We start from the raw sequence: 72,089 nt of genomic DNA, 5'->3' as shown, positions 1-72,089 counted from the left end.
CACGGTTACGGGTTTGAGCCAGTTCCAAAAATTCATGCCATTCGCATGATTTTTTAGAGGCACAAACCCTGCGCAAAGCACATAAGTATCTAGGTCGGGTCTTTGATCTGAGCGCGCCCTTCTAGAGAAGTATGGTTTAAGCCAGTTCGTAAAATCAAAGGAGGGGGTTGAGCCGGTTCGTAAAAAAATTAATATTTTGATCTAAAATTTGGCAAATCAATAGAGTGATTCACGGGCTTTCAGAATATGCAAAAAATTTAATTTCGAAAATTTGACAGAAAATAAGATTTGAGCTGGTTCGTAAAATCACTGACGATATGGTTCCTAGCTGCACATGTTCTGTAGGCTAGGTCCAACATATAGCTTGCCAGTATTAATCTGTGGGTGTGTTACGCTTCCATTGCGAAGAATGAACATTTTCAAATGCAGTGTTGCCAACCGTTAAGTTTTTAACTGCATTGTCCAGATTTTGAAGTTATTATTTCCCTTAAAAAATTGAACATTCAGATTTTGTGAGTTTGAATTTTGGTGCATACATTAGTGTGTCAATTATTAATAATATTATTTTTTTTATTTATTATTATTTATATCCAGTTATCCATTTCTGTATTCTGTTTGAGCAAATTATAACACATCCAGGTAGAGTAATTCTTGAGGCTGAATTTTCTCTCAAGATATGCACCAGATTGCACAATTGTAAGTCCAAAAACGCAAAAGCTCCTTACTGGTCGCTCTGATCCCTCGGGCTTGGTCACTTTCCTCCCTTGCAATGGTTGTGGTTATGATAGCTTGCTCGCATCATAATTTTCATTGAGCAGGACAGCGAGGTCAAATTGGTTGTGCCATTTTTCAATTTTGATTGCTGAGTTTTTTATGGTCAACTATTTTTTAGGGCTTCAACAACTTTCAAACTTTATTTGTAAGCTACTTGGCATAGCCATAGAATTACCATGGTAAGGATAAGAGTAAGACAATATGAGTTGTAGGATAAAATCAAGACATCGATTATGGTTTTTGTTTGCAGTATGCTACTGGCTCAGCTATGTCTCCTCATCATATTAACTCATTTTCAGTTAGTTTGATCATTTACCATTCATGGTCTTGTTTATACTTTCCTAGAAACCCTGATTCTAGATTTATAAACAACATTTTGAAATGCACCTTTTTGTAAGTTCACGATTGGCATTCTGAAACGTCATTGAAATGAAAACAAGCATGGGCACAACCGTGGTTCGAACTGCATGAATATTAAATCACGTATGAAAATGCTGATTGTGGCCTGAAAAGTGGAAGCATGATTATGAACACAAATCACATATGAAAATAATGATTCTGGCCTGAAAAGTGGAAGCATGAACATGCCCTGTATCTTGGCAGACTTGGTTTACATGTACAGCACCTCAAGTAGATGGTGATTTTGAACCCAGTAATACTGTGTTTACATACGACTCGGCTCGAGTGTTGAATTCTCAAGCAGGGTCGAACGCTGTGAAGAGGGCAACTGTGATTGCGTTTATTCTCAAACAAAAAAAGGCGAAATCGTCACGCCCGTGGATCACGAACGGAAATAGAATATACATAGACCGTGTTTGACCTACAGTAGATCATGTGGGTTCGACACGGCTTTCTGTTTACACACGAAAAAATAGGCGAGTCTGACTCGACTCCCAGGTTGAAACCTATGATTTTGGCGGATAAAAAATGCTGTGTTCGACACGGCTTGCGTTTACACAGCATAAAATTGCTGTGTTGAGCATGGCTCGCATGTCGAACCCTCAAGCTAAGTCACTGTAAAACGCAAATTTTGTAAGTCATAGCGAAACCATTGTTTGTTGTGTTTTCATTGAACCATTGATACATGTACATCTTGCCGGGGGGGGGGGCAGTCTAATATATTGCTGTACACATACGTGACCCCCAAAAATACGTGTTTAAAGGGGTGTTTTTTTTTCAGTTTTGGCTGCTGGACGCGCGTGCACTCGATAAGGGATTGAAAAATACAGATTTTCAAAAAAAAGGTTGGTTTTGAAAGACTGGTCAATGGTCAATCGCGGGGTCAAACGTATTTAGGGTATTTTTTTTCGGGTATGTTTTTTTTCCAAACCTTTTTTTTTTAACTAGCCAAACGTGTTTAGGATATGTTTTTTTCCCATGAATATAGTTTTGTCTATTTAAACTTTGTTAGCAAGTAGACAAAACTTGTTTAAGGGTTCTGGTGGCAACTTGTTAGGGGCCAAAATGGGTAAATGATGCCAGCGAAAAACTTGTTTAGGGGGTTCTTTTGCACACGGAGAAAAACTTGTTTAGGGGGTGTTTGGAAATAATTTAGTCACGCATGTGTACAACAATACCTCTGACTGCCCACCCCCCCCCCCCCCCCCCCCCCGCGCGCGGATATCTTCAGAGTGTTTTGCATGAATTCAATATGTTTAATCTGAGGGCATGCTTCGCTTATATCTGTAGTTTAATCTTTGTGCATGTGCCATTGTGCTTTCAATACTGTTCTTAATATGTTTTCTCAAGGACCAAGAAAACACGGAAAACAATGGTAAGCATGGATGACCTTTGACCCAAGTTCTGTCATACATGTGCATGAAGCTCTACCCTGGCTTGTTGAAGAGCGGAAGAGGAAGTGTTGTTTCAGGAAATGAGTCCCGTTATTGTCTTGGAAATTTTTGCACACGTTTCATTTTAGTACTTTCACTTTACTCCAGTAATTTTTGAAGCATAATATTCAAATAGAAAATGTGGATTGAAATGCAGAAACTGTAAATTTTACATAATTTGTTGAAGCCTCTCTTTGAGTTTTTGTAAAAATTTCAAAAAATTTGTGGTCACTATTCAGTATATGTTATGACTAGATCTTGGTAATCTGATCCTAATTCATCCATCCACAATCTTGACCAAATCTAACATTAGATTTAAGTTCTGTCCTTCTTCATCCATTGGGCTCGACTGGATTGATTTGTGTCTGCACAGAAAAATCACAAGGGTTGCATCTTACCATGTGAGCACTAATTGACCAATACTTTATTTAGTATACTATTTGATATTCATATAGAAGGAATTTATTGGTTAATATTTAATTATATGAATAACTTTCTTGGAAAAAAAATCATGAAGGGAATGCCAGATGGTCTTTGGCAGTGATATTGTTACTGTCAAAGTTAGACAAATTAGACTTTACAGCACAGTGTAGTATTGAACATCAACAAGGCTCCAATGTTTTTCTAAGTAGGCCTATTGTGCTGTAAATACACTGTGGTGGAGCCTACATGTACATGTATGTGTATCACATTAACGTTTGGATGGTTGAAAAAAGATTTAAAGGAGAATGAAACTCTTGGAGCAAGTTAGCTTTTGTGAAAGCAGCAAAATCAAAGAATAAGATCAACAAAACTTTGAGTAAAATAGGACTAGCAATAAAAGAGTTATGAGCATTTGAATGTCGAGATCACTAATGCTATGGAGATCCTCCCATTGGCAATGCGACCAAGATCTGTGATGTCACACACGTACAACTCTCCCATTTGGACACTGAAAATATACCCCAAAACATCTCTTTTTGCTCATTCTAATCATATGACAAACGATTCATCAATGATATAATGTTGTGAAACCTCTGTACTTGTCATCTCATAAAGAAAACACCTCACCTTGTGATAGACTCTATAAAAGTGAGAATATAAGTGAAATAAGTACTAAAGTAATGAGGGAGTTGTACGTGTGTGATATCACAGATCTTGGTCGCATTGCCGTTAGGAGGATCTACATGGCACTAGTGATCTCAATATTCGAATGCTCATAACTTTCTTATTATTCATTCAATCTTCCTCAAACTTTCAACAATATGTTTCTTTGATTTTTCTCTTTGATATGGATTCAGCTGGTTTCAAGGGTTTCATTCTCCTTTAATCTACATAGAGTTGAAAGTTGCAGTCAAGTGGTCTATGCATTTTCAGGTAAAGAGGGAATCCCCAGATACATCAACTGTTTTCTAATATTGTTCGGGGATGCCCATACTAAGGCTGCTAGTGCACTTTGAAATAGAGCCTTTGTATTTCTGTCAAAAAAGTTTCTAAAATCTTGTTTGTTACATTGTGGAGACTGGAGAAACACTTGCAGTAAAATACTAATTGGAAAAACTTTGTGAGCAAATAGGGCTAAATTAGTCTGGTAAATGCCAGATGGGGATTAACATCCTCTTTATTACTGATGAACAAATTCATATGCATGAAATCAATTTATCTTTTATAGCTGATATTAATTTCTTTTTTTATTATCACTACACCATTTTCATCTTTTTTGAGCCTGATCAATATGATGGATATTTGACAATTTGACAATTTTTTTAATAAAAAAAATGAATGTTTGGAGATATTTGTTGCGTACATGTAGGCTAAGTAATTCTGCTCATTTTGTAGGGGGGGGGGGATAATTCCATTTCCCAGTTGTTTCCTCACCTTTTTATATCCCAATAATTTCTAGTACAAGCATCTGCTTCCAATGATGATATGTTATACCAGTTTATTTCCAATTTGTCTAATGCCAATTCGTCCAATTACCAACTCGTCTTCTATCATTTGGTCTACCATCAGTTCATCCACTCACAACATGGTCTACTTTCATTTAGTCTAATGCCATTCCGCCTAATTACCAGTTGGTCCAATAGCCATTTAGTCCATATACATGTACCATGTGGTCTAATTAAACTTAAGTATTAATTGTGCAAAATGAATGAAAAGAAAATAAGTATTAGACCAACTGGTTATTAGACAAAATGGTAAGAGACGAACTGGTGATTAGACGAAGTGATGATTGGATCAATTGGTTATTGGACCAAATGGTTGTTAGATGAAATGTTGATGGACGGAATGGCTTTAGACTAAATGAAGGTAGACCATGTGGTGAGTGGACAAGTTGGCAGTGGACGAATTGGCAATTTACGGTTATACCATACTATACACACGTAGCTCTTAGAGCAATTATCTCAGAATTAGTAGAGTGAAAATGTATAAAAAAAAGATCATTTTGAATTTAAAATGGTATATGAATCTCAAGGTAATTTAATATTGATGGTAATTATAACAGGGAATCAGAGGCATTATATGAAACCTAACCTACTGTATATCAGTCTTATATAAATATTCTTGATCATATTGTAGTGTTTGTTGATTTTGTTACATGTACATGTATGGTTGAAAATTCTGGTTTATACTTTCTTTGAAAAAAAAAAACAATTATAAAGTTGAAATTGCAATCCTCCTGAAAAAGTTTGTATTTTTTTCCTTTTAAAGTCCTTGGATATATCTGGATCACATGACATTTTGAATTTTGACTTTTCATTTATTTCTGGTCACTATCCAAACTACTGTACGAGAACAACCATCCTGTTTACCAGTTCTCACTTTCTCTTTCTTTTTATTTTTATCCATTACTTCATAAAATGATTTGCACATATATTTTGCTTTTTCCCTCTCACTCTTTCCTTGGGCAAACACAAATATGAGTATCTATTTCCTTTGGTTTTTTACCACTACTGGTTTGAGTTCCATTCCTTACAGACACTTCCCTTGGGAGCTATCCACCTGATAAAGCCCACATCTTTCATCTTTTTTGTGGTGCAAGTACATTCATCACTCGGCGGTTACTTGGTCTTGCCGAACTCGGACGTCATCTTGCGCTTTTCCTCCCTGAATATCCGTTCTTGTCTCTTTATCCTATTGCTTGCGTAGAAGTGTGCAATTGAGAAGTCTCTTTTATTTGTAGAGAGGGACGAGAAGTAACTTGGATCTTGTAAATTGGTTGTTAGTAAGTGGAATAACCTGTTTGCTTTGATGATGCCTAGACCATTTGAAAGCATCTTATCATTTCTCTATGATGATAATGTGGATGCAACTTCGTTTGATGCACATCCTTGCCCATATCAACCAACAGAGTTAACAAATAGCAGGATTAACAGGTTGGTTTTAAATTCATTGTAGTTCTAAAGTGATTTGAATTTAATCAAGCATGATGGTTGTACCATTATTACTGGCATGTATTGGATTGTTTGATATTTATATTCTGATACATTCCTATTCATCCATGGTTTTGGAATATATTGAATGCTATTCTTGGTCAATCATATAGTACTTCACTTGCAGGACAAATGCAATCATCAAGGAAAAAGGTTTACTTCAGCCATAAGGACTTTCCTGCAGGGAAACATGTTTATTTTAATTTATAATGTTATTATCTGTTTTTTTATAGCTGAATTTCATCTTCCCAACATAAAAGCAATATTTTGTGACTGGTTATCACTGGTATTATCACTGTATAACATGCATGTTTTTTTAACCTTTTTCCCTTGATATAAAATCAATTATTGTTTTCTGCTGCATTAGGTAAGAAGATATATTTCTAGTATTTATATTGTTCTGGTTTGTTTCTCTTACAACTTGGGGACTTGGCTGATTTTCTCATATAATAGACTTTGTTAATGGACTAAAAATCTTTCTCAAGTTGCGCTCTCTCTCTTGATATTTTAATAGACTGATTGTGCTTTTAATCATAGACCTGTTCACACTGCCTATAATTGTGCAAAGTGAACAAGTTGTTTGATTCACAAAAAATGGGCTCTAGTTAACTATTAAACATTTCATGTACAAGTTTGTTATATGTACCTGTCATAATATGTAATTGTTTTCAGATTAACCCTTTTTCTAACTTGCAATAAATGCAAAGATAAAAGTCTATCTTTAGTTTTGGTAAATCTCCCAAAAGTTCACCATTCCCAATTCATGACTTGATTACATGTATGTATATGAATCTGTATGCCCTAATGCAGTTATAATGCGTAGGATATCAAATATATATATATATATATATTTTTAGATTAATTTTATATTTATATAAATTTCTATCTGTCAAAGCCAGAAGGGTATTCATAAAATTTATTTTGAAGATATATATATATATATACAAGGCTCGACATTAGCGGTGGCCCGGTGGCCCGGGGCCACCAGAAATTCACCTCGGGCAACCATTATTGATAAAATGTTAAGTTTTGGTGGCCCGAATCGGGCAACCAATAATTTTCAAAGTAGCGCAATTTTTCTCCCGATTTTGCACGCATTTATCAACTTTCTACAGTTCAAATTGCAACCCAGTTCGTCATGCGCCCTTTTTGTTGATCTACACACAAATACACACACACAAAGTTTGCATATTAGGCCTACAGCTATTATCCAGCCAGCCGCGCCGGCCGGCTGGCGTGAGCTTTGCATGAAGCCACTGCATACAGCTGTGCTCTAGATGGAGCTGCGATAAAAAATGTTGCTGCTAAGAAATCTTCCACAGAACTTTGAAAATCTGAGTCAAAGTCACATTTTACACCAATGAAATGACATTCTACAGTCTATATTACGAAAATTTGGTGTACCCTGATTATTTGCAAGCATTAAGAAGAGGAATTATGACCTCTCTTTTGACTACAAAAGACCGATTTCCAAATGAATTAATACACATAAAAACACGTAGGCAAGTACATCACAGTCCCGCGTGTGCATTTGTATGTATGTTGATACTTGGTTTCTTTCGTAGCTGTGTCTTTTCTAGCCAAAAATAAACAGACAGTTTCTTTCTTTCTTGTTTATAATTGACTTCTAAACCACTCTTGAGAAAGTAAATACTTTGGGAAGGCATTTCATTGATATGAAATGTGAATTTTTCCAACATTTTGGCAAATATAGGGAAGGACTTTTCTCACACTTTTTTTCCAGATATAACTTTTGCCGTTTTCTTATTTTTTTTCTTTCATTTTTTTACAGTGGTTAAACCATTTATACCCCTTCCCATTGTTGAATATGCCTGATTGAAAAATATATTTCTACTGAAAATAAAATAATATAAACTAAAGGATATAAAAATAGAAATGTGCCATTCCCAGAAGGTAAGTGAAAATTATTTGCTTGGCTTTTAATTATATTCCAGTCAGAATAGACTGTTGCCACAGCTGTAAAAAAATATTCGTAATGGCTTCTTAATTTTCCCCATGTTTATATTAATTTTGTTTTATTCATTTTTCTTTCACTTTCTTTTCTTTTTTATCTCTCTAAATTTTTTCTTTTCTTTTTTCCCTGTTCTTTGTTTTTTCTTTCTTCATTTTCTTTCTTTTGTTTTATTTCACTTATTTATTTTATTATTTTTGTTTTCTTTTTGTAATATACTTTTTGAAAATCATTTTCATTTGTTTCCCCCTTTCATGCATTGTTCTAATTTTGCAGCATATTTTTCTGTGATTTTCTCCTGCTATAATATGCTGCAAAAGAGAAAACAGAAATAAACTGGATTTTTAATGTGTTTCTTTATATTTTTCGGGCCACCAAACTTTAATATCGGGCCACCAAAAAAAAAAATTTGAAAAAAAAAAAAGTTAATGTGGAGCCTTGATATATAATCACTTATGGTGAGTATGTTTTTGGATACTAAGTCATTAATAACTGATTATGTGCAGACTGTCTAACTTTCTTCTCCAATTGGACCCTTTAATCTGTTCCAACATACCCCAATACTTATGTTCTCTTATATGCCTTCTCTGTTTTTCTTTAATATTTCCCTCAATTTTCAGTTATTAAATTTCCATTATACGTTGGAAGTAAATTATGTAAATTGTACGTGTAGGCCTATATGGGGCAGGAATCTTGCCGGACAATGTAGTACCGTACCATAAATTTTGTATTTAAAGGCTTAACTTTTTACACATCAAATTTACAACTTATTCCCAAATACTGTAGACTCTGCACCATAGATAAAACAGTTTGAGCATTACATGTACACAGTTTTAATAGGGTCCACAAATAGATTATTAAAGGTCATGTCCACCCAAGAAAAATGTTGATTTGAATATATAGAGAAAAATCAAACTAGCATAATGCTGAAAATTTCATCAAAATCGGATGTAAAATAAGAAAGTTATGGAATTTTAAAGTTTCGATTATTTTTTACAAAACAGTGATGTGCACAACTCAGTGACATGCAAATGAGCCAGTCGATGATGTCCATCACTCACTATTTCTTTTGTTTTTTATTGTTTGAATTATACAATTTTTCATTTTTTACAGATTTGACAATAAGGACCAACTTGACTGAACCATATTAGTATTAAACAATGCTAGTTACACATATTCAGGGAAGAATTAATCATTGTTTCACTTGACAATGAGGAGAAAATTAGACTATTTCGTACTTCATATAATAAAATACAAAGGATGACGTCATCAGTCTCCCCATTTGCATATCGACCAGGATGTGAATAAAACTGTTTTGTGAAATTAAGCGAAACTTGAAAATGTCATAAGTTTCTTATTTTACATCCGATTTTGATGAAATTTTCAGTGTTATGCTCATTGGATTTTTCTCTTTTTATTCAAATCAACTTATTATTTGGGTAGACTTGTCCTTTAAGTTGTATTTGTGTGTAAATATTCTGTTGAATGAGCTGCTTTCATGGCCACAATAAGGCTGTTCCTCTGTACAGTGTGTATATGTGAGAATGAATTTATTTTAAAAATTTCATTCTCCATGTATCTCTAATCAATATTTGATCATTTCAAGGCTGAACACACACACAAACACATGCTACATTAAAGCTAGGTGTATACCATTGATGTTATTGAATTGAATCACCAAGTGGAATGGTTCAATTGTATTGTTTTAATTGCCCTTTGTACTAGGCCAATATAACCATCTTTTGGTTGCAGTGCCAAACCAATTTCAGACTGACTTTTTCTTACGTTTTGGCAGTTGGATTGTTGACATGACCAGACATAGTGAAATATTTTTCTCCATTCTACCAATCCCAAGAAGGAAGTTTGTGACGTTTATATATCTATTTGAAATAGAACTATTTGTTTTGATGATATTTATATGTAGTGTGCATGAAATAAAGTTACATGTATGTCAACAAAGCAGATAGCTTAAATACACACTTTGCATACATGTATCTAGGATTAGAGTTGATACATGTAGGCACACAAAAGTATTATGCATGTCAATATAAAGAAACATGCATGTATGCATACCTACATGTAGCATGGAGGCTTGAAAGTTGAAACCATTCACCATATTTTGTTGAGGGAATTATATATTTCTGTAGATAAATAGAATCATAATGGAATAATGTATACACTGTAAAAATGTTGTTTAAAAAAGTTTAAATATTTTACAATTGTTTAAAAGTTTTATCAACTTGTTGTTAGAGTGACAGGCTTAAACAACGTGCTTAAAATTTTAAACAGCATTTTTTTTTTTACAGTCATCTTCAGGCACTAAAGGTCTCAAAATGTATCTCCATGGCTTCATAATTATTTTTTTAATTATGATCGTTGTACAGCATTCAATATACATGTACATCCAAAGAGCTTGGAGATTTACATGTACTATCACTTCCCAACTACGAATTGATTTCTGCATATTTTAATCCACTCCATATACTATTAAGTCCATAATTAAAAGTGATCTCTCTAAACAAAGAAGCTTGCCTGCCAATGGATTGACATTTTCAATCTTGATTAGTCGAGGACAACACACTTTATCAGCTGTACTTGAGAGTATGGTGATGGAGATGTGAGCAAGATTATCCCATCAAAACATATCTCTCGTGTGCGTAATCTAGACCGGAGATATTAGGTAGGAGCAATGGAGGAAGTTTGAATTTATGGTTGTCATGGCAACCATCAACATGTTGAGGATGGATGAGTATACCCATTCATGAAGAATACCAAAGAACGCTGATGGCAGCAGAAGTTTACTGAACATATCTTTGGCATTTCAAGAGATTTCAATGTTGTGATTATGCCTGATTTGAAAGTTTCCTTACTGTATATGTACATACTTGAATTTGATGCAGTCCCTTTTGCCAAAGAACCATTTTTATATGAAATTACATATCTTCATACAAGCATTTGTGATTTTGTGAATTGAAATTACATCTTGAGTTTTGAATATGAATGTGATTACTCCTATACCCTTTTGTATGATTTGTAATGCAACTTATTTGCAGGATACAATTTTTTTTGTAAGCTACATGTACAGAGAAAGATACATGTGACAAAATATATTCAACTGTTTATGGAACTCTCCACACAAAAACCCACACCCACCCAGGGGGGGGGGGGGGCACTTCCATTCATGAGTGGATACCAGGCGTGACCATGGGCTTTCAAAAAGCACCCTAAACAAGTATTTCCCATATTCTGAAAATGCACCCTTAACAAGTATTAGCATGTGAAACCCTACCCTTAACAAGTATTTAGGTGGTTTCAGAACGCCCCGAAGTTCGTCAGTTCCAGGTATTCTCTGATCGGGAAATTTACCCCGATCAGAAAATACCAGGTATTTTGGTAATGTGAAAGCAAACTACGCGTAATTTCCCCGAAAGAAAATACCGCTAAATAGTAGGTACTTGGCGAAATTTTTCCAAGGTCGCAGGTATTTTGGCAATGTGAAATTTACGGGAACTTTGAATCTCGCGCCTTGCCTGCTTATTAGACCATACTGCGCATGCTCCTAACTTTAGGAATTTATCCCGAAGGGTATGTTTCGGGGCGGTGTGAATGCAGGAATAATTAATGGGTATTTTTTAGCCTAAAAATGTTCTCGTAATTTAACGGGGATTTTTGTGATCGAGGCGGTTTGAAACCACCTTTTGAAACAAAACGGTACCCTTGACAAGTATTCCCTGAATTGACCCCCTAAACAAGTACAGCGATATTTTAATTGTTATGTCATGGACGTGATCACTGACATCGGCTTTACCGTTACTTACATTGGGCTTAGTAGCGCCCCACCTCCCACACCTCGCTCGGACTCTAAACACGTAGTGTTGGGGCAAAAGGTACATCCTTATAAAGCATTTATACCCTCGCTAATTTGACCGTAAACACGTAGCTTTCCTCACGAAATGTAACCCTTTTTTCCAGTATTTTAGTGTTTTTGACACCCTATTACGTAGGTAACGTGCCCAATCTGGAAAAAGATATTTTTTTACACGTTTCTTTGGTCGCGCCTGGTATCCACTCGTCAATGGAAGTGCACCCAGCAACATGTATTTTTTGCAATATGCACATTGGTATAAAAATGTGTATACACTCTTGAAGGTTCATGATGATGTTCATTGTAGGTTCAGAGTTGAATGCAATGTGTTTGTTTATCTTCACGTAATTGTTGAAGGTTGTAGGAGGTAATGATGTCATAACACTGCTTTCCTGTTTGATCAACATGTAATGTTGGCCTGTAAGGGGAGTGCCCATAGATACCATTACTTTCACCAATAATATGCTTAACCACTGATATATGTACCTGTTATAGCAGTTGTTGATTGGTTTGAGCTGGACTGTCCTTGGTCAGTCCTAGGTCAGTTTCCTTTGTTGTCATCAGGATATAAGTCTGGGATAAGATATTGGATGAATTTATAACAATTAGTTGAGTCAATCGAAGGAGTGAAACTCTGGCAAACTTGGGGAAGAAAGGCTCAGAAAGGTACATGTACCATCATGCCAATACCGTATGATGATTATCATCAAGCGAGGTATGTATAGGGTGCTAGGAATTGTACAAATACAATTAATATTGTGTTACTTTTCTATAACTTTATAATATAGGCCTATATTGTTAATGTAAGATGATGATGATTCACTATTTGAAGTGAAGTGATACCTGTAGCAGGTCAGTGCTTCCAATGATGGTGAAAGTCTAGGGTTCCAAACCAAATTGCATGAAAAGGAGTTGATTTTGATAAATCAGAAACAGGAAGAAGTAAGAAAAAGACATGAATAATGACAAACACCCTGTGTTTTATGCTTTATGCTTCATTTCACAAGGAAGATAGTATACTTAATTAAAATACATATTAGGGCTGTCTGCACCAGCCCAAGTTTTCAAATTAGCGCGCTATATCTGATCTGGCAAATTATTCCGATCTCAACAATCTCGCTAGTTCGCAGGATTAATATTGAGATTGCAATCCCAAGTAAACTTGGGATTATTTGCAAAATACCGCGCTATTTTACGAATTATGGCGCTAATTGGCAGGTGCAGATGCACTCAGGATTATTTATTCACGGCGTCAGACCATAATGCATCGATGCCTCACTCGAGCAGGAATAGCTCTTGCGATGGTGGAGATGGGGTCTCTTGAATCTCAAAATTGATCGCGAAGAGGGCCGATTGGGCTAAAATCTCGAGATTGAGCAAACTTGGGCTGGTGCAGCACCGCCTAGTGTAGCCAATCTGGGCTTATTTCAAATTTATTAAAGGGATGGTCTGGGCTGAAAATATTTAAATATCTAAATAAATAGAGTAAAATTCACAGAGCAAAATGCTGAAAATTTCATCAAAATCGGATAACATATAATGAAGTTATGGAATTTTAAAGTTTATCAATATTTTGTGAAAACAGTTATATGCACATCGTCATGAATATTCATTAGGTGGGCTGATGATGTCACATCCCCACTTTCCATTTTCTTATGTTATTACATTAAATCCTAAATGTTTCATTTTTTTCATACATGTATAAATAATGTGTCTCCATTTTGATGAAATAATTTGCGGCAATGAATAACTAATGCATTTAACCAGTTGTCAATCCAACTGTTTTAGTTCTTGGTAGAAATTTTTTTGAATAAACCTAATTCCACATAAAATACAAAAGAACAAGTGGAGATATGACATCATCAGCCCACTACATGTCCCGGAGGGGGGGGGGCAGTCAAATGTATTGCTGTACACACGCGTGACAAAAAAAAAAACGTTTAAAGGGGTGTTTTTGTCTCGCCTGCATAGCAGAGCGAGACTATAGGCGCCGCTTTTCCGACGGTGGCGGCGGCGGCGTCGGCGTCGGCGTCAACATCAAATCTTAACCGAAGGTTAAGTTTTTGAAATGACATCATAACTTAGAAAGTGTATGGACCTAGTTCATAAAACTTGGACATAAGGTTAATCAAGTATTACTGAACATCCTGCCTGAGTTTCAGGTCACATGAATAAGGTCAAAGGTCATTTAGGGTCAATGAACTTAGACCATGTTGGGAGAATTATTTTCAAAATCTTAACCGAAGGTTAAGTTTTTGAAATTACATCATAACTTAGAAAGTATATGGACCTAGTTCATGAAACTTGGACATAAGGTTAATCAAGTATTAGTGAACATCCTGCTTGAGTTTCAGGTCACATGACCAAGGTCAAAGGTCATTTAGGGTCAATGAACTTTGGCCAAGTTGGGGGTATTTGTTGAATTACCTTCATAACTTTGAAAATTTATGGATCTAGTTCATGAAACTTGGACATTAGGTTAATCAAGTACCACTGAATATCCTGTGCGAGTTTCAGGTACCATGGTCAACGGTCATTTAAGGTCAATGAACTTTGGCCGCGTTGGGGGTATTTGTTAAATTACCATCCTAACTCTGAAGTTTTATGGATCTAGTTCATGAAACTTGGACATTAGGTTAATCAAGTACCACTGAATATCCTGTGCGAGTTTCAGGTACCATGGTCAACGGTCATTTAAGGTCAATGAACTTTGGCCGCGTTGGGGGTATTTGTTAAATTACCATCCTAACTCTGAAGTTTTATGGATCTAGTTCATAAAACTTGGACATAAGAGTAATCGAGTATCACTGAACATCCTGTACGAGTTTCAGGTCACATGACCATGGTGAAAGGTCATTTAAGGTCAATGAACTTTGGCCGTGTTGGGGGTATTTGTTGAATTACCATCCTAACTCTGAAGTTTATGGATCTATTTCATAAAACTTGGGATATAAGAGTAATCAAGTATCACTGAACATCCTGTACGAGTTTCAGGTCACATGACCATGGTGAAAGGTCATTTAAGGTCAATTAACTTAGGCCATGTTGGGGTAATTGTTGAATTGCCATCATAACTTTGAAAGTTTATGGATAGAGTGAATGAAATGTGGACATGGGTGTAGTTGACAAGTCTTAAGTCACCGTTCAAATGTCATCTATGGTCAATGAACGTGGTATTATGTCATTATATGAATGGTGTTTTTGTGAATGATAATTTTATAGTAGTTTTCAAAGTTAGCACTGCTGCTATATTAAATAGCGTAATGCAGGCGAGACTGCCAGAGGCGTTCCACTTGTTCAGTTTTGGATGCGGCCGCACGTGCACTTGATAAGGGTATAAAAAACACAGATTTTCAGAAAATAAGGGTGGCTGTTAAAGACTTCCCGGGGCTTTTTCCTCGTTTCTGAAAAGTGTTCAGGTTCTTCCTGATTGTGGTATTTTAACCCTAACTGCACTGGGGGGGGGGGGGGTCCAATACCCATTAATATAGTTTGTCTGTATTTAAATATATTGTTAGCAAGGAAACAAAACTTGTTTAGGAGTCAGATTCTGGCGACAACTTGTTTGGGGGCCAAAATGTGTTAATGAAGCTCGCGAAAAACTTGTTGAGGGGGTTATTTTGCACACAGAGCAAAACTCGTTTAGGGGGTGTTTGGGAATAATTTGGCCACGCGTGTGTACAGTAATACATTTGACTGCCCCCCCCCCCTGGGCTACATGTAATGATTATTCATAAAGACATGCCTAGAACTGTTTCACCAGAATAATACAAATCTTTTAAATTCCATAACTTTGTTATTTGCTATCCGATTTTGATGAAATTTTCAGCATTTTGCTTTGTGAATATTACTCTATTAAGGTATAAACATCTCAAGCCTGGACCATCCCTTTAATTTTTAGTGTAGGGCCTATACATGTACAATATCTAAGCTATATAGTTCATTGTCCTGACTCTCAGGAACTTGTGTGATATCATTAGCTAGAAGTAGAAACCCTTTATCCAAAGTGTGTTGAACAGCCTAGATAAGATAAATAAATCAGACTAAAAAAAAAATTACTGATTCAGCTGTTGATTTTCCTGTTTTTCTCATTTGACTTAATATCCTTCACAATCCCAGTGCTTACTTCCTGTTGGGTCATTGCCGTGTATGGAAGTATGATGATTATTTCTTTTTACTTTCCCACTCTTTATAATTACCCCCCCCCCACCTCTTATTCATATTTTTTTTATTGATACCTCTCTATGCCGCATCACCTTTATTTCTCCCCTCCTTTCTACCCACCAAGACCCAATTTTGTGCGTTTTTTTCTCCGCATTTATTCCCCTTGCCCTTTTTTCTCTCTGTTCAATGTTGGTTTCCAAATGTAAACGGCAACATGGATCATGAATGAAAACATGATTACAAAATGCAGATATAATGAAAAACAAAGGGTGTGTTTAATGTCCACTATTCCCGGTCATAAAAGTAAACGTCTTTCAAATCATGATTCGGAGGAAAATTTCAACGTAAAAAAAGATGCATTCAACATTGAACAAAATTGTTTTGAAACGTCTTTAAATTTGCTCTCGCAGTGGAAGCCAACACAAACTGGTGCCAGAACTGACCTTTCTTGTGATAAATCAAACTGAGCACTAAAGCTGCACTAACGAAAGCGGGAAATATTAAAAACGGTCAACATATAAACAGCCTTATATTTTCAATAATGAACGGTGCTCGGCTGATCGTGTTTGTTTTCGGTGTTTTGGAATTGAGTTTTCAATCATTTTTCATGTTGTTGTTTAAATTTGAAAATTGACATTGAACACACCCTCAATGCACTATTTGTGTAATATACTCTTAGGGTCAAGGAACTTTTTTTTTCAATAAGTTGACATTTATTACAGTTTGGCATGAATTTGGCAACTATTCACTGGTTCCTCAGTATATGGTCATGTAGTCAAAATAATTAGTCTGCCTTATGTGCTCAAATTTACATCTTTCAATTCAGAGTTTTGTCAAGAAAATTTTGAATGACAGCAGTTTGGCTGTGTGAGTACAATTTTAGGATTACAACTTGTGAGGCTAGCTGGAATACAATTTCATTGTAAATTACATAAATATTTTGTGACAATGGGTGGGGGGTGAGGAACTTCATACCAAAGCCGCAATATTCACAGATAGATTTAGTTGCTTGCCATTTTTGTTTCTGTATACATGTTGGTACATTGCTGGATGATCACTCAATAGGCTTGAGGGTAATTTCATTTTAGAAGCAAATTATCTAATTTTGTAGTTACATGTAACAGAAAAAAAATATGAGTTATTCATGTGCATCAGGTTTGAAACTTTTACGCAATGACTACATGTAGCACATACAAAACTTGCTGTTTCAATTCAGGGGCCTTCAGTACACAAGGCATAAGTAGGCTGCACATTCAGACCCTTAACTCGAGTGAAGAGTTTGCACAGCAGACTATATTCAACTCTTACTCTGGATTTGGGTGACGGTTTGGATGGGTTCGGGGCTTTCTAGGCAGATTCTGCTCTATTTGTGATAATCGGGTCTATTTGGCTAGATGATTTGACCTATTACTTTGATACAAATTGGTCCGAATATGCCTTGAATGCCTCCCCGAGTTAAACCGAATTCCATCTGAAAAGTATATATATCTGGAGTGTATTGGAGACTTTTCAGCTGGTTCTGAACCTTTAAAAATGAACTGAATTCCTCCACTAATGTTTCAGAATCTCTCCCAAAATTTTGGAGAAGATGTTCCCGAATTGTCCCCCCCCAAGAATATGTGTATTCAGTTGTATGTGCAGCTGATACGGTTTCTTGACTGTCCTTATTTTGTAGTACTTTGTAGATTGCTCTTTTTGGTTACACCTGGGTTTGTTTCCTTTGTATCTGTTCATAGATACTTGTCATCTTACAACCTTTTGAAATTAATTTTCATTTTATCATCATGTTACTTCTGCTGGTAGGAAAAATCCTTGAAAATCCTGAATATTGCAGGCATTTTCTTCTATATATTATATTTGGTTGTGTATAATCTTTCGTATCTACAAGCTATGTACGAGCACGCAATGATGCTAAAAGTACATTTTGGTTCATTCTGAGACTCATTCCTATGAGCTTTGTAACAACACAACATATCTTCTAAATAGATCTGCATGCAGTACATATATTTTGATCGTGTGACATGTGTCACAAAACTTTGGTTTTATTTTAATTGGTACCGAATCACATTGAATTATAGAGGATATTCTACCCGGAAATATATTCCAGAGCTGTATGAAAGTTATTGTGTGTACTAATGGATGACAAGAAGAAATATAAATTGAAGTGGTTTTCATCATGTTGAGAGAGATGCAGTTTCATTATCCATGCCAGTATAATGGGTAAGATAATGAGTGACATCTTAAGTGGAATTATCTCATTTAGTATCATATCATAGTGTCTTTCGAGTCTTCTCTAAATAACCAATATAATAAAAGTATATTTAACTTAAAGTGAACTTAGGGGAGAACCATCCAATAAACTTTTGTGGGGGATGCTGTATACAATCATCCCCCAGATTTGAAGGTAGAAAACACAATAATGTGCTGATATTATGTATATATGGCAGGGTATCCTATTGCCGGACACCTTTATTTCAGTGCTTGAAAAATGACAACTAGAGGAAATACAATCAAGAAAAACTCGCACTTGCTATTCCAAATATTATGAAAATTATGAATATGAGAAAAATTCTTTTATATTTACCAACCGTTTTTTTTTTGCATCGCACTTGCCGCATACCCCTCCACGAAAAACAATTATTTTCGTGCGTGACAAATTACATCATGATTCCGGACGTGCGCCGGACGGGGAACAATATTTTCTTGATTATGGTGTAGTGATGTAAGAAAGAATTGATGTGAATTTTTCTTCATATATCATATCATGAGTAAATTCCAAGTTTCTTGTTTGCTTTTTTTTATATCGAATCTAAGCAGATGTTGGTAATAAATTTGTGTTTGCTAACTAATTTAATTTTTTTTTAATTTCTGCATGTTAATGGCACTTTCCAATATTATGTTCGTTCTTATTGTGCACGTGACGCTCATTGCATTAAGTTCTATCAACGCGTTGTCGATCGTCGACGGCTCTAATCACAATAAACCTCGCGCACGGTAACTTGAGAACTAGCCGTCAATGATCACCCACAACACCACACCTCAACATTTTCGAAGGAGCGGATGAGATTGAAATTCGGCAAATCAGGCCCATATTTCCGTCAGAAAATATATCAATTGTTAATGCAAAACAATGTTATATGATATTTTAAGCATTTTCTGTCATTTTAGAGATAAATAAGGTAGAAGTTTGATTTTTCGCCTTGTTTTTGCAATCTTGTTCAATGTATTGCTCTGAAATTGAACTGCGGAAGTCCTACGGTAGGGAAATGTTTTTTTACGCACTAATATGCGCGTCCGGAATCATGATAGTGTCCGGTTATACAATACGTGACTATAATATAAACTCATAATTATCATTATCATTCTCAAATACATTTATTATCTGATAAAACTAATTCATTAAAAAGTTTACTTCTTCCTCATTGGCTCACAATATTCTTTGATAAAAATAAGGTGGGAGGGCTTTTGGAACTTTCCCCACCCCCTCCAACAAAGTTCCAAGACCAAAAATAAAACAAGGAGAAAAAAAAGAAAGCAAAAGGGTTGAATTATGATATTATTTTTGAATATTATCTCATCACTGGGAAGGAAAATAATGTCAATTTTTAAAGCTTTTTGTTTTACTTCATATTGGGGCAAAGCTGAAATTTGAGGGCTGTTTCTTTCGTTTCAAGGGCTACTTTTTAGTGCAGCAAGCAAGTTATGCATTAAAGGCAGATATCTATATTCTGCTTTATGTAAAGTATTGATTTTATAAATATTCATAAATATTTCTTTTGATAAATCTTGGGGTGACTCTAGGAATAATGGTCACCCCAAAGCCGTCCATTTGATGAATCTTAGGGGCAAGTTTGGTTATGATGAGGCCAAAATGGCGAATCATCCTCATGTATTTCCTTTGCTGTGTCATCATCATCATCATCTTCTATTATATAATAAAATTTGACATTCATTTTAAAAAAGTCAAAATTTAAATAAATTTGTACATTTTGTTTTACATGTAAATCATTTTTGTCTCGCCTCTCCAACAGCGGCAGCAGCATCGTCAACATTGAAATGTTAACCAAGGTTAAGTTTTTGAAATGTCATCATAACTTAGAAAGTATATGGACCTAGTTCATGCAACTTGGACATAAGGGTAATCAAGTATTACTGAACAAAAAAGAGTATTACTGAACATCTTGCCTGAGTTTCAGGTCACACAACCAAGGTAAAAGGTCATTTAGGGTCAATAAACTTAGGCCATGTTGGGGAAATCAATATTGCAATCTTGACCAAGGTTAAGTTTTTGTCTCACCTGCATAGCGGAGTGAGACTATAGGCGCCGCTTTTCAGACGGCGGCAGCGGCGGTGGCGTCAACATCAAATCTTAACCAAAGGTTAAGTTTTTGAAATGACAGCATAACTTAGAAAGTATATGGACCTAGTTCATGAAACTTGGACATAAGGTTAATCAAGTAGTACTGAAAATCCTACCTGAGTTGCAGGATGCATGCCCAAGGTCAAATTTCATTTAGGGTCAATGAACTTAGACCATGTTGGAGGAATCGACGTTTTTGAAATGTCATCATAACTTCAAAAGTATATGGACCTAGTTCATGAAACTTGGCCATAAGGGTAATCAAATATTACTGAACATTCTGCCTTTGTTTCAAGTCACATGACCAAGGTCAAAGGTCATTTAGGGTAAATGAACTTTGGCCAAGTTGGGGGTATTTGTTGAATTACCACCATAACCTTGAAAGTTTATAGATCTGATTCATATAACTTGGACATAAGAGTGTATCACTGAACATCCTGTGTGAGTTTCAGGTCACATGACCAAGGTCAAAGGTCATTAAGGTCAATGAACTTTGGCAAAGGTGGGGGTATTTGTTGAATTACTATTATAACTTTAAAGGTTTATGGATCTGATTCATAAAACTTGGACATAAGAGTATCACTTAACATCCTGTGCAAGTTTCAGGTCACATGACCAAGGTCAAAGGTCATTTAAGGTTAGAGGTAATTATTAAATTGCTGTCATAACTTTCAAAGTTTATGGATATAGTTTGTGAAATGTGGACATAGGGGTAATCAAGTATCACTGACAAGTCTTAGGTCTCATGACCAAGGTCATATGTCATATAGGGTCAATGAACGTAGTATTGTATCATTATATTAATGGTGTTTTTGTGAATAATTATTTCATAGTTGTTTTCAAAGTCAGCACTGCTGCTATATTAAATTGGGTAATGCAGGTGAGACTGCCAGAGGCGTTACACTTGTGGAAATGTTGTCATAACTTCAAAAGTATATGGGCCTAGTTCATAAAACTTAGACGTAATGGTAATAGTGCATCACTGAAGATCCTGCCAGAGTTTCAAATCACATGATTAAGGTCAAAGGTCACTTAGGGTCAACAAACTTTGGCCATGTTGGGGTAATTTGAGGAATTGTCATCACTTTAAAAGTTTATGGATCTAGTTCATGAAACTTGGAAATAAGAGCAGCAATGTATCCCTGAATACCCTATGTGTGTTTCAGGAACATGGCCAAGATCAAAGGTCATTGAAAGATCAATGAACTCTGGCCATGTTGGGAGTTTGTGTTGATTGGCATCATAACTTAAAAAGTTTATGGACCTAGCTCCTGAAACATCGACATAAGTGTAATCAAGTATGAATTATTGTTTTGCACATGTCTTAGGTCACATGATCATGGTCAAAGGTCATTTTTGGTCAATGGACATAATATTTTTTTTTTATATTAGTGTTTTATTCTTTGAATAATTATTCATTAGCTGTTTTCAAAGGCAGCACTGCTGCTTTATCGAAATGCGTAATGCAGGCAAGACTGCCAGAGGCTAGAAAAATAATCTTGTTTTGCATAGAAATGTGGAAATGAAAAATAGCAAGACAAAAATAATCAAGTTTCATAGGTATTCTTTTGATAAAATTTTCCTGTCAGGACTGATACTTGCACTCTGCCTTTGTGTGTATGGCTGTCCTGTATTGCTTAATTAAATTCATGTTTCATTAGAAAACGTTTTTTTTGTCTCCATACAGCTCCCTCCGTCTGGGTACGGAGTTCTCCCCCAGCGCCATGTCAATGCGAACCACCCTGAGACAGGAGCTGATGAGGCAACAGCTCCATCAGGAGATGGAGAAGGAGGACCAGCAGACAGTGGTGGTATCCACCAGTACCGGCTCCACTACAAACTCGGGCTCCTTCATGCACCTCCTTCAGGGTCCAACCAACCCGCTCCTGTCTGCCAGTGCTCCTGTCGCCATGGAGATCCCACAACCAAACAAACTCAGTCCAGTACCAGAACTTGCATCATTACCAAAGGATGTCTTACGGGTAAATGACAAGTCTGTATTTAGCTATATCATATCAGATTCATACTTTATTCCTTTATATGACTGTAGATATTAGCTGGAGCACACTTATGATTAAGTGAAAGTTGTCAAATAAAAAAAAAAACAGTTATATCAGCAAAAACTTACTTTAAATTAAATTTACTTTTTGGTAGGTCAATAGTCAATAGCCAACTCTGGATACCAATACCATAAATAAAAAAAAAATAATTGTATGTAAATGGACTGTACTTGTCATTTAACAACTGAATAATACTATCAATACAATGAAATAAAATGAGAAGTAAGTTCCCGATTGGGCCATAAATAAACAATGGACAGGAAACTGTATTGATTACATTTTCTACTGGACCAGCTTCAAGTACCCAGGTGTAAACATGTCACATATTGGTCAGGGAGTAATTTCCAATGTCTCTGTTCCCATTCATTGTAAGAAATGAATATTTCACAATTTGGAAATTTTCATGAAAAGTCAAATAATGCTAAACAATATACATGCAGTTATCTAAAATTTCTGCATGAATTGAAGAAGATGTATATTTTTTCACTTTAGGTGTCTGTGAAAAAGAGATCATATTAAAGTTTCTATTACTTCCATTAACATGGTAAAGGATAGTGGTTTTATGTTGTGTTAAAAGAGGAAAAAAAATCATTGTGAAAATTAATTGTACTCATTTTGAAATTATAATCTAATGTCCTGGGTTTTTCATCAAAGTTTGTGTGGGAGGGTACTATTGGGTTAGAGTTATTGGATATGTTGTTCTGGCTGCATCCCAAAGTCTAGCAGCACAGCTAGAGTGTGATATCTATATGCATGTTTGAATTTGTGCCATTGAGACTATGCAGGCAGGAAGAACCACCATTGCGCAGTGCCCTTTACACAACTAAGATTAGTATAATATTTTTCATGCTTAGTAATATCTGTATAAGGAAGTACATAATATGACTTTCTTACATTTTGAAAGTTTTTACTTCTGACCTTGTTTGATCACATGACTGTGGGCGGGAGAAAACATTGGATATTTTGGACCAATGATGTCATGGATGTCCTTTACCTGTGAGAGAAAAAAATTGCATAGAGAGGACATTCAGAGATGACCTTTTAAAATGGAAAGTGAGAGAGGTGTTTTGGAATAATATAAATTATTTTGTGTGCAATGACTTTTTAAAATTTAAATAAGGGTCCTTTAAGTTTTTTATTTTTTATTTATGGAGAGGTTTCTTTTCCTTCAGTACATGTACAGTTGCCTTATCTATATGTGAATAATATACAAACTGAGAATAACTCTCTAGACAAAAATTGTCTACTTTATTTGCTAACAAGATTTAGTAAAATGTAATTTTTCATAACTTTAACTTGCATTTTCATACATGTAGGACATATACTGTAGTTTGTGTTTTCTAGCCTTTATTCCAGACTTTTCCTGATGTGCCAATATCCTGCTTCAATGTTTCATTTCTGTATTTATTATTATTTATTTTCTTATTTGATGACTGATCTATATAAATTTACTTTGTTAATCTGATTTATTCCTTCTCCCTTTTCATGAAAAAAAGTAACAAATATCTGTTATCCAGGCTAGTCATCGTCAACTTTCTGTCTGCAGTAAGCATCGAGTTGGATAGCGGAAGGGAGCCCTCTCATGGTAAAGTGTGAAAAACTGAAACTGTTCTGTCAACTCTCAACTGGAAGTGGTAATTATAGTACAGGAGGTGGGCAAACGACATTTCTTTTTTTTCAGAAGACAAGTGGAGATACCATAATGCTGCCATCGGGTTTGCCCTATGGGGATTTGGACCTGATCACAAACAACATCATAAAGATCATCTAGATAAAGTATATTTTCAAACTATATTTTAAATCAACAAGCTATGATTGACAATTCACAGTGACTGCTTGATTCCATTCTACTTTTCAATCAAAATCAACTCTTCATTTACGAACATGAAAGTTCATCTGTGTTGGTTACAATAAGAACAAGTTAAAAATTTGATCTCCACACAAAGAAAAAATCTGAAGAATTACCTCGAAATTTTCGGCTGTTGACTGCAACCTTCCTCAGCGATGACCAAAGTGACCCGATTTTACCTGGTGATGTGGTGATTGATAATCAGCTCATAGACACTCGGAAGCTTGTATTGCCCTCCATCCAAGTGCTGGACAGGGAGCCACGGTACTTTGAGAGAGATGTGAAAGAAGCGATTTACATCTGGGCATTCAAACTTCTCAATAAGGACGAAGGGCGATACAAGCTTCTGAGTGTCTACGGCCTCATTATCGATCGCTACGTCATCAGGACAAATCGGGTCACTTCACTCATTTCTGAGGAGGGTTGGAGTTAGCAGCTGAAAAGTTTGAGGTAATTCTTCAGATTTTTTCTTTGTGTGGAGATCAAAACTTGTTCTCAACTCTTCATTTATCATGTTTATTTGCAAATAGCATGTTTCACATGCAAATGAAAGAGTTGCATAAGATTGTGTAAATCTTCATAGATTTTGACTACCTAAGCTATGTTAAGGACTCTTGTAGATCACATCTTTTGTTTCATGGGACCTCATCTCTATTTTGAGTGAATGATTACTTGTTAAGGGGGGGGGGGGTGTTATTTCAATACTTCATTAAACCCTTGCATAATTTCCTTTATTTTTCTATAGCTATAGCTAGCGTAAAACAAAGAATAATTCAGAATAAATAACTTTACCATCGCCTTGCCACTTTCAAAGGCTGACCAGTCTGTATTATTATGTAATTACTCTTGTAACAATTCAAGTTACAGGGTCCTCGATCCACTCCATCCCTTTGCACCACCTAGGCAGCAGCATTTCAAATATTCACTACTCATGAATGTTCTCTTTGGGCATTTCTAATGCAATACAATCAAATAGACTGGATTCCTTACATTGGACCTTTGTCAAGCACTTTCAGATTCAAAGTCTATAATACAGCATCAAGAAACCTTTATTTAGACAAACATAAAACGATTTTTGTCCAAATTGTGTGTTAGTTGTACATCTGCTTCTACAATAGTGAATTCATATTTCCTTAACAGTGAACTGAGCATGCTGTATATTGCTTCCTACCTTCCAAAGTGAAAGCAGAGTGAAAGTAGTGTTGCTGCCCTCTATTGATGAATTTTGTAGACTGTACTGACTGAAATATTGGTGAACCGATCTTCTTCATTTATGTAACATCTGAAGGTTTCCATGGCGAAGAAGAATAGTGTAGGTTTCACTGTACAGCATGTATCTTTCTTGGGCAAGTGTTGGTCCTGAAAAGGACAACCCAAACTCAACGTTTTAGCAAGTGTTTGAGTTTGGGTGGTCCTTTTCAGGACCAACACTTGCCCAAGAAATATACATGCTGTACCGTGAAACACTCTTCTTCATTTAGCTAGATAGAACTTAAATGTGAAAAGTACAAGTAACATTGGTGTTCTGTGTGGTCATTATATGCCATCTACACCCACCTAGATATTTTTATTTTTCTTTCTCATTTGATTTACATTTACCCTTAATTACGAGCTTATATAATTTATTTGATTTTTTTTGTAGAATCTTTTGTAGATGCAACATATTCATACATGACAGTAATAATTAAAAGGGAAAGTGGCTATAAATACACCTTATATTTCAATGTCAAACATATTATTTAAAAATGCATTATTGGAGAATAGAGAGTTCTGAAAATCTCTTAATGGTTATCTATTTGTCCATCAACTTTTGGCCTAATAGGTGGTATATGACATTAGTTGGGTTTAATACTTTTACTGTGCTTTGAATAGTTTCCATGTGAATTTTACCATTCAAGAATTCTCCAGTCATTAAAAATTTCTCTTTCTGTTTGTGTATTATAAACATTTCCTGAGTTACGGTTTCATTTTTATGTTTACTCTATAAGTTCCTTTCTCCATATATTCAATTATTAAGGATATAAACAAACTGGGTAAAGCATTATAATCGTAAACCTCCAGTGAGAATTGTAGTGTAATTTAGAAGGTACTGGGCTTTTTTTCTTGCTTATTTTTTTCCCACATAATTTTTTTAAATGGAAATACTACTCTGATGAACTTTCATTTTTAAAAGCAATTAAAATGCAACAGTTCTCATGATCTGGTTATTTTTCAGACCATATCAGTATAAAAATTATGTCAAGTTTCTTACATTCTCGATATTTTCTACTAGGATTTTAGCCCAAAATATGTCATTTGAATAGGATGATTCTAGAATTAAAAAAACAAAAAAAAATCTTTTTCTCAAATTATTGAAATTGACTTTTGATTCCCTCTTGGTGCACTAGTGCCCTTTGGTAAGGTATTAATCCTTATCACCAGGTCCCTCGGAGAGGACCTGAAGCTGTTGGTCCTCTGGTTGCTTGCTTACATGCTTTCTTAGCAATCAGGTAAAAAATCACCATCATTTACCACTTACCATTAAAAAAATATGAATTTAATTTTCTTTTTTTACTGTAATGTGAATCAAAAGCATAGTACTATATGCAATAGAGAAGAATAAGAAACAAGGAAAATGATAGTTCTAAGCTTTTTAACTGAATGGGCTAGGTGCAGATAGGAGAACAGAAAATTCAAATTCACAGAAATAAACCATGATATTCATTACAAAAACTCATTAAAATTCTTCCCAAACTTCAGAGCTCCAGTATGTCAAGGTTAGCCAAAGGTTGGTTAAGAAGCCATATTCTGAAAGACTTATTGTTTTTAATAGCGGTTATCCTAAGTGCCCTTTTTTTGGATTCCCCTAAACTTAATAGACCCTAACCTTGAACTTAGGATTAAAAGAAAACCAGAGGTATTTTAGAGTTGGTCTGTGAATCTTAAGGATGTGATGTGAATTAGCCTTCAGGAAATGCTAGCACGTTTTATCAAACTTTTCAGGAAGTGCTTCCTGAATGTTGTTTTTTAGGAAGGGAAACTTTAACACACTCCTCCTTTCATGTTCTGAATATTCTTTGATGGGGGAATCTTTTTACCTCAGTGACACAAAGACTCCTTCCATATCTTTGCTTGATGATATTCATTGATGTTAATTTTGCTGCATTTCTGTCATACCTGTATCATACTAATTCATATGTACATTCTATTCAAATTTGTTTATTTTCCTTTCTATTATTATTGGGAAAAACAGTGAAAAAGAATAGAGGGGCCATCAATCAACTTGTACACCCAATGTCCAGAACTGTCCTTTTCAAAGTAATAATTTGTAGGAGGAGGAGGGTAAGGGGTTAATTATACTTGGGAGGCGGAAGTGTCCCTTGAGTCAGTCTAATTACCTTGTAATCCCCTCACAAATGTCTTTCAAATCCATCCAATGTATGAAACCATGTATCTACTGGAATACCATACATAGGACATGACACTACTACCCGCAGGGTATTATTACCCTAATGCTTCTTTTCCTTTTTTAACTAATTACAGTAGCACCCATCACTTAAGCCCATGGACCCTATTTGATAGCTCCTAGGTAGGGATAATGAATAGATGCATCTTCCTTTGGGTTTTATCTGTTAAACTGTTGTATACTGTTGGGACAGAATTGAATTCATTAGGGTAACAACTGTCATCAAGTATGTTGTGGTGTAAGGTCATGGTTGTTCATGTTGTTTTATGATGTGCTATCTCTTTAAGAAGATGATAAGTGTTTTAGTTGACCTTCAATGTGACCTAGAGATAAAAGAAACCAGGATGAATGGCTCACCATGTCTTGAGGGTCATATGAAGGTCAAACATATGCAAACAAATCTTCACAGTTGGATAACAGAGTCATTAGTGACAACTCTCAGGGTCATCAGAAAGAATTGATTGCAGTTCAACTTTAATGTGAGATATGTGTAGGGCCACTGTAAGTAAAGACCATATGCTTTCTTTTTAATTTTTAAACATGAATTAAAGGAAATAAACTGCAGGATGCTCTTTTTAAGGTTCACCAAGCTGTCTTTTTTAATAGCCAATTGAGATCAGAATGCACTTTTGGTTATAAAAAAAAATCTGACCACTCTGGAATTAGACATAAAGGTATTTCAGTTTTCTTGTTAGAGCTCCTTTTAAGAAATAGCTGTAATATTAATACTACCTGTATTGCTATGTCTAGTATTGACTGTGTTGCATCAGTGGCTATTTGCTGATGATGTAATGGCTTGAAATAAATAATGAATATCGTAGATGACAGCACCAAAATGAGCCAAGATATATTGTCACCAATTTACTATGAAAGAATGATTCAATGAGACGGTGATAACCCTCGTTAATACTAATAAGAAGGCTGGGCGGTGGGCAGTTACCCACCTACGTCATAATAGTTAATAACCACAGCAACGATAAACAAATAAGAACTAAACACACCTTCATATTGGTCTGAGATGTGCTCTCTTTCTCTCTGACGTGCACTCTACGTGTGACGTCACCTCGAAATCCATTTAGGCTGTCACTTCTACTCTGCCATTCCTGTTGCAGGAGGTCAGAAAGGTCATTCGACCGATCTGAATCAGCACTCTCATAAAAACAGGATATATCAATAATCTTTTATGCTATGGAGAGGAAAGCATGTTTACGAAGGAGTCGAGGATAAGAATTAATGTGATAGAAGACAAGGGGGAGGGGAGAGGTTGGAGGTATGCCCTTTTCCTGTCAAAAAACTTGAATATGGGGAGGGGGTTGAGGATGAGAGGGAGGAGGAAGGAGATACAATGAATCAATTCTTGAGAGATGCGCTGACATAACTGTGGGACATGAACTTCTCACCTTGCCCAATACAACAAGACATATTGGACAAGAACAAAAATGTTTACTGGTTTGTGAAGATTGTAAGTTGACTTGAACTACGTAACTTGCTTTGATGAAGTTATAATGCTCTAGCGGCATTGGTGGCTTTTAAATGAGACATTATATTTGAATATTTGGTCTCTAAGCACTCCTTGAAAACCACAACCAAATTACCAGTTTGATTGATTTTTTTATCTAACAGAGAAACTTCTACATCATTAGGAGCTAAAGAATATTGCTGTCTTCCTTAAATAACTCTGAAGACAAAGTGAGAGAAGTTAGATTGTATAGTGCCTGCTCATCATTCATACCAAACTAGATCAATAGTCCCATTATAAGAATAAATAATCCAAAATTCTCATTAAGACTCTGACCACCTGTTCGTTTTCAATATCCATACATTTTAGAAACTTGTAATCAGAAGGGTGAAACCTTCATTTAATACCCACTTCGATCTTGGATGAAATATATAAAGCTAGTTATTTTGTTCATCCAAATAAAAAAAAATAAAAAATTTTACTAATAGATATCTGTAAAGAAAATAAAATGATATCTGTAATGCTACTTTCTGTCATGTTTGCTTTCCAAAAATTGTGGTTATTATATATAACTGCAGATAAAAACTTAGTGATTTTCTGGTGATGTTTGTAAAATCGTTCGGATTATAAAATATGCCTAAAAAATATAGTGTAAGGCCTGTATGAGGAACAAAATAAATAACTTGTTACATTTTGTGTGGTCTTTGTGGAACCTATCCTGCCTCTAGTACATTGAGTCTAACCAGGTGTGTATGATTACAGTGACGGACATACTACTTTCCTCATGTCAACGTGTTTGTTGTATTATTCACCAAGGAGGAGGTTGGGCCATAAACCCCTCACTGAATTTCCGCCGCTATATCAGGACTCAGATACCTTCATCGTACCGAATTTATATCTTATGGAGCAAAATCTGAGTAAAGTGACATGACGAAAATCTGCAGGACCATCTATGGCTTAACTTAGTGGTACTTATAATGGAACAGGTCTCAAACTTTTGAGAGCTATAGAGGCATTATATAGGCTATCATTATATATCATTGTATCATTATATAGGCTAAAACCCTATGCTTGCAATAAAAAAAAAAGGCATAAAAGAATATCTAGCTCCTGGGCAATGATAGAAGCTGTAAGAAAGGATGATAAGACCATTTAGCTCAGGTACATGTATACCTATTTTTGTTTTGTCATAAAAAGAGGAAGATTCATATTGGTACAAAATTATCATTTGAATAGTTTTGAAATGAAATTGTTAGAATTGAAAAAACCCATCAAGCATGACCTAATTCATCTGGGAGAAAGTGCCTGGTAATTGAAGTGTGATGTCAGTTTTACCAAAGGAATCATGGTGATTAGTTGGAACAGGAACAAAAGTAGGACAAGGACAAAATTTAGGAAAATTAACAGTTCTTCCAAAAGAGAAGCCAATTGCAGCAAAAATTGCTGAGGGTAATTAGAAACAAACATGAAAGCATTGTTCAGAAAGCAGTTGAGAGCAAGAACTACTCTCATTCTAGCTCAGTAATAATGTTTTTTTACAAAAAGTTGTAAATGCCCTTCATAGTTCCTATGAAATTGATGATAATCGGTATCAAAATAGAAACCCAGGGTATATTATTAGGTTTGGAATAAGTGTTTTTAGGTTTAATACACCTCCAGATAGAAAGTTCTTTAGCCTCTTGAGAGGATGTACAACTTACTTCACCCACTGCATCTAGTGTCTCCTCCCACAAAACTCTGCACGATATATTTGCGTCAAGTATCTCAACTTAATCCATATCTCTCTCGGCTGCGATCGTTTAATCTCATATTCCAATTACACTTTTTCTAAGAATATTGATTGCTGCTTCTTAAAATAGATGCCTTCCAATGCTTGTTGTAATTTGATCTCAACTTCTGTATGTATTTAGGAAAGTTATTTATGTGGGTAGTTGTAATCCTAAATACAAGTTTCTTTCTGAATCACATGGTCTTCTTGAGATGTTCAAATAAGTGTAAATGGAGTTTTTAAAAAAGGAGAATAAATAACAAAGAATCACAGATTTTTCTAGCTATAATTTTTCAAAAGGAAAATTATTTTGGTCATTTTATTCCTCAATATGTTGATGTTGGTTGTCAAATTGGAAAAGTTAATGACTTTTCTGGGAAAAATATGTTTATAGATGTTCGGTGTATGGAAACTGCTATATATCAATATTGCAGTTAATTATACATGTTTGCTCTTTTTATTTTTATATTTTACTTTGTTTAAATGATCTTTCTTAATTTTTATAACAAATATAAAGAAATTGAGACATTGAATACATTTTTGCAGCAGTGGTAAATGAATACAAAGATAGCTTGAATGGTAGTATGCAATATTTTGTTTGTTTCAAAGTTGGCAGGAGTAGCAAATGATTCCACACACATCATCTCAAAACATTGTTTGATAGATAGGGAAATAAAGATTGCTTTCTTGTGCTAGACAGATGCCTTGCTGGGAGACTAATCAATTGCATCCATGCACTCTGCATGCCTCCCTTGAAAGAAGAAAAAAATGTATTCAAAGTTTTTTTATTCTCTTTAAACAGTGATAAAAACAAACACATTGATAAATATATAATTACCTTGCATGTATATATGTATCCTCAGCCAACATGAATTTGATTATAAAAGGATCAACTTGATTATTTGCCAAATGACACTATGGAGCTTATTTTCATTAATTATGGGTTTAGTGTTGATATTAGATTAAAGAGCCAGACCTGTTATGGTAGGATCTAAAGAATGATTTGTTATAAATTCTTATATCCAATAGGGCTTATAAGCAGCAAGACAAAGGCAAAATAAGATGTTACGATATTGTTTGGTTGGGAGGCATAATAAATCAATAATAAACTTGTCCATGGCCATTATGCGTCTAGGGGTTGTTTCACAAATGATCCTTAAACTGATCAAGATCAGAGATTTCTTTCCTTTTTAATTATTGCAGTCTTTATACTCCCCCCCCAAAAAAAAAAAATCAAAGGCATTCTGTTGTAGCAGTAGTGCATGCATGAAGTTATTGTTTTTACAATGAAACAATATCAAATTTGTATTTTGATATATAAATTGGTAAGAAAGCTAGGCTGAAACTATTGATTTTTTCTAATTGTATTGTGTTCATTTTCCCCAACAAGATTATCTCACAGACTCCTCAAGAGCTGTAGATGAAGGATTAGGAAGCCAATTATTGTGGAAGACAATCTTAATGTTCAGGAAAACATGTTGGTCTGAAACACATTAATGTAGGGAAGATTTGCAAGCCCCAGGCATGTATTTTAACAGGAAAATTGTTAATTAGACAAAAACATGTTTATCTATATATGGGTCTGAAGCTAATATAGGGACAGGTTTGAGTATGTGTTAGATAAGTCAGGATCTATTGCTGCAGTCTGTGGTATGTATGCTAAAGGAAATCAATTAGTATTGGATCAATTCAATTATTTGTTTCCTGTTAATTGCCAGCTTAATTATTATCATACACTTTAAAACATAAAATTTCTTAGGGAGTAAAGGGTAATTTTGTTTGTTAATTTATGATATTCTTTTTTTTTAATTTAATCTGAAATAAATTTAATTCTGCTTTAATTGAATGGCTTAGAAAATGGTTGTGGTTTACCCATCACATCCCCTTTGGTCAACACAAAATGCAATTGACATTTAGAACAAAAATCAAGAAACATATAGAATACACTTCAAATAGATAGATAGATAGATAGAGATTGGTGGCTGGATAAATATATCAACATCAGCTTATTATACTTTCAATATCTTATTCAATTTTATGTCTTAGATTTAGAAAAATAAACTAAGTGAAAGTTGACAGGTTTCAGTCACTTAAATGTTTACATTGCCCCCCCCCCCTTTGTTTCAGGCTATAAACCTGAATTGGAAATAGTAAAAACTATTAATGACACGTGAAATATGCTAATTCATTGAGTTGCCAAGGTTGATAAATGTAGAATATAATGAGTGTATTCTCATTGCTCTTTCGGCACATAGTTATGCCGTTAAGAAATCTGACAAATGTTTATAGGATGTGTAGTGGGTCTGTGATATACGATAGTGCATTAATTAGGTGGTGAAGAGTTGTTCGGTATAAATTGTAAATGAAATGAGTCACACATAACCTTCTCAAACTAGTCCCTTTTCTCCACAATTTGTCAATCCATTCTTGGGCTCAAATTTCAGTGGGATATGGAGGCTGGTTTTAGGTAGAGATTAGCGTTACATTTCATGATCTGTAATTGAATACTTATGGTGGCTTTGATGTTGTATTTAAAGATTTTATAACACGTAAATTCTGAATTAGCTGGGAAAGGTGGCAAATTTAAGCTTCCTGATGAATATGTATCACTAGAAGGATTGATCTTGAGAAGTGGGTGAATAAGAATAAAAAATGTTAAATTTTACATCATATTTTATTCCAGGTAGAGGTTATTTTTATCCTTGTTTTGTCAAAGTTTTAATGTGCTGATTACGATAAAAATGTTGTTTCGATTTAGATATAAGGTGGGTGCTGCACTTTGACCAAACTGATGAATTTGGGTACAGGCTAACTTGCTTTGAACATTGATATTAATGAAGAATCACATGATTATCTGCCATAAAACAGAGTTTTGAGAAATTTAAAAAAGATTTTGAAGGTTTTGTGAATATGAATTCAATCCAAGCACTATGTATGGCATCTAAAATATCTTAAGTGTAAAAGGTGTTTTTATGTTACGTTACAAATATAATAAGGACTTAATGAACTCATTGTATTCATGCATGAATTAAAGTATAGTTTGGACCTTGTTTATAGAGTTAATAAATCTCCAAACGCACAAAGTTAAATTTTGTGTTCTGTAGTGACCTTTAGTACTCTGCCAAGTTTTGATGCTCATAGAATCTTGTATCTTTTTATTTCAGCTATTTCATTTTGTATTCTGTCAGTTTTTCCCCTTTTTATTTGTCACAAGTTTAGGAAAGGAATGACAGAGGTAAGCAGGAGGAGGAGGGGGTGGGGGGGGGGGGGTGGTGACATTAATATGACACCACAGACATGATTGTGATGGTTTGGAATATACCTTGCAGCCTATACAGTAGCAGACTTTGATGACTTCCTGCATATATTGAAGACATTTATTGATGGTGGGAAGTAGGAATTAGGAAGTTCCAAGTTCAATTTAAAACATCCTTGTAGTGCACTTTTTCTCAAAGCCCTCCTTTTTTTATTTTTGACATTGATTTCTAGTACACTTTTTCATATTATTTTGGGAAAAAATGTGGCTTTATTCATTTTATTTATTCCATAACAAATTGTATTTGAGTACATTTATATTGCATATTTGAGTGCAAATAATCCAGTTGTAGTGATGACAACAATATAAGACTATATACAATGGGACCGGGGGGGGGGGGGGGAAACTTCCATTGACGAATGGGATCTCTTTTTCCAGATTGGGCACGTTCCGTACATTTAGTAATAAGGGTGTCAAAAACACTAAAATAATGTAAAAAGAGTATATATTTTGCTAGGAAAACTACATGTTTATGGTCCAATTTTCAAGGCTATAAGAAGACTAAAATACTTTATAAAGGATGTACTTTTTGCCCCAACACTATGTGTTTAGGGTCCGATTTGAGAGAGGTTTGTGGGGTGTAGGCCTATTACTAAAACCAATGAAAGTAAAGGTAAAGCCGATGTCCGTGATCACGTCCGTGACATAACAATTAAGATATCGTTGTACTTGTTTAGGGGTGAATTCAGGGAATACTTGTCAAGGATACCATTTTGTGTCCAGTACATGTTAAGGCCACCGCACACCTTACGACCCGACCAGTCGCCGACTGGCCTGCGACTGGGTGAGGGGAGATGTGACGTCACAGCTCTTGTCAGCTTCGAGTCGCAGACCGGTCAGAGACAAGTCGCAAGGAAAATCGGAAGGATTTGACATGTCGAATCCTTATGACTTGATCGCAAGCTCAATCCAGCTTCCAGCCAATCAGACAGCAGAGTTGCACGACGCGTATATGATAAACAACGCGCATACGCAGTAGTAAGCGCACTTTCTCAGTTGCTATGCCAAAAAGCGCATGCGTGAGTCGCAGATCGGATCGCAAGGTGTGCGGTGTCGAGCTTATGACCGCCTTGCGATTCATCTCCCCTCTCTCAGTCGCAAGCCAGTCGGCGACCAGTCGGGTAAGGTGTGCGGTGGCCTTTAAGGGTAGGGTTTCACAAGCCAATCCGTGTTAAGGGGTGCATTTTCAGAGTATGGAAAATACTGTTTAGGGTAGTTTTTGGAAACCCCATGGTCACGCATGGTATCCACTCAATGGCCCCCAGGGAATTGGACACTTTCATGATGGTTTTATTTCAAAGTAAATTTTGCTCGTCAAGAATTGATATGCTGTAGAAATCAAAAAATATTATTTTGCAAGTCATACAGTTATTATTACAATCATGGCTAAAGCTTCAGTTGGCATTCACAGTCCTGGGTTCACATGGGTTGAGTGCAGCAGAACCTGAAGGAGAAGGATATTAGCCCGGGGGGGGGGGGGAAGATTTCCAGTTGAAGGAGATTAAAGGCTTGGAATCAGTAGTTGGAGGAGTCCATAAGTCCCAATTGCCGAATTCCAAGATATCCTTATTTATTTAAGGTGATGTTCCTATACATTCCACCGTATTGATTATATTTAACTTTAGGATGCTCTATAGATGCAAATCTCATTTTTTTTCCCTGAACCTCAGAATTAAAAGTAACTTTAAGGACTATGAGTATTGAGTCAAGTAGGTCACAGTGTTTGTTTAGAGAGTGGCTAGCGCTATTATAATGTTAAAGGAATAAGTTTATCATTTTCAGTGTCATTTTCAAGATTCTGATGAAATCTTTTGTTTGTGCAAAAGTTGCCAAAGATGTTAGAAAGATGGATCAAGTGGTAACAGGTGCGTTAACAGAAGTTAACTTATGATTAATTTCATTCTGGATCACCTGATAGCTCAGTGTTATTGTTATTTTAAAACACTTAGAATAGATACTACTTATAATTCTACTTAAACTGGAACATTTGTATTTTATTTATGATATGTCTTGAATTTGCTGTGTTTTGCCAGGATCAGAAAGCATGATCCTTTAATGCACAATTGGGACCAGTTTAGTCCTGAAATAATGGTTGATGAGCTGTATTTAGACCCATTACCGCACAAGCAAACACTCTTGCCACCGAACATGAATCACAAATTAAACATGAAAATCTGACAAAATGCTGTTTTTGTCGGGAGTATGCTCGTAGGCAGACAATGGGAATACATAAAGGGTTTCTATCAACGCAACATTTGCTATTAATCAAGGGTAATTAGATTAACGCTTCTTTCCCCCAGAGAGGGCCTCCCAGCAGTAAATATTATTACCCAGGAAGCCTGTAAGCAGAAGACTTGTCTTCAAGATATTATACAGGATTCCATGTTGTCTTTATCTGCTGAGCTGTAAATAAATCTTTTTAGCAATAAATGTATAAGTATAGATCTTTCATAATTAATCAAATTGGATACACTTGCAATTTCTTTTATTATAGCTATCTCTGATCTGATGGTTGATGTGAATGTTTTATTTATTTGTAATTACACTCATATTTTCTGCACCTTACATCCCTATAAAGACATTGTTGTATTGTAGACCCACTCTAAAGAGATTCACACCAGCTATTTTTCAATGCATTTTTCCTTAAACTCTTAACATCTTTAGATACATTTTTTTCAGTCTTTCTCCTATGTTTAAGTCCTTATATTTTTGTCACAGACTTTATTAAACCATTTAACCTTGCCTGTCTTATTGGGAGTTGTACTACCTATCAGAGGCTTTTTCTACTTTCCCTTACAGTGTGAAATCGTATATCAATAATTATTTGCAAATATTTCAGATAAGGAACACATAGACATCTTCTAGACACAATATTGATGAAATTCATCATTTCTCTCTTGTTTTTTGTTTTTTGATAACTGAATAATAGGGACATGAAAACAAAACAACACTTTGATATTGGAGATCCCCCTTGTCTGTCCTTGATTTCCCCTTTAAGAGGTAATATGTCATCATGCAGTTCACTACAATAAAAACTAGTACTATGTAGGATGATTTGGTCATAATGTTATTAAAGACAATTGTATAAATGTTTATTGATACAGGTGTGCCCTTTGTATGGACAGTTGATGGGAAATGTGTCCATAATTAGAGCTGACAGCTACTTGTAGAATAAATTATAAACAAGTTTGGGTAAGGGGGTAGGTAAATGGGTGAAAATATACACATTTAGAAGTAACATTTTTCACAGGTTTAAAAAAAAAGTCCCAACCAAAATTATCGAAAAGTTTAAGTTTTTCTCGGATTTAAGATGTCATGATGATATTTTCGACTGCAGTAATTTGAGAACATTATTGTGGCTCCTCATGTTGTGGATAACATCACCAGGATATAAAGTTTTGAGCTAGGTATTTCAGTTTTGCAAACCATACTGTTTTTATAACCATATTGTAACTCTTTGTAGTAGACTAATGTTCTGGTAATGGATTAATCTGGTGCTCACTTTGTGTGCCACATTATCCTAAAAGGAATAGTTGGTGAAATTATTACAACGCAATCGTAACAGCTTGCTGAACGCTTCATATTAGCGCCTCAACAGATTTTATTTTCACAAATTATGCCTGTCTGTACTGCTGTTTCACATTGTTGTATAGGAAAATAATGAATGAAAAGAATCTGTACCTTCTCAATTGTCAATTTCCATCCAATAATTTCATATGATAGACATTCAAATCATCCTTTGTAAAGGAGGTATGTTTGATAATGCAATTTTCTCTAGATCTACTGTATTTTTGCAACACTTGCATCAGAAAGGAATAATTCTTAAAACTGGTAACAAATTATATTCACAAAAAAGAAAGAAAAAAATGATTACTGGTTAATATGAAATCTGTAACTCTAACATGAAAACGATTTCACTCTAACAGTGAAAACTTATCAACTGGACCAACTTGTATTTTTGATTGCCATATTTTGCTTGCCATATTTTGCTTCATCAGGCCAAGTAGCCTTTGGTGGCAATTTGTTGTTCACCTGTGACGGGGTCGGGCAATTTCGGAAGCGTCAAGAAATCTTCCCCGAAACTACCATGGGTGAATAAGATATTGCCACCAAAGGTTATTTGTCCTAAAGCATCGCAATGAAAAATACAAGTAAGTCCATTCGACAAGTTTTTACACTTATTCAATTATTTAAATCTATCTGAATGATTGAGAACATTTACATCTGATATGAAAAAAAAAACTTTGCTAAGAAAAGAAATGGAGAGATTGGCTGGCGCTATAATTGCAGCAAAGTTATGTCATTGCTCTAAAGATGTTTTAAATGTGTGGCAGATGGATCAAAGCTTCTGTTTGTATTATATAAAAAACTTTTTTCTCTCATTCATTCTCTTAAAAAAATGGAGTAGGTCTATGATTTTTTTAAAGTAGATAAAACATATGTTCTGGGGTATCAAACTATAGAGTAAAGTAGGGATATTTGTTGGGCATGTGCCTTCATTATTCAAGAGCAGTATATGTGTAACATCAGAGGTCATTAGTGCAATGTGATAAATAGGAAAGACAATTGATATGGATGCATGATTCACCTTTTAGGAGAGGGGCCTTCCACTTTTGATCCTTTTCAGCGGAAACTTCTGTCAGAAAACTTACGATTATTTTACCCTCTTGAGGGAGATGGGAGGCTTGGTTTTGAAGGTGTATTTTGTTCCCCAAAGGTGAGGTTAGTTCTGCGTCTGTGGCCTGCCAAAAGAGAATGCTATCAAACCTGTTCAGATCAGCCTAAGCTAGGACTGTGCCAAGACTGTTTGGTGTATGTATTAAGAAGCAGAGGGGGGTCTAAGCAATCCATAGTATTGTATTCGCAACATTTTTGGAGATTTTCAAGGACAAATAAGATGAAACTTTTAATTAATTGTTTTCTATACATGTATTTCTGTTATGCCTTTGTAAGGGAGGTGACTTTAAGCTACTGGCTCTTGCATACATTCGGGTTTGCCTAATCTCAAAAAATTCGAGTGCTGAAGGTCCTTTAACAATTTGATTAGAATCAATTGATTTGATTACTAAAATAAACCTGATAATGTGTTTATAGTACTAGTTTTGAATATTGAATAAGGATCTGGAACCTGAAAATGTGTTTACCCTGGTTTTGTTTATAAAGGGTTGAAGTTCTTTAAATTATTGAATTACCAAAAGCATGAGTTTCACTTTTGGTAGGAACTTGAGCAAATCCAAAGTCCTTTTAGTCTGTGGAAATAAATTAAAGGAAGGGGGGGGGTGACTTATTTTAATATTTTAGTAAGTATGAAGCCAAGCAAGTGTTGATTGGTTGTATAGGGAAATGAGAGTTTGCCCCAGTTCCTTGGTTTAGAACAGCTCTAATAATAAACATAGAAGAGAGGGGCAACCAAGACAGGCAGTGGGCAATTTAGCAAGAGGAAAGTGACCTCATCGTATCTATTCCTGGATAGCAAGGTAGTGCGCATGCTTGTGAGAGTAACAGGACTGCGCTTGAGTTTCTCTCGGTTGCTCATTTTCAGTTGTCATTCATTCCATCGTGTTCAACCCGGCGCTGGTAGCTGGGGTAAATTCCTCTTCACAAAAAAAGAAAAACACATCAAACTTTTATTTTATTTTCTTCAATCATCATTCCTCTATGATCACCATCATCTTTATTGTCACCAGAAAAATCGCGACTGTCCCGTTTTGTTCTTTCTTTCTCGTTTGAGAGCCGCCAATCCTTTAAGCATTTATTCTGTACGTTATTCAGCTCGCTGGTAGAGCTTGAGACGGCAAGAATGTATGGCGGAATAGCTGTCATGGTACCCTACTACGGTACTCACGCACACCAACAGGTATGTAAATAACCTCTTTTATTCTTGTCAAAAAAGCGCATGTAAAATTGTTATTTATTCACTGCCATCTGAAGAAAGCATCGATTTACTTATTAACAAGATTGAGTTGATTGCAAAAAACTCCAGAGTTTGATGATAATAGAAGTTAAACTGATTTTCATGTTTCAAAAACATCTTTTGCATGATCATCTTTGCATTGGTCAATGTTTTGTAGTGACATTCTTTTGAGAAATAAGTTTGGCAAGTCTTTGATTTAAATTGAAATATGTTACATAAACTTCTACTGCTATGGTGGTTCTCATCAAAGCCTGTTCAACAACTATAATATGAGGGTTGATGGTGTGTTGTTTCAAGCATGCAGTGCACAAAATTGTGATTTGTGCTGATTCAGGTGTCTTATGATCATTAAGATATGAAATGAAAATTTCTTCATTTCTTGGCAAATATGAATTTTTGATGAAAGCTCAAAGTTCAGATATGCATGCCCGATAGTTGGACAATTCTTAAGAAAGAATTGTATCTTTTTTATGTTTAAACTTATGTGATGTAGAGAACTCTGTATGTGCTGACATTTGATAGTACTGAAAAATAAATATTTAATTTTCAAATAGTCAATTTTTGATGTTGACAGTTATACTTTAATAGAATAAGGGCATATATCGTTAAGACAATATTTAATTCCATATAAGGTTAATCTAATAAACCTACAAATTTTGAATACATTATAAAACATTTTTATTTAATTGCAGCTAGGTTTGGTTTTCTCCAAAAGAGATTGTATTTTATTATAGGCCTATAAGTTTTTTTTTTCAAATCATTTTTGTAGCCCAATGACTTCAAACTGGTTTTTGTGTGTGGATGTTTAATCTACATATACATGTTAAATGAAGTAGGAGCTGTGCTTGTGTAGTAAAACATACTTAGCTGGAATGAAGAAATAAATAAAAAACACACACACTAAAGATACCTTTCTAGACTTGTCCCAATTAGTTTTAAAAATGCATTTTCAATAGTAATAGAGACCAAGGAAAAATCAAATACCCCTTATCAAAATATGTTTGTAAAGTTAATGTTTACCACTGCATTATTAAACTTTGCATTTAGAATTAAGGATCTAATTTCAAGGACAAGTTTATTTAGGGGTAAAGAGCATTTTATATGCTTAAAACTAATTTGGATGCTTAGGGGGTTGTAGGGGAATTCATTGCTGGCACTTAATTAGCAGAGATCACCACTTCGCTTCTTATTACTTGGGCGTGGTGAAAATCCCCTTCAAAGCTGTGAGAAATATGATCGGGTGATTTTACCAATTGCAGGATTTTGAATTAATCTTTTTGGTTTTTCTGAAAGGTCATATATCCAGTAAATAACAGCTGCTTTATCAAAGGTGAGGTCTATTGGTTTAGAAATCTGCAACAGAGTTTAAATTGTGTGGAATTAGGTGAGTCTTTTTGACACAATCCATGATTTACAGGTATTTTTATGGTGTTCATCCAACTTTCTTTTGTCTGGTAGGAGAGAATGAATCTGACCGCTCCATGATCTGACCATAGATTATATTGAAATGTAACAGAAATGTTTTTTAAAGTAGTTTCAAATTGTAAAATGGCCAAACTTCAAATGATGATGAATGAAGAAATCTTGTCTTAAGGTGATGTGGAGATAATGACCTTCATATGACCTCTCATCATGTCTTGTATGTTCAGTGCACACATGACTCTATCCCACCCCAGCCTAATGGTCGCCTGAACATAATCCTCTTAATGCCACATGAGTGTGATGTTTTTTGTTGTACAGCTCCAGACAAAACTCCTGCAAGTTTCTTAATCCTTAATACCCACTTCCTTGTCTCTCCTTTGTCTTGGCCAAGGATCATCTGGCTGACAACACCTGGCAACAAGATGCTTCTATCAATCAAAAACATCGACAACATTATTCATGTCATTATTGGCTTATTGTATGGATGGATATGATAGGAACAATTAAGGAACATAAATGGATGAATTTGTCCAGCTTCTTGGACAAATCATGCTTGTGGATTTCTTTTTAATCAGTTATTTTTTTCTGTTATGAATACATCCTCTTATATTGAGATATATCTTTTTTTTAATTTATTTATATACTTTATATATATATATATTAATTTATATATTTCATATGTTTGCACATACATGCACCTTCAAAAAGAATTTCTTCCCAGTTTATTAGAAATGTTCTCAACTTGTACCAATATTTATTCTTGGTACTTTTTTGGTTTTTAATCTGATTTTGGGTGTTAGTATAAACCCCATCTTAGCAAGACACTTTATACCTACTGTATTTTACCATCTTGAGAGTTAAAAATGAATACACTTTTATATTCTGATAAGACTTTAAGTGTCACCTGGCTATGTGAATATATCATAATGGCATTCAATACAAATGTGTACACAGAGAAATCACACCATGTTTTACATTATATTTATGAAAAGAAATTATATAATGAAATACAAAACTGATAGTGAGTGGATGACATTATTAGTTCTCTCATTTGCATGTGTTGTGAATACAGTTACAGCTGTTTTGTTAAAACTTAAAATATATGTATTTTTTATTTTGATCTAAAAAAAATTGATAACATTTTCAGTATTTATGTTTAAAAAAATAAATTTTCTTGTTTATTAAATGGACTTCTTGTTGTAGTGGACTTGGCCATAAATTATCTACATTTTCAGTATTTATGTTTAAAAAAATAAATTTTCTTGTTTATTAAATGGACTTCTTGTTGTAGTGGACTTGGCCATAAATTATCTGCCTTTTTGCACAGTAGCTATTTATAGGTTTGATAATGGGTAGGCTGAGATTGACCATTATCATCCTGTGGCATTTCGGTTTACAACTCTGAACGTAGCCATTGCGGTCTTCCAAATCTTGAAGATTTCCAGCTGCAAATGAGGGAATTGAATAACAGGATATTGGCATATTCCTACAGTTTGCAAGTGGTCTCTTGTGTTGATATGGGAAGCTGAGAGAAGGAGAAGAGGCGTAATGTTAGGCAGATGCTTTGCTTGCTGGGTTAGAATTGGACCAATAGAAGGTTCAAAGGTTACTGACACATATAGATAACAGATCATTTGGCAAAAGAAGGGTAATTAAAAAGTTAATTTGAATTAAAAAGATAAAAAAAGCAAGCTTAAACACTGAAAAATTCATTAAAGAAATGGATGTAAAATAATAAAGTTATGACATATTTAGATTTTCACTTTATTTCTCAAAATTGTTACGTGCACATTCAGGTTGGTATGCAAATAAGAGAGCTGATGATCTTTTAATTTCTTTACATAATACTCAAACTTCTCCTTCTCAGTGTAATGTAAAACAAAGTTTGATGTGAACATGCTGAATTGTCATTTTTGCAACAAATTATGTTTGTAGGAAGCAAAAATTGAAATATTGAGTAATACATTCAACAAAATACAAAGGAAATAGTGAGTGATTAATCATTGACTCATTTGCATATCACTTAAATCCATATTTCTTTCCTTGTTGTAAGCTCCAAAACTTATATCTTCTCGTGGGTACTGGGCTAATAAAAAGTTTTAGAAGTTCTTATGAGCAAAGAACAAATGCTTTTATTCAATGTAGTGGATACATTTGAAATATCCCTTTTCACCCATTTTAGATGCTATTATGGGTGCTTTCTCTGATATTTAACGCTTTGGTCTGATGATTCTGACTAGGTTCTGGATTCAAAACTCAGCCAACATGCTAATTTCCTTTAGCAAGAAATGAATCCACATTATGCTGTACAGTACTCAGCGATGAATGGGCCAAAGCCTAGATAATTTTAGTGTATTTTTAATTCTACTATTGAAATGTCTAATATAAATGCTTATTGTTATTGATATACATGTATATGGAATCATGGAAGGGAAATATTAATTGCTCACTTTATTTTGTGGGTATAATGTAACTTTCTCTAACAATTACTCGGATAACATAACTTAATTTGATGATCACTTGAAAAAATAACTACCAGAAATTTGTCACATCTTATGAGAGCTCACAAGATTTTTTTAAGTAGGAGTGGCTCGAAATCACTTTCTATGGGTCATGAATCCCACCTTTTTTTCCTACAATACCATACATACTGAAATATTGCTATATAAAGAGAGGTTGAGAGAGGTGTAGTAGGTTGCAATCCATCCTCAGAGACCTGTAGCTGCTGTATAAGGGTGCCAATCTAGGGATGATCGTATTACCAAAGACCAGGTGTGATTCAGGGTTGTCAGAATAGATCACTACATCCATGCTTTGTAGACCGACGGGCCGATCAATGAGATCTAAATTGAATGTTAAGCCTGATTAAAAGAAATTCGTCATATGGGTAGTTGCCTACTTCCTGTTTAATTTGTGCAATATTGAGTTGTGTAACTCGGTGATTATATCGCTGCAGGAAGCACACTTGTTGTATGCCGTTGTTGTTGTGTGCTGTTGTGCGCTCATGGTCACTGTACGTGAGGAAATGGGTTTTGATTATTTTCTGTTTTATTTTGAAAATCAAATGTGACCAGGCATGACCAGTATATTGTATATTTTAATAAGAGCAGAAGATGAAATGATACTGGGCATGTTACCATTTGTTAACTTAAGTATGTTTAGGATGATGGAAGGGAATTCCTTTTAATTTGGTTTTTTACAAAATAGGAATAAAATGACATGATTTAAGCAAGGAGTTATTTTTATAGTAACATTGTCATTTTTAGTAAGATTGAAGGATGTAATGGAATATTTGAAATAGGAATCATGTTACTGTTGGTATTCTGAAAGTTGCCAGTATGTGATATTAAACCTAGTTCTCTTGCACTGTTGTTGCTATGGTTACAGTTCTCTAATAAACCTTCCCAATTCACCTCTAACCTGCAACCAATTATGTGATTTGTCCTTTATACCTTTGTGCCTATATAGATGCTTTACCTTGCCACATCCTTCTCTTTTGAATGATTCTATCTTTGTTTCCAAGGTCTTGTTTAGCTTAAACAAGAAACTTTCACCCCATGTTCCCCAGTAGAATTTTCATTTGAGTTGCCCGTTTGAAGCATACCTTCCTTCTGTTACAACCAATGTTCCCTTGTGTGTTTTTATCAGGTAATACTCTCCCAATTTGGAAAATTGTCATGAATTTACTCACCCCCAAATATAGCTTGAAATGATGGCTTTAAAATAGCACACTGCGGTCCCTAAGGCCAATAGAGGGGGATGACTATACAGCCATCTATTTTAAGAACCAAAGCACACTGTTTGTGATACGCCAAGTGGCGCGGCCTGTTACTGCAGTTAAGACATGTAAAAATGGTTGTCTGCATGCAAATCCTGCGGGATACCACTTTATTGAAAGAGGATGCTTGGCCCCTAGAACTGTCTAATTTTGTTTATATGAATTTAGGTGGAAAATTTGTGATTTGACTATCCTGGGCAAAGCAGACATTTTTCAGATATCTAGATTTGTTTTACTATTCATTGTAATAGACAAGTCCATTTCTTCTAGGAGGTCATGCATGTAGATGATTAAGTCAGATGTGCGTAAAAAGCCATAATGTTGATTCAGAATATTTTGGTAAATTTTTCATAATTTTAAGCACTATTTAAACTAATCATTGGTTCTTTGAGTAGGTGTCTTACCTCTTGTCACAATTCTTCATAGCATCTGTTGATTGGCAGTGATCACTCTTTTGATCAATGAACACCTCTGATCAAAATGCCACATTTGCAAGAAGATTATATAACATGGAGCCCTTCCCATAACAAGGTGACTAAAAGGACACTACATGTCATTGCTTATGTCTATTATGCTGCACTAACACCCATTTCTGAATCATGGCTACCCACCTACTCGGATTCTAAGCAACTACTTAAAATTATGTAGGTGAATATGTCCTTGATCTATTGGGAACCCAGGACGTGGTATATATTTGTTGCCTTTCAGTCTGATCTAGAAGCTCCACTTAAGAAAAAAACTACACAAACTATTAAAGAATTAAGAAAATCATCAGTGAAATTAATGCAAATTTTAGAGTCTCTGGATCCCTCTTACTTTATAAATCTTTTGAAACTGATTTTTTTTTAATACAACAGTTTTTATCTTATGTACTTAAGCTGTGGTGTTTTTATTTTCTGTCTACTTTAGCATTAGTTACCCAGGTATCATGGTTAGCATTGGTGCCCCTTTCCTTTATATTGCACTTAATCTAAATTTGTTGTTTAAGCATTGCTATTTTAACTGTCTTCCAGGGTAGTATTCATGGTTTGGCGTAAAGCCAGTTATGACGAACACAAGCATCTGATCAAGTCTAAATGAGTTTGATACCTAGACTGAACTTGGCTCCCTATACCAAAGGTCAACAATTAAACAAAATTTACTCAAATACACCAAATCTTGCAGAAATCATCAAACTTGATGGATAAAGTGCCAACAATAACATCTCCTACTGTTTACCATTCCATCTAGAGGTCTGATGCAGATTCTTAGATTCTTTCACAACACATGATATGGAGGGAAGTATTTGATCCTAGTCTTTAGTTAGTAGGGGTAAGTCCTTAAAAATATATGGGGGCTCCAGTCACAGTGACTAATCATTCTTTTGTAAACAACTAAACCGAGAGGCAAAAGATTTACTGTTTTGTGGGCGAAAAAGAATATTGCAAAAACTCATGTGGGTATCATGATTTTCTTTTTGCTTGTTTTGAATTGCATTGTATACTTGAGTAAAGTATGTAAAAATTGAGAATCCGTATGGAAACATTTCAAGCAAAGATACTTTACCAGGGCTATGCAGCTAAGTATAATTGTCCTTATCAAAGATTGTACATCATGATTTTACTGGATCTTTATTGAAATGTTCAATGTCTAAATCCTATTTTGTTTGTGGTTTTGAACAATTCTTTCTGTCTAAAAAAAAGAGAGTGAGAATTAAGCAGTTGCACAAGTTACAGAACTATGACTATAATGTCTTACTGTAGCAATCCTTTTCATAGATGTATTAATTTTCAAGTAGTGTAAACTGCCACTTCCTAGATGTGGAAATGACAGCCAGAAGACAAAATTGGTGTTTATTTAAAAAAACATCAACATTCCTTGAGTTGAGTCACATGTTTGTGATGAACTTAATTTTTGAACTATTAATATTTTGATGTTTTTAATTTTGGTATTTGACATCATAAAGAGACATCGGCCATACATGAATGACATTGATATTACTGTGGGATATTTATCTCACGATTAATTAAGTGTGAAGAATGCAGGTTGTGGATGCCACTGTGCAACTAAGTGATCTAGAGAGGATGCAATGAGGATATTACCTCTGACAAGGCACACAATGTCTTCCTTGATTTGACAGGATTACAATTGTCAAGGTTATGATGACCTCCTTTAACCCTGGCCAACGCCCTCACCTTGCAGGCGGGTGCTACTGTTCTTAGAGCGATTAGCGCGATGACTGGTACTTGATCAGGGACACATCATTGATGAGGGATTACCAGAGAGAATTGGAAACAGGAAAAAACAAGTTGTAATCTACCACCATGGGGTTCAACTTAGGTTCACACGAAGCAGAAACAATGGCATTTTGTACTTGGACTTTGAATGATTTATTGTTTTCAGGAATTAATTTCTTGGTTTTATGAAATAGTCGTTAACATAATATATGCAATGGGCCATTTAGACCGATTTACATGATTTGATGAATCTGCATGTCATCTATCCAGAACTCACATAATTTAGAAATTATTATGAGACCCTATCTTCTTCCATTCAAGTAAACAATAAATAAATAAATATCTTTTATCTAATTTTATTCAAAAGTTTCAAATTACTTTATGGGGATAGTCATCATCTATAAATGCTTGTCTGTAATTTTGTTCATATAATTTCAGCATTTTTATGAAGCTATGAGTTTAGCATAGAACTACTGTCATTTTTTTTTTGGTCGTTAAATACTTAAGACCCTTTTATCTTTAAATTTTCTTGGTCTAGACACTCAAGTTAAGGAAGAAGCTTTGGGTTTCTGTGACAGGAAAAGAGAGATTAACACATTGTCTGCCAAGCCCTGGTGTGTCACAATTTGGGCTAAAACATAATACCAAATTATTATAGTAGGGCATCAAGCTCATATACTAGTATGTAGATGGACAGGCTGATGAATATAGCAAAATAGTTTTCTTTTTTGGTCTCCTTTCCAATATAGTCAAATGTCTGGAGGTTTAAGAATATTTTTTTAAATCTTATTAATGGTATTTGAATTGTATTTTTAACCTTTCCCTTTCCTGATCTTTGACTGCAGAGGAATCTCTGTCAGGAATATTTTTAAGTATGTGTGTATGTATTTTATTATTTTGTGGGGAGAGGGGACTAGGGATTTTATGCTTTGTTTTACACAAATTGAAATATAAAAAGGAATCAAATTTAATGAATGCTCCTTCTTTTCAAAGCTGATTTTTATGTCAGGTTTATAGGTTCCACAAGTTATTTACCACCTTTCAGATTGAATCCCCTCTTAAAAATATGTGCCTTTCATTTCTCTTTTTAAACTCACTTAGTATTCTGGACTATTCTGTTTCTTTAATCAGATATTTATTCATCTTTTGATATGAAATGTATATCATTTCTGTATTATATTTATATATAAAACAAAAACCACTGACTATGAATCACAACCCACTCTTCACTAAAGTACCATGTTTAACTTTATCTTTATATTTCATTTCAAAACATTTAAAAGAAATTATATCATAAAAGGTCAGGAAGGAAGGTAATGCTAATCAGACAGCTTCCTTGTTAATACCTAATAATTCCCTAATGTGAGGGGGTCAGCTATCAATTCTAATATTTTTCCTTTTCACCATCTTTTCGGACGTGATCTTTAAATTCAAATTGGCATTACAGGATAGGTTAATATCCCTTCGCCCTCCCCTTCTCTCAACTCGCATTTCATGTTTCCTATTGAACCTTTCTTGCAAATGTGTTCACTTTGTATAAAGATTTGTAAACAAAATGTCCTTGATGAGTTTCTTAACATTTAGATAAAGAATGAATAAGAGGATGTATAAAACAGTTGTTAATAGAAAGTTGTAGACCATTGCTTCCTCTTGTATTTCCATCTCTTAACATCCTGCCTTTCATTTTCAATTAATTTCATTTCTTAGTTAATGGGAATTGAAAGTTGAGTCTGCTATGCTTTTTGACACTGATAGCTAATTTCATGATATATAGGTTCTCTCTTATCCACCAATCAATCACTTTATGCATCCTCTCTAAAGCACCTACTTGGATATATCTGTTGACAATGTTCTTTTTAGCTGTAAATACTATTAAGTTATTGACAACATGTGAGAGCTATAATTTTGTCTTCTAGAGTATTGATTGATTGCAGATATATAGATCATGTAATCAAGTTAAGTGTAAAATTTTGTTTCCTAGGGAGCTCTTAACTTCCAATCAAGATATTTAGCATATTAACAATTTATGTCTGCTCATTGTTTTAACAGAGATTGTGAAAGCATCCCCAAAGGTATCCAATTTAGACCAACAATTGCGTGTTCAAATGTGAAACATCAAAGTTTGGTATGCCGTGCAAGTCATGTAAAGTAAAATCTTGATATTTCAGAGTTTTTTGTCTTGTCATTCTGATGATGTTTATTGTATGAATATTAACAAATAATGCAACCTAACCTCACCAAGTATTTATGTACCAAGCTATTGTTTCATTGAAATTCATAGTTTCATGATCACTTTGTTTGAATTACAGATGGATATCTTTGGGAAATCATGTTATTCTTTTCTGAAGAACAGAACAATCAATTGATTAGCTGGAATTATGTTCTTGCGCAGTATTGAAATCAAATTAATGTGTTGCTAAAAAAAGGTTTGTTTCATCTGATATCAGTCTTTTCATTCCAAGCAGGAAAACAACACATGATGCCTAATGTATTTTGTTACAGGTGTGGAGGGAAAGAAGTCGATTGTGCTTGTTTTAATAAGTATTAGGAAGTGCTTTCTTTTCAGCAGTTGTGGAAAACCAAATTTAAATATGAAAAGTTTATTTTGGCACTTCATTTATCTTCTCTTCCTCTCCTTATATGTTATCCAAACTTTGTAGGTGTACACTCCAAATATTTCCTACTTTATTTCAGTTCCTTTCAAGATGTTTTCACTCACAGGTTTCATGAGTTGAGAAGGAAGCATCCAATGATTCTCCTCTGTTGTCATCAGAATTCATTGTTTGATTGAATGAAAAGCAGATGATTGACATATTTTCATATTCTCATTTTCTGCAGGTGAATACAAAACTGGAGAACCCAACCAGATTCCATCTCCAGCAAAATCAGAGACGTCAGGTGGAACAGTACCTATCTAACCAGAATAACCCTAACCCAAACAACGTCCGAGGTATGGTGTCGTCATCCCAGTCACCAAACAACAGGAGAGTCAGTGGCTCTCACTCCAGTGTACCCAATAGTCCTATGTCAACATCACAAGAGGTGAGTACCTCAGGATGTCTTCTTAGGTTCATGTTTATTTTTTTTACTCCAAAGGTTAGCGATCAATCACTTAATGAAATGGCCTATCAAGATAATCATTGCATGCGCATTTTGCTCAGTAGACTGACTAGGAACCAATCTGAACTGTTCTTTCAAATTAGCGATTAATTGCTTACCTTTGTGCTATAATGCTTATCATAGTTTTATATGGTGATCACTAGAAATCAGTAGCATTACACTTGAAAACAACCTTTATGAACTTCAGAGTTGCCTGGTAGGGTTCCAAACATACTGCTAGTTCATATCTCGTGTAACTGACAGCTCAATATGAATATTATTTTCGATCAGATCTGCTGTCCCAGTCCACCACCTTTCGGCAAAAGCCTCTCAGCTCTCCATTGTGATTTGACTTGCATTTTCAAAGGAATTGGTGCGTTATAGAGAGCGGCCGGGCCATAATTGCAAAAACTCTCTATAGTAATTGGCCAAGTGTAAATCAAGAAACTTTGAGTCATGGAGATGCTTGGCTAGGCCGAGACTTTGAAAACTGTATTAATTACATTTTTGATGGAAATGTGGAAAACATTTTGTGTTTATTATAAAAGGTTTTGTTCAAGGAACAGGAGTTTAAATGGCCTTAACCTGGAGACATAGTAAGACAGGATTCATGCTAGACAGAGAGGGGGAAAGGGGTTTGAAGATGATGGGTCAGTGTGATCTGTTTCCGGTTAGCCCTTACAAACAGACCTGACCTGTGTCTATTGGCATGATTCCCAGGACAGTAGATCGGCAGTGGTCAGTTGTTACAGACTTGGTTGTCTCATTGTGAGAGTTTTTTCAGGTCTTTGTTATCAAAGGCTAGGATGTGACTCTCATCGTCAATGAACAAGAAACTTGTCTGACCTCATAATCAACATCTTATTGTCTCTTGATGATTAGGATTTTCAATTTATCTGTTTGTCCTCTGCATCTGTTAGCAGTCAGTCATTCAGAGAAAGTAGGTGAAATAGCATTAATTTTCATGCTTTTCAGTCTTCTTGACTGCTCTCTGTTTTAATTGACCAACCATGTGTATATATATATGTGATGATTTCAGTTCACCTTGTTGTTCAAAACAAACCTATTCTTTGTAATAATACCTTATTGAATACTACTGTGTTTGAGATACATTAAATATTAAAGTTTGGGCATAAGAGGGTTTTACGTTATATTTCACTGTCACATGAACAAGTGCTGTTATGGTAGATGGAGTATAATGCATTGACAGGAGTCTTGTACTCTCCCTTGAAATGAATTCCAATCTCATCAACTGATCAGCATAATGTGTTGTCAAATTTGCTGAAGATAGGCCTTATCAATGACCTCTGTGTTGAGCTAGGTCAGAACACTTTTTCCATTGGCAAAAATATGTACCCCCAAGAGGCATTTTATTGAAACAGTTGTTGTTAAAGGTTCAAAGTCTATATTGAACCTCTGCTTGCTGTAGGTTTCAAAAATTTATCTTTTGATTTGTCATAGATTAAAGCGGCTGTCACACGTTGATATTCGCAAATGTTTAGTACATTTCAGCCTACTCTATGGATAAAGGGAATCATTTTTTATATGATTTTAATTAAAGCTTTCAAATTCAAGATGAATAATAGAAAATGTTCACTGTACCCCCCCCCAAAAAAAAAAAAAAAATTGAGGGCATAGTAGAAAAAAGGATAATGTAAATAAAAACAATGAATGATAATTGAATTGAAAAAAAATAAAAAACAGAATTAATCACAATTAATGGAAGCTACGTTTTTGTCAAAGAAAAAGAGTCATATTAATTATTGTTTATCTGTGCTTGGTTGGCTAGGTGTAGTGGTGATGGCGCTATCCGATCTATATCCAATGATTTGCGCCAGGCTATGCGAGAGGGATTCCACCCTTCCCTGTACAGCTCTTGTCATTCGATTTTGCTATTAATTGCACCATGTGTGAGATATATAGATTCACCTGGGGATTTTTTACTATTTTATTTATTTAAACATCGGTTGTTAGATTTAGCAGTTAGTACTTGTGCTTGTCTTTTCCCTTTATGGACCTGAGTGTTAGTTAGATGGTTTTAATAAGTGTCTTTTAAAAGCATTAAGCAATTTAGTTTCATCAATAAGATATCATACACCAATAGCAAATATATATATATATATGTTATTCTTTATATATATATATATTTGCTCTTGGTGTATGATATCTTATTGATGAAATTAAATTGCTTTATGCTTTTGAAAGACACATTATTAAAACCAACTAACTAACACTCTAACAATCTCCTTCTTTTATTAAAAGAAGGAGTTTGTTAGCAAAGCAAAATAAAACAAGATTGTTTTGTCTTATTTTCTGTCCTTGATCTCATTTTAGTTGTATAGTTAAGGGCCAAAGTCCTTTGATAATTGCATACATTCTTGGTCAAATTGATCTTTAGATTGTGAGTGTCATTTGCAATGGGGGTGGATACAAGAGTTCTCTTCAATATGAAAGCTTACTTTCTGCTCATATCATCAATCAGGAACTAAAGGAAGTTGTGGAGCAAAACAAAAACTCAAATTTATTTGATATATCTGATATTTGAGCTGTAGTCAGATATGAAAGGAGAAAGAGTAAGTGAATTTGATTGTGTGATACTTCTTTAATTCTTTTATTCTTTGTTGGATTCTCCATTCATGAAGCTCTTCAATGTTATAGGGGATTTTTCTTACTTTTTCCTTCTCATTGCGTCACAATCTTTAAAAAATGGCAGGATTTCTTTTCTATATCATCATTTCATGGATGAGTAATGAGATATTATGTTGTGTTTTATCAATTCATTCTTTTATTACTGTAATTCAACTATTTGCAACAACCAATGAACCATTTCTATTCCTTTCAACGTAATAATTATAAATCTTGGGAAAGATACTTGATTAAAGCATATTTCTGGACTGAAATAATTTCCAATTTAATAGACTTATTCCTGTCTAATACATTGGCATGTGTATACTGTTAGCATAGATATGACATGTAATCTAATGTTCTAGTTGAGCAGTCAGGCAGGCCGCTATCCAGGGGGTAAGCTGTCAACCATACTCTTTCAGGGGCAGTATTAGACTTTCACATGGTATGGATTAGATGGGGGAGGAGTGTGATGCACCATTACAAAGTATATAAAAGCCTTTTCTGTTTTGTTTTTGTCTCGCCTGCATAGCAGAGCGAGACTATAGGCGCCGCTTTTCCGACGGCGGCGGCAATGGCGGCGTCATCAACATTGAAATCTTAACCAAGGTTAAGTTTTTGAAATGTCATCATAACTTAGAAAGCATATGGACCTAGTTCATGAAACTTGGATATAAGAGTAATGAAGTATTACTGAACATCCTGCCTGAGCTTCAGGTCACATGACCAAGGTCAAAGGTCATTTTAGGGTCAATGAACTTAGACCATGTTGGGGGAATCAATATCAAAATCTTAACCAAGGTTAAGTTTTTGAAATGTTGTTATAACTTAGAAAGCATATGGACCTAGTTCATAAAACTTTAATATAAGAGTAATAGTGTATCACTAAAGATCCTGCCTGAGTTTCAGGTAACATGATTAAGGTCAAAGGTCACTTAGGGTCAACGAACTTTGGTCATGTTTTTTTTTTTTATAGAGAAATTGATATCATAACTTTAAAAGTTTATGGATCTGGTTCATGAAACTTGGACATAAGAGCAACCATGTATCCCTAAATATCATATGCAAGTTTCAGGTCACATGACCAAGGTCAAAGGTCTCTTAGGGTCAACGAACTTTAACCATGTAGGGGGTATTTGAGGAATTGTCATCATAACTTTGAAATTTTATCGATCTAGTTCATGAAACTTGAACATAAGAGCAATCAAGTATCGTTGAACATCCTGTGCAAGTTTCAGGTCACATGACCAAGGTCAAAGGTCATTTAGGGTAAAAAACTTTGGTAATGTTGGGGTTATTTGTGGAATTGTCATCATAACTTAATTTTATGGATCTAGTTCATAAAACTTGGACATAAGAGTAGCAATGTATCCCTGAATACCCTGTGCGCGTTTCAGGAACATGGCCAAGATCAAAGGTCATTTACAGGTTAATGACCTCTTGCAGTGTTGGGAGTATGTGTTGAATTGACATCATAACTTAGAAAGTTTATGGATCTAGCTCATGAAACATTGACATAAGGGTAATCAAGTATGAATGATTGTTTTGCACATGTCTTAGGTCACATGATCACAGTCAAAGGTCATTTTGGGTGAATGGACATAATATTTTATTATCATATTAGTGTTTTCTTCTGTGAATAATTATTCATTAGCTGTTTTCAATGGCAGCACTGCTGCTATATCGAAATGCGTAATGCAGGCGAGACTGCCAGAGGCATTCCACTTGTTTTTGTCTCACCTGCATAGCAGAGTGAGACTATAGGCGCCGCTTTTCCGACGGCGACGGCGGCGGCGGCGGCGTCAACACCAAATCTTAACCTGAGGTTAAGTTTTTGAAATGACAGCATAACTTAGAAAGTATATGGACCTAGTTCATGAAACTTGGCCATAAGGTTAATCAAGTATTACTGAACATCCTGCCTGAGTTTCATGTCACATGACCAAGGTCAAAGGTCATTTAGGGTCAATGAACTTAGACCATGTTGGGGGAATCAACATCAAAATTTTAACCTAAGGTTAAGTTTTTGAAATGTCATCATAACTTAGAAAATATATGGACCTAGTTCATGAAACTTATACATAAGGTTAATCAAGTATCACTGAACATCCTGCATGAGTTTCACATCACATGACCAAGGTCAAAGGTCATTTAGGGTCAATGAACTTTGGCCGAATTGGGGGTATCTGTTGAATTACCATCATAACTTTGAAAGTTTATGGATCTGATTCATGAAACTTGGACATAATAGTAATCAAGTATTACTGAACATCCTGTGCAAGTTTCAGGTCACATGATCAAGGTCAAAGGTCATTTAGGGTCAATGAACTTTGGCCAAATTGGGGTATTTGTTGAATTACAGCCATAAATTTGAAAGTGTGTTGGTCTAGTTCATAAAACTTGGACATAATAGTAATCAAGTATCACTGAACATCCTGTGCGAGTTTCAGGTCACATGATCAAGGTCAAAGGTCATGTAAGGTCAAAGAACTTTGGCCACGTTGGGGGTATTTGTTGAATTGCCATCATATCTCTATAAGTGTATTGGTCTAGTTCATAAAACGTGGAAATAAGAGTAACCAAGTATCACTGAACATCTTGTGCGAGTTATAGTAGTTTTCAAAATCAGCACTGCTGCTATATTGAATCGTGTGATGCACGTGAGACGGCCAGAGGCATTCCACTTGTTATAAATTAGTACTTATTAAGTTACTTTGTTTCTGATGTTATTGAGACTAAAGATGATGTGTAAATTATGGAATATATAGCTAATCAGCTGTGGTTTCAAATATGAAGCATTTTGTTGTTCGTTTTTAGAGAAAGGCTTTTTAATGAATACAGGACCCACCACTCTGAACTATGCAGGCATCATTTATTTGTACATAGCATCTGTAATGAATGTAATTGTGATATCCAAGATGTATTATTCTTCTTCCTCCTCCGATCAGTGATATAGTACAACTCTCAGCTGTAGGGAATTACAGAAAACTGAACAGTAAATTACAGTATGATGTTTTCAAGAAACATTATAAACCCAGTTTCTACTAGCACCACTACCACAGACCCTTACCCTTTAGCTCCTCCCATCTGCTACCATCACATTATTGTCACTAACACCACCATTCCAAGACAACTTTCACAACCATTTCCACATCTAGTAACACTACCACCTTGACTACCAGCATTTCAACTTGCTGCCTTTCCTTCCCTTTCCTTATTCCGTTTACGCCCCCTTTTCTATCTCCTGTCTACTGAGGCTTGAAAAGGGTTCCAGCGAAAGGCCTGCAGAATTGCTGATTGAATCGCCAGGCTAGCCAGCAACCATCCTACCTGGGTTTACAAGGAAATCTTGAAATATCATTCCCTTCCAATTTACTTCCATCATAACCACCAGATAGATGATTAGCCAATATAGATCACTACTCCACCATTTGATAGGATAGCATATGGAGCTTGATTGTAATGTGAAGATTATTATGTGACGGCTTGTGACTGTTTCATAAAATGCCCATGAGTATTATATTTCAGAGCTCATCAAGATATCAGGTAAAGTGTTTAAAACATTGAACAAATAAGTAATAACTTAATTTTGTTCAATAGAGGAGTGAAACTATAAAAAAATCTGTTTTTTAAGTGCAGTTGCATTGTTCTGAATAAGTATGTTGGTAATGTTAAACTTACCTATATTCATGTACACTATAATTTCTTGTACTTAATTTGGATGTGTATAATAGAGATAATGTGTTATTTATTAACAAGTGTAATGTTTCTTTTATTCAGGTGGATGACATCTTGGATGAAGTCATCAATTTGGAGTCAGCCTTTGGAGATGAATCTCTGACACAATACTTCCAAGACCCATCCAAACTCTCAATGCCTAACACAGTAAGTCCAAGCCTAGATAATGTGTGCATTCATTTCAATAAGGAATAAAATACTTTGCAATTTCATCAGCATTAAGCGTCAATGGAGGAAAATATATTTGATTTAGTACTATGTTCAAACACACACACATAAAACAACAACCATCCTTTATAAAATATATTTTGTGTTGCAGTTATTCAATGAATACACAACACCTAATCAACGAATGCACAACAAATTGCAGTGTGATTACGGGAAATTATTCCCAACATAAGAATTGTTTGCAGTTGTGCTTCTATATTACCTTTGTTAAAAAAATCACTAGTTTTATTATAAAAACAGAACACAAGTCATGAATCCATAAATATAGAGCTCCTTTTTTTGGTGTCTTATATTAAATATTCCACAATTTGTTATAATGTGTATTGGAGGGATTGTGGGTTATTATTTTGATTACCACTATCACTTAATTGTTTTGTTTATTCCATGGGATCTTTTTTTTAATATCCCTCTCTCTTTAGGAATAACCCCTCCCAAGTTCTACCCCTTCTTCCCCCCTCTCTTCCTCTCTTTCTCACTCTCTTTCTATCTGTATAACCCTCCCTCAACATTTTTTATCACTCACTTCATCTTTCTCTATTTCTCTCTTTTAGTACCATGAAACCAAAACTCATATTAAGCTGTGTTAATAGTCGAGTCTCACATCCACTTAATATTATCCTTCATGTAATAAGGTCAAGAGGATCATCACAGCCATTATTACATTGACAATATAATTTTAACTATCTTATCCTTCCACAGTAATACTGTGCAAGCTATCAGTTATCTATTCATTTGAAGAAAAAAAAAATCAAATTTTTGATCTGAGACTCTGAGTTTGCATGGGTACAACAGCTGTTAGATAATTGGTTTTCAGTGGGAGGTATTCAGAAAACGAAATTGGACTATTTAATGAAGGTAGGAAATAATGCGTTTGAATGAATTCATCATCTGTATCAATATACATTGAAAATTCAACTAAATTGGTATTGTAGAAATCAAACTTGAATGAGTGTATACATGCAACGTTACTAATGATGTGTCATTTCTTTATAATTTTATCAGATTATTGAATAGTCTATGGCAAAATCACTCTTGTACCCAATACATCATCAGAAAAAATGGGGAAAAATTATAATTTGTAAATGTACAGTGTTGTTCCTGTGCAACATTATTAATTACCTCCATAGCCGAAAATCAATGGATAATCAACTTTTTTTTTCCAAACCACTATACTTTCTTTATCCCCCCATTTACCCCATAGTCTTTTAATTTGATAGCCTTACTGACCTACATGTAGCTGCTGTGCTCTTCACACCTTTACAATTAATCTGTTAAGTACAGGACACACCTGTGAAAATGTAAATAAAGATGGTATATACATCATAGGAACAGCCCTTGCCTTGTAATTATATACTAGGAAGCTTTGGAGATAAGCTGGTACATGCATCTATATTCAGTTAAACATTATCCAGACTGCTTTACTCAAATAACCATTTAACATATCTGCTGTAGAAATATCTTGTAGGTTCTCAATGGTGCATTACGTAATGCAAGTATGGGATGAGACATTTGCTGTGATACATTATGAAAATCATCAAGTGTTTTCCATTGTTACAGATCAGGATACACTTTAAAAAGTATGATGGCTTTGTGTCATGTGATATAATGCTTCCTGGTTTCTTGATGCAGGATTTTACATTTTATTGTTCTATGGAGCGTATCAAATAACGTTCGAAAGAGAAAGTCTATTGAATTATTGCCTCTCATAAACTATTAAGAACTTTATTTCTTTCTCACATCTGGGAGATGATGTTCATTTCATGGACCTAATGTATTTACATTATTTTCCTCCTGTCATTCTCACAGATGCCAGTAACAACACAGAATTTCTTAGAATCGCCTTTCACGAACAACAAGATGGCACCTTACATGACCAACCAGCAGTCATCATCTTGCCCTTCTGAACTTAATAAGGTGAAAACAGAACCAGTCCCTTATCATGATGATCAAGTCCGAGCCATTGCCAAAGAACGACAGAAGAAAGATAACCACAATATGAGTGAGTAGTTCCCTTTGGGATATTCTAAGATTGTCTTTTTACTTTGTAAAGGACAACAACAGCCCCCCCCCCCCCCACCTTTCTCTATGTATCTCCTCTCTCTGTATCTCAAGTGTAGTATGTTCAATGCAATACATCCAGGATTGAAAAGATCTTTTGGTTTTGCTGATATCTTTACAAAAGTGAATGCCACTAAGTTTCCTAAGTGTGCCTTTAAAGTCTGTAGACAATATTGCCATTGGGACCGTAGCTTTATCTGTTATAATTAAAGGGGAATCCAACCCAAATAAAAACTTGTTTTTATAAGAAAAAGATAAATCAGACAAGTTGATATGTGAAAGTTTGAACAATATTGAACAAACAACAAGAAAGTTATGAATTTTTAAAAGTTGTAAATATTGGTAATCACTATACTCATGGAGACTTCAAATTGGCCACATATGGGATGTCATAGTGATGTAAGGCAAGGACTACTCTTCCATGTACTCCACTACATATTATGGCTAAAATGTCATTTTTCCGAAAAGTTTTAATTCCAATTACATTTTTCTTTCACGAGGACATTAAACAATATACTACCTGGGTTATATTTAGTTTACTGCCCCAGGGGAATGGGTACTGAGGAGAAAACCACAAAATCCTGATAATAAAGTACATGGCCTATGGGAAAGTTGTCCTTGCCCCTTGTCATAATTTACTTACCCAGTTGCCAATTTGAAATCTACATACTATTAGTGATCCCAATTTTTAAGCAGCTATAACTTTCTTATTGCTTGTCCGATTTCTTTCAAATTTTCACCATTCTGTTTAATTTATTTTTCTCCTTCCCAACACAACATTTTATGGCCAAGGCTGGATTCCCCTTTAAAAAGCTAAATTTTGACATTTCTACACTCAATGCCATTTTGCTTCAGTGGGAAATCTTGTGTGCTTATTTATGCCTATTAAAACTTATGAATGTGCTCTTTTACCAACATACTGCTTGATAATTGTATTGACTTTATACTGCTGTATGAAGTAATTAATTTGTAATTCAATGGTGTTGCTACTTTATGACATCAGAAGGTGTATTTAAATGACAAAGATTGAATTTCAAAATGTATAGTTCTGCCTTTGCATAGTATAAATGCATTTTGTGTAGCATATTGTTTAATTCATCCCTTTTTTTTTCAGTTGAGCGAAGGAGAAGATTCAACATCAATGATCGCATCAAAGAACTGGGCACCCTCATCCCTAAACACATGGACCCGTAAGTCTCATTACTTGTAAGAGTCGTACACCTTAACTTTATCTTGAAATATGGTGAGATAAAATAAAACAAAAATTTTGCATTGATCAGGCATTTTGCAAGAAAATCTGGGTGACATGTCATGTCTAATTCTAGCATTCCTAAGGTTGTTTGTTTGAGATACAAAGACATACTTTATCTGACTCAACCTATGAAACCAAGCCAAGTAGAACCCTTTCAGTCACATAAAACAACTATATTTGAAGAATTGTTAACATGTTACCATTAAACATAACTAATGTAGGGTTAGGTTTTCAGGTTATATTTATAAGAGAAATAATGGGTGTTTTGATGATGTTTGGAATGTTTATCATTTTTTTAATTTACTATATAGAGATTCTATTCATAGTGTATGTAGTAGACATATTAAGTTTGTATTTATTGAGACAAAGATGAGTCCTCGTAATGAGATGGAATTATGTAAGGAACTGGTTCAAAGTGATTGAATAATTATTATTATGATGCATTAAAGAGTATTGGCGTAAGGTGTAAGCTCTAAAGTTTGGAATCACCAAATTGACAAGAAATTGACTCAAGTAGTAGAGTCACATTCATGAATGGGACTGCACTGTGATGTTAGGCATGGACATTTAATCTGTTTTGAATAAAAGCTTACATATGAAAGCATCTTTGGAGCAATCCATTGTAGTTATCCTTTGTTATAATATTCTTCCTAAATATTATGAAATGAATATGAAATCTCAGTTATTGGTTTACTTTTCCCATAAGATTATTTACCCTTGAGTATTGGTAGTGATCATTTTCTATCGTCTGATCATTTCTTGCAGTGACCAGCGACAGAATAAAGGAACTATACTCAAGTCATCTGTAGACTACATCCGTAAGATGCAGAAAGACCAATCAAGACATAAAGAGGTTGAAGGAAGACAAAGACAACTGGAGACTATTAATAGAAGGATGATGCTTAGGATACAGGTAGGCAGGAAGGGGTTCCCATGGCAATTGAAGATCATTGTGTTTATTTTTAGCTGTATCTCATATCCTTTATCTTAAGAATGTCACATCCAGTTTTCACTGATATCAAATATTCAGTCTCAAACGTAGATGAAGATTATGCTGGGTAGAGAAAATAAATTTTGTAAGTTTGGATATAGGGGCCTTTTTTCCCAGGTCATGACGTAGAGTTTTAGACAAAGAAATCAATTTCTTTGTCAGTTGAAATGGAAGTTTTGGGTGTTGAGTACTTGATCTTTTTTCCAGCTAGTTTCATAGATATTGCAACTTGTTAATGTACAATTCAGTTATTTTCCCATTATTTGCTATATGCAAATATACGGAAATGGAAAAAACAACAGAAGTTAATAACATTTAGAATTGATTGTGAATATGGTTTTCATCCTATCATTTCAGGAGCTGGAGATGCAATGTAAGCGTTTCAACATCAATACTGACGCTCTGAGTCCTGATACAAGCACAGAAGCTATTACATCAGAGTTCATGCGTCTTCAAGGATCTGACATTGACTTCCAAGTCAAGGTAGAACCAGGGACGTGTCCACCGCTCTCTCAGCGGCAACAACTCCAGTTGCAGCAACATCAGCAACAACAGCAGCAGCATCATCAGCAGCAACAACAACAACAACAGCAGCAACAGCAACAACTCCAGACTGATAATCAGGTCTTCATGCAACATCAGCACAGCCCGGGCAGTACTTATACCAACGGACTCTCAGCTGAGGCTGCTAACTATATGGGTGAGGCTTCAACTCCTACCATGGATGACATCCAGAGTGATGCAGACTCTCCATCGGGTGATCCCCTCCTTTCTCAATCTCCGATGGCCACTTCCCTACACAGTAGCCGACGATCGAGCCTGACAAGCCTAGAAGACTTGCCTGATGGTCTACAGCAGCACCACCATCATCATAACACAGACTTCCTATCGTAACCTTGTGACCATTATGTGTACCACACACAGAGGCATCAACGTGTGTAAGGACCTGATGGTATCTACTCCTAATTAACACCAAACTTATGGAGTGGAACTGATTACTCCCGCTGGTCGGTGAGATGTATAAAGTCTACAGTGGTTTGCCACTGTAGTGTATAAACCACTGAGCTTATAAAATAGGATGGATAACTAACGATGGGGATCCATTGTAATCTTTATTGATGGTTAGTGTAACTGGTTTACATTAATCCATTTTATTGATACAGTCAACTTAGTTTTTTTTTTTTAATTACAGGTGTAGTATTATGCCATACTTTCAATTTAAAATCAGATAAATGTTATGGGATCAGAATGAGATTGTAGCTTGAAATTGATAATTTGAAAAATGAAAAAATAATAATAAATTTTAGATCTCTTGAGTAGACAAAGAAATACATTCACACTTAACAGGTTAAAGTGATCAAAATAGCGCTGGTAGCTATCATGGTCCAAGCGAATGGTGAATAGGAGAGGATAAAAAGAGAAATAGTGAATTAATGTACTACCAACCATGGAATATAACAAATAATAAAATATTTCTAATATGAGTTATGAGTGTATTTTGTGCTACAAAACAGAATCATATGAAACTATGTCATAGACTGATACAATAGTTGATACAATGCATTCCCATTAGTGAGTGTTCCATCCAGAATTCCATCTTGAAAATGGAAATGTAATTGCATTGAAATAATGTGAGATGAGAGTAAAAATTATGAATTACAAATCTATATTACGGCTTATTAAGAATATTATTCTGCTTATGTGTTTGAGTGTTATACAGCGTTTGTGAATGCTAGAAGCATGTACTTGTCGTGTTGATTTGAGTTGATTAACTCAACTATTTTTGTTTTGGTTTCTATATTTCCAAAGTTCATTTCTGACATGAACATAATATCTACAGTCTGTCAATGTGAATCACGAATTAATGATAGTTGGTAGTAAGAGTAAACAACATATATGCATTGAAACATTAACTTTGGACTAGAAATATTAACAATGCTAGATATATTTTTGATATACTCTGCTGCTTATTTTTCATATAAACTAATATAAAACAAAGTATATACATGTTTGGCCATGAAACTTTCATGATATATCTTATGGATTTTTGTTGGTATGTCGATTGTCTTGTTGGTTTGAGGATATATGGGTAGTATTTTATTTGTTATAAACATTACAACTTGTTTTAAATAGCAACTTGCCATTTGATTTTAGTACAAAAAAGTATGAACTTTGATAATCTCACACTTTATATAAATCAGAATATATCTTATGTATGTGGAGTATTAACTTCTAGACCAAGTCTGATATATGTTCAGATAGAATTTAGTGGAAGATGTTGAAGCATGTACAGATTATTACAGAGCTATTTTTACACCTTATTATGATGACTTTTGCATTTATCTTTTACAGAGATTAATATCAAAGATATGTGTACATACAAGATATTGATGAGAGTATAACACTATATGCATGTAAGCCAACCAACTACATTTTGAGAAAAAGTTTTAGAAAGAAAATATAATAATTTTCTGATTTCTGACACATTAGCTGAACGAATGAAAAAAAAATCATAGATTGTTTGAAATACTATCAATGTATCTGATTTGTATATTGTAACTTATTGTTCTGTTTTGATAATTGTTATTCATTTTTAATAACACTTTGGCATGTATTTCTTCATCTTATATACTTAAATATTATTCTTTCTTTCTTTTAAGTTGACTGTTTAGTAGGAGCCCTCAGTAGTTGCAAGATATTGATTTCACTTCTGAATAGGGTTTTATTTAAAAGTTTTTAAAGGAAGAACTGATGATGGAACTTGAAGTGTGCTTGGCACATTGTCACAAGGTTGATGGAAGTCTGTTCCTCACTCTCAACCTGCTGTTGCTATGGTAACAATATGAACAGGACTCTTTGTAAATAGATGATTTTATTTGTTATTGAGAAACATGCTGAGTTATGTTAGTTGTTGCTGTATTTGTTTTATTTATGTCTATTTGTCAATCAATGAGGTATGTCTTACACACCGTTTTACGTTTTCCATTATGTGTTGATGATTTCATGACTAGGTTTGGTTGCTCTAAGGCTGTACTGACCTAAGGCATTAATAGCATTAGTTTATTATGAGTAATACAATAAAGCCAGCATAAAGTTCACATTTTGTCAACTCTGTAGCAGTTTTGGACAAACGACAAGACCCAAATGAATCTTCTTTGGACAAGAAGCAAGTTGAGTCAATTCATTGAATAAAAAGATGTGTTTAACCTTTTCACCAATATCTGTAGTTTTACAAAGATGGATCTTTCCAGAGTACTACAAACTACTCAACTGTCAGGAGTTTTCTAAGAAAATATCCCTTCCCCATTTCTTTAAATTAGATATTCAATGTTTCTTGTTTTCATGCAGATAATTGTCCTTATTGATTTTAAACGTTCTACTTTCATTTATCAACCAGTTATGCTTTTAATTTGCAACTTCAACACAATTTACACTAATGCATTGCATGAGCAAGTTTGAAGAAACATTACATATTGTGCATGCTGTGATGATCTTATGGTGTAAGTTTTTGTTTTAAATGAAATGCATGATTTAATACAAAGGGATAATTGTATGATAGCTGTGTGCTGTGCACTCTGCTTTTATATGAAACTCTCCATGAAATATGTTGAATGAAAATGGTTCAAAATTTCATTAGATTTTGTAAGGAATCAATGTTTTATGTGAATCAAATTGAAGCAATAATAGTTCAATCCTTGTCTCTTAAGATAAGAACTGAAGAATAAATTGTTTTGACTTAATATTGAATTTAAACAGTGTTAGATCCGATATAAAGGTCATATAATTTGAACAAATAAACACATATGGGATGGAAAATCAATCTTTACTGTTAATATTTTTCACCAAACAATGTGGAAATACCTATTTGGAATCATGGATCTATGAAATGCAATAAATGCATCACTTTGGCTTAATGTTGAATTCTTTACTGGTATCATCAGAAACTATCATGTATTCTGCATTTGGAATGTGTCATTTCCTACCCCTGAATTCTAAGCAATTTAAATCCATTCTGAAATGACAGTTGATAAAATACATTTGGAATTTTAGATTATTATTATAAAGATCAACAAAGTTTGTGTCTTGGATTTCCCATCTGTAATGTTCTCAGAAACTTAGTTGTACAGATTCTACATGGATGAAATCATTAAAACTGACCACCTGTATGAATGAAAGCCAATCTTATTGGGTTTCCTTTTGGTTTTTTTCTGGGGGGAGCGATGTTCATGAATATTAGTCATGCCTGTCTTAACTTACAACTGGAACATGTTCTTAGATGTTAAATGACATTCTTAATCATTTACATTCCCATCAGCCAATGTTGAAACAATTCTTGTATCTATTATCTTGTTTAGCACAAGAGCATGTTCTAGTGGTGTATTAAGTTGTGCATACAGTTTTTCTGTACCTGCTTTATGAAGTGTGCGTGGAGAGGTGAAGAGGGGTTGATTTCTACATACAATACAGATTCATTGATCTAGCAGAATGACAAAAATCAAGAAATATGACATAAGGAGACTATAGAGAAGGAAGAAACTGAGGAAAATGTGGAGGAATAGAAGGATAAAATTTATATATAATCCAAGAATAAGGGAAAGTGAAGAGAAGACAAGTGAAAGAAAACCATGTTAAAGAAAAGATGAATATGACAATGCATTTAGAGGTATTAATTTGGAATGAGTATCTTGATAAGGAGAAGAGCAATAAGACTTGGATGAAGAGAAGGAAGAGGAAGGAGAAAAGAAGAACCAAGAGTTTATATTGATAGAAGTGAAATGAGGGGAACGATGATTGAAAGTAGGCACAATGTTGAAAAGAGTACAAAAATGGGAATATAGTGCAAGTGACAAAGATATGACTTTGTTTTCCCAGGTATTTATGAATGTAAAGGTTAAAAAGTCTTACTAACATTGGGAGAACATGCTCTATGGCATCTCAAAGAAAGTAAGTCAAACCAATAAGGAATGTAATGAAAGCTACTATGAGAGATGTAGGAGAAGGCGGGGTAAGTTGAGCTTAGGGGCAAGTTGAGCCACCACCCCCAGGCCAATAATGAATGAGTTGGACATTGTGGTGGTGTCATGTATTGATGACCCATTGCATAATCCCTAACCCCACCACATTTTTTTTCAACTTTGAAACAAAAAGTACTTTTTTAGAGGGAAAAATACAAATTTCAGCCAAAAAAGGGTGTGAAATAGATAAGTGCTTTTTACACGCACACGTCTTTAAATATAATAGACATAAGAACAACATTGTTAGTCCAGGTATGGATCTTCATTCTGTAGTTTTTTACATGATGGATGCATAAGAAATGTGTGGATGCAAAATTATCGCATTAAGTTAGGACTGGGGTAAGTTGAGCAAACCAACATGGGGCAGAAAGGAGCAAATTTACATTCAAAACTGTTCTTTTCTTTTAGAGGATGTTGGTATTTATAGAGAATAAGCGAGTGAAAAGACTTTAAATAAAAAAATTGACATGGTGGTTCTTCCCCCATACATTTTGTACATAGTTTTTGTGGCTCAACTTACCCCAGAAGGTGGCTAAACTTACCCCTCAGATGGGGCAAGTTGAGCCATTTGACATCTCTTTTTTCAAAGGTGACAGTGACTTTCAGTGTGGGGGTAGGAAGTTATATATAGGTGAAAAATATTTCAGAAGTATTAGATTTTAAGGAAAGGTACTTATTTCTACAAGATCATTAATCATATCAATTCTAACATGCAAAAAGCAAAAAGTGTCACAACTTCCCCGCCTTCCCCTATAGTGCCTTTGAATCCTGTTATGAAGGCACTATGCATCTATCACAACCCCTCCCCTACATTCCACATTATATCATCTACAGTATGGTGGATGTCTAGATTAGCAATGAAAACATATCTGCATGATTCTTCTGTGGAAGACATGGCTCTGACTGTTCTTTGAGCAAGGTGCCTTAGAAGGGCTAATCGGTTAATTTCCTCTAGGAATTAGAAATCAAAACTTCAATCAGTTATTTCGCTTATCAACATTACTTGTAATTGTATTCACTTCCAGTTAAAAAGATGGATATGAACAATAGCTTGATAGATAATAATCAAGTTCTGTGCCATCACTTTCAGAAACTGAATCGATAACTTATTTGCAACCACACCATCGGATAGGTTTGCTTCGATACCTCAGAGGTTTTCTGACTTGGTCAGAATGACATTGGTTGAACTTGCAAACAAGTGTTAATCTTTATGTAAAGTTGAGGGACAAATGCAAACAAAAGCAGTTCTGGAGTTTTGTATAACTGAATTGAATCAAACTTGAAGGAAATCCACTTGAACCCTTATTAAACGGGGGGGGGGGGGGGGGGGGTCAATTTGACGAATATCGCTGTTACGCCGGCACACAAAATTTTTTGATCGCGCCACTCGCTGACTTTTACATTCAAATCTTGCGCATCTTTCGAGACAAAATTTGCGATGGCCTGGTACGCGGTTCCGAAATTGCGCAATATTTTGTAAGCGCATGTCGGTCCCAAAATTGCTCAAAAACATGATTACGTGTACAAATTCAATGCAAATTGTGTTTTTCAACCAAAAATCATAAATGTACGATTTTTTTTAACTTTTGTTGGTTTAGAAGGATTTATTTTATGTTATTCATGATCGCAAAAGGGTCCCCGACAAAGTTCATCGAAAAAAACAATAAAAAACAAAGGTTTGTAAAAACACAGAAATACATAAAAATTAAAAAACAATAAGATATATAAGAAATTAATTATTTTTCGGCAATTTTTTTATTTATTTTTGTTAGAAATGTAAAAATCTATATGTTCACCAAAAATTAGCATTATACTAGCTTTATAAATTGAGTTAAACACAAAAACATACACAAAAAAACAAAATTAGGGCAAATTTCATACGCTTATTTGCATAATAGAAAAATATAAAGCAATTAATTTTTTGTAAAAATTAAACTATACAGTCTTGTAGTTTACATCCGGCTCTACGCGCGTGCAAATTTTCGCGGCGATCGAACGGCTGAGATCTAAGGGGGGTGGGGGTCGAATTGACCCCCCCGTATATGTTGGTCTGAAATAGCCCAGTTAAGATAGGGTTAAATGAAAGATATTTTGAGTAGTTTCATTGTGATAACATGAAAAAGTTGTACTAATAATAGCTACTGGATGGTTCCTTAGGAAATCAGGTTTTTCCACCTTGTTCCATTGCCAATTTCCAGACTGGATAATTTTGACCAGCTTATTTATCATTACATAGTTCTGTCAAGATTGACATTTTGATATCCCAAATGAATTCAATATATTTTTTTAAAACATTTCCTAACCAATAGCTACAGTACTCAAATTATTCTTCAAATTTCAAATATTTCCCATTCTAAACATCTCAATATTTTACCACCATTATTTAAAAAATACAAAATACTACTGCAAACAAGATTGTTTATCTTTATCGACATGGTTTATTTTCTACATATTGATTGCACCATACATACTAAAATTTCTATTAAATGAAATATTGTAGGTTTCCCCATCCATTTTCAACACCAGTCATACACTTTCAATCTTGTTCATTTATTCTTACATGACACTTCCTGTTGTTGCACATTTTGGTACCCATTTTGTTTGTTAAATGTTACACTCTTTTTACACCATTTGCAGCGAATTCTGAAAATAATATTATTGTTAATATTCATTACATGACTATCAGAAGGAATATGGATGACCAAGAGTTAAATATCACTGTCTTCAATTAATGACAATGACAACCAGTCAAAAAAAAAATTGTAGCACAAACAAACGATAGGATTATGAGAGTGCCAATATAACTTTAAGGGGAAAACAAAGCGTGTTAAAATGGATGGGGATAATATTATTCTTCACTTCTCGACTTCTGTAGAACTGCATAAAGCAAATGACATAGTCATAGCATTTTCTATATTGATTTTCTACTTTTCAATATAGTAATTCAAATGTAGTATAAGAAACATGCATTGTATATCCTAGCTCAAGATATCTTCAGCCAACCTTGCATAAGTTAATTTTTGCAGACACTGCAAACATATTTTGAGACCACTCTAGTTTTTTTTACCTATGTTGTGTTTTTTTCTGATTCACTTTGTATTTGTAAATGACAATTCAAATTTCTATAATGTTCCTGCTCTTATGAATTTTTATAATATGAGGGTTTATATGCATATAGGCAACAGAGAAGAAGTTCTTAATCTACGCTGATCCACATCACATTCTGCCTCATCTTGTTGTTTATCTTACATCTGTAGTAATGAACATCTTTTTATTGGATGATGATGATAATGATAGATGATAGTGAGTGAAACCATTTTATAATTCCCACTAGTTTGTAATCCCTGCAAGGTTGACTGTATGGCATAATGCACATTGTTTTGTAATAATCTATGCAAATCTAATAAATTGCATATACTGTATATAAAGATGTAAATTTTTTTTGTCTTCATGACATCACACGTAGATAACCTGGACTCTGAATTGGGTTTTCATATGTATATACTTAAAAAATCTCTATGAAGGAAATGAGAAATACTGCATAATTTTTTCCTTTCTAATGTTGGGAAAGAAATAAAATAATATCAACATTATTTCCTTGAGTAGGAAATAGTATTAAAGTTGATCAGACAAAACAAACTACACTTTATAGCTTGAAATAATAACATACATAATTCCTCAACTGGCAGGGAGAAAAGAGGACACATTTATGTAACAGCTATAATCATATTACCATAACATACTATTTTTTTCAATAATTTATCCTGAAACTATTCAAAATGATAGGCTTTGTCAGATGTAACAGAAAATCACCTACATTTAAGCAAGGGGATTTGGAACCTTTATAGAAATCTGAGCAGAATGGATATAAATTCAAGTTTATCTAATATAATATACTATAATCTTAAAACCTGTACTGTGGGCTTATATTATATGTCCTTATGGTTAGGTTCATTGAAGCATCAAGTGGTAAATATCCTAATAATCATAATGTCTCATATTTTTCAACCTTGATATTCATTGTTGCTTAATCAGTCATCTACACCTTATGAAATAAACAAGAAAAACAAATTAAATCAGATTAGTTCTGACCCCTGCAAAATTCCCAAATCCTTTTGATGTAGAAAACAAGGATGCCACAAATGTTTTACTCAAAAAAGCTGAAATGAGAAATTGCAAGAATTGTGAGCATATTTTTCAATTAAAATAACAAAAAAAATCAATAGCAATTTTATGAACTATAACTGAACAACGCTTTAAGGGGACTGAAATACAGAAAAAAATTGCATACAAGGACAATATTCATGACAATTGACATGTACTTTCATTCAATTAATAAGAACCATGCAACTATTCTTCACACATCCTGGTCAACACACCGACAAATTTTGACATATTAATACACACAGATCTATCATACATTATCATTTCTATTTCTAGCACACAAATATCACACAATGCATATTAAATTTCATTGAATTGACCTTAAGGTAGGTAGCAACTTGCCTGCAAAAAATAATAATACAAATTTAGAGTAGGGAAATAAAAGCTGCAAATGTATACATACATCATATTTCATGAGAATTTTTCAAACTTTACTGGGTATGCAAATGCTACAAAATCACTATTGCAGATTCCATAAAGCAATAGTCTCTTAAATTCTTCCATAGAATATGTTTAAAATAATACATTCGTATCACAAGAATCCAGAAGGCTAATCTGAGAAAACAATAAACCATTGTTATCAGGTAAGGGCATAAAGTATCCTTTCATAATCTTTTTAAAGACTGTATAGCTTCATTGAACTGGGTTTAAAAGGCAAGATTTACTTGTTTTTACCAGCACATCCATCACATAAGATGAACCACCTCTCTTTATGGGAGATATAGTTTATAGCATTATCTACGATTGCTCATAAACACGGTGGGCAATTTAAACAAAAAAAAACAAAAAATGGGAGGGGCGGGCCACTTCACAAACTCCACTGTCAAGCTACCAAGAGTTGGAATGTTGTCACTCAAAAATACCTATACTCCCTCTTGAAGGGACTCAGCATCAACAAAAGTCATGAATTGCAAAAAAATAAAAATAAAACTAAAAAGTATGTCAATTGTTTGTCAAGAATGAATGATCACTTCATACTCTCCTTACCGTGTATTTAAATACACACACTTTAACAATTGAGAGTAGGAATGAAGATTACATGCATGGATGTATAAAGCAAATAATTTCTTGATGATTGGTCTCTGACAAAAAAATTAAGAAAAATCAAATAATGACACAAAGACCAGAGAGAAATAAAAAAAAAAGATATAGGTATTTCATAAGAACTATATCCCTAATGGAGGCAAGGTGATCAAATGAGCAGTTAATATATATGAATAGTAAAAACTGTTAGCTGTCACTTATTACTAAACATTCAGAAACCATAGCTGGACATACAACAAATTCTCTGTTGTATCTTAACAGCAAGAAA

The 72,089-nt window shown here is 34.5% G+C and overlaps 2 protein-coding genes across 5 annotated transcripts; both read left to right on the top strand.

The window, feature by feature from the left end:
• The first annotated feature begins 17,967 nt into the window (after positions 1–17,967).
• On the top strand, positions 17,968–33,968 carry LOC129256205 (uncharacterized). 2 transcript variants are annotated; one of them, XR_010293120.1, is made up of 4 exons: positions 17,968–18,240; positions 22,068–22,362; positions 23,937–25,639; positions 25,712–33,968. XR_010293120.1 is itself a non-coding variant. In XM_054894459.2 (3 exons), exons 1-3 carry the CDS (start codon positions 18,197–18,199, stop codon positions 23,937–23,939), a joined length of 342 nt encoding a protein of 113 aa, XP_054750434.1. In that variant the 5' UTR covers positions 17,968–18,196; the 3' UTR covers positions 23,940–33,968. The 2 variants fall into 2 exon arrangements, 1 of the variants encoding a protein (XP_054750434.1); XM_054894459.2 differs by having other exon boundaries at positions 23,937–33,968.
• A 16,441-nt stretch (positions 33,969–50,409) lies between these two features.
• On the top strand, positions 50,410–65,778 carry LOC129256955 (transcription factor E3-like). 3 transcript variants are annotated; one of them, XM_054895180.2, is made up of 6 exons: positions 50,410–50,649; positions 57,112–57,216; positions 59,104–59,296; positions 60,470–60,545; positions 61,373–61,520; positions 61,956–65,778. In XM_054895180.2, the coding sequence occupies exons 1-6, from the start codon at positions 50,410–50,412 to the stop codon at positions 62,490–62,492; spliced, it is 1,299 nt and encodes a 432-aa protein (XP_054751155.2). In that variant the 3' UTR covers positions 62,493–65,778. The 3 variants fall into 3 exon arrangements, with proteins under 3 accessions (XP_054751155.2, XP_054751157.2, XP_054751156.2); XM_054895182.2 differs by lacking the exon at positions 50,410–50,649 and adding an exon at positions 53,099–53,279; XM_054895181.2 differs by lacking the exon at positions 50,410–50,649 and adding an exon at positions 56,494–56,877.
• The last annotated feature ends 6,311 nt before the right edge of the window (positions 65,779–72,089 follow it).

Source organism: Lytechinus pictus, chromosome 3, assembly GCF_037042905.1.
Source record: "Lytechinus pictus isolate F3 Inbred chromosome 3, Lp3.0, whole genome shotgun sequence".
In the NCBI taxonomy this organism is placed as follows: Eukaryota; Metazoa; Echinodermata; class Echinoidea; order Temnopleuroida; family Toxopneustidae; genus Lytechinus; species Lytechinus pictus.
The sequence above is the reverse complement of the archived record's forward strand: the minus strand, read 5'-3'. Positions and strand labels throughout refer to the sequence as shown.

What these genes read in the sequence shown, in the direction of transcription:
- LOC129256205 (XM_054894459.2), top strand. Translation starts at nt 18,197, where the DNA reads ATGTTGAGAGAGATGCAGTTTCATTATCCATGCCAGTATAATGG. An exon ending in TATCCATGCCAGTATAATGG is followed by an intron (nt 18,241 to 22,067) that starts GTAAGATAATGA and finishes GTCTCCATACAG; the next exon opens with CTCCCTCCGTCTGGGTACGG.
- LOC129256955 (XM_054895180.2), top strand. Translation starts at nt 50,410, where the DNA reads ATGATTGACATATTTTCATATTCTCATTTTCTGCAGGTGAATACAAAA. An exon ending in GAAAGATAACCACAATATGA is followed by an intron (nt 59,297 to 60,469) that starts GTGAGTAGTTCC and finishes TTTTTTTTTCAG; the next exon opens with TTGAGCGAAGGAGAAGATTC. An exon ending in GGATGATGCTTAGGATACAG is followed by an intron (nt 61,521 to 61,955) that starts GTAGGCAGGAAG and finishes CTATCATTTCAG; the next exon opens with GAGCTGGAGATGCAATGTAA.